The 72,089-nt window shown below is 35.7% G+C and overlaps 2 protein-coding genes across 2 annotated transcripts; one reads left to right on the forward strand and one right to left on the reverse strand.

Moving 5' to 3' along the window:
- The first annotated feature begins 22,971 nt into the window (after positions 1–22,971).
- Positions 22,972–31,350, forward strand: LOC139871604 (B3 domain-containing transcription repressor VAL1-like). Its single transcript, XM_071859316.1, has 13 exons — positions 22,972–23,504; positions 24,666–24,747; positions 24,830–24,946; positions 25,820–26,445; positions 27,270–27,372; positions 27,453–27,627; positions 27,897–27,973; positions 28,197–28,265; positions 28,367–28,603; positions 28,696–28,745; positions 29,139–29,252; positions 29,347–29,414; positions 30,326–31,350. Exons 1-13 carry the CDS (start codon positions 23,374–23,376, stop codon positions 31,030–31,032), a joined length of 2,556 nt encoding a protein of 851 aa, XP_071715417.1. The 5' UTR covers positions 22,972–23,373; the 3' UTR covers positions 31,033–31,350.
- A 10,112-nt stretch (positions 31,351–41,462) lies between these two features.
- LOC139873182 (uncharacterized) lies at positions 41,463–45,152 on the reverse strand. Its single transcript, XM_071861116.1, has 5 exons — positions 44,356–45,152; positions 43,210–43,670; positions 42,327–42,505; positions 41,903–41,969; positions 41,463–41,816 (listed from the first exon to the last, which is right to left on the reverse strand). Exons 1-5 carry the CDS (start codon positions 45,050–45,052, stop codon positions 41,778–41,780), a joined length of 1,443 nt encoding a protein of 480 aa, XP_071717217.1. The 5' UTR covers positions 45,053–45,152; the 3' UTR covers positions 41,463–41,777.
- Positions 45,153–72,089: the final 26,937 nt, after the last annotated feature.

A 72,089-nucleotide genomic window follows, 5' to 3' on the forward strand; every position in this document is an offset into this window, starting at 1 on the left:
CTCTCCACAGCATCTATCTTTGCGGAAATGGAATCTAAGTCATGGCTAGAATCGGCTCTAGCTGCTTTAGATGATCTAATGATATCTTTTTCTTGGTGCCACTCATGTGAGTGGGAAGCAGTGTTATCAATAATTTTGTAAGCATCAGTTTCGGTTTTCTTCATAATAGAACCACCAGCTGCTATATCAACTAAAAACGAACATATATTTCATAGTTGATATATGTTCGTTTTTAGTTGATATAGCAGCTGGTGGTTCTATTATGAAGAAAACCGAAACTGATGCTTACAAAATTATTGATAACACTGCTTCCCACTCACATGAGTGGCACCAAGGAAAAGATATCATTAGATCATCTAAAGCAGCTAGAGCCGATTCTAGCCATGACTTAGATTCCATTTCCGCAAAGATAGATGCTGTGGAGAGACGAATGGAAAAGATGACTAAAGATATTCACTCAATACGAATTAGTTGTGAGCAGTGTGGAGGACCACATTTGACAAAAGATTGTCTCAATATTGAATTAACAATGGAACAAAGAGAGAATATTTCATACATAAACCAAAGGTCTGGAAATAATTATCAGAATAATTATCAACCGCCAAGACCGATTTACAATCAAAACCAAAATTATAACCGAAATATTCCATACAACAACCAACAAGGTCCTAGCAATCAACAAGTATCCAATAATACTTATAATCAGCAAAGACCTAATTTTCAAAACAAACCACCACAACAAACCGATGATAAAAAGCCGAATTTAGAAGATATGATGACGAAGCTAGTTGAAACTCAAACGTAGTTTTTCACATCTCAGAAACAAACTAATGAACAAAATGCTCAAGCATTTAGAAATCAACAAGCTTCGATTCAAAATCTGGAACAAGAAGTAAGCAACCTAGCAAGGTTAATAGGTGAAAGAAAACCGAGAAGTCTACCTAGTGATACAAATGCTAACCCCCGAAATGAAATAGCTAAAGCCATTACCACAAGAAGTGGTACAACACTTAAACCACCTGAAATACCTGTAACTTCTGATGAAGCTATTCCTACTCCACAAGAACCACAACCTGATCAAGATAAGGAAAAAGAACCGGTAGTTGAAAAGGTTAATGAAGATAACACAGTTAAGGATAAACCTTATGTTAAACCATACCAACCACCACTTCCTTACCCGAGTAAAATGAAGAAAGAAAAACTTGAAGCCGAGCAATCCAAATTTTTGGATATGTTTAAACAGATAAATGTAAATCTTCCTTTCATTGATGTGATTTCAGGAATGCCTAGATATGCTAAATTCTTGAAAGATCTAATCTCAAATAGAAAGAAAATGGAAGAACTCTCGGCTGTTACTATGAATGCTAATTGTTCAGCAGTGCTGTTGAATAAGATACCAGAAAAACTATCTGATCCAGGAAGTTTCACAATTCCATGTTTTCTGGGTAGTCTTAGTTCAATAGAAGCATTGGCAGACTTAGGTGCTAGTATAAATTTAATGCCGTATTCACTATACGCTAAACTAGACCTTGGAGAATTGAAACCAACCAGAATAAGCATACAACTAGCCGATAGATCAATAAAATATCCTAGAGGGATAATGGAGAACATGCTAGTTAAAGTTGGTACTTTAGTATTTCCAGTAGATTTTGTTGTTTTGGACATGGAAGAAGATTCTCAAGTTCCTCTCATATTAGGAAGACCATTCTTAAACACGGCTAAAGCAATGATAGACGTGTTCGGTAAGAAACTGACCCTAAGTATAGAGGATGAGAGTGTTACCTTTTCAGTTGATAGAGCAATGCAACAATCACAATCTGCAGATGATACATGTTATTATATTCAAACTATAGATGCACATGCAGAATTATTAGAAGAATTTCCAGAATTACAAGGAACAGGAGAATGTTCTTTAGGAGAAGGTAATGAACCAATTGATGAAGCTGAAATGTTAGCTACACTTATAGCTAATGGATATGAACCAACAACAGAAGAAATTCAAATGCTAAAAGAAGAAGACAGATATCGATACAAATCATCGATAGAAGAACCTCCGAAATTAGAGTTAAAGCCACTTCCAAACCATTTGGAATACGCTTATTTACATGATGAATCTGAATTACCTGTAATAATATCGTCTTCTCTTACTGAAAATGAGAAATCACAACTCATTTCTGTGTTGAAAGCTCATAAACCAGCCATTGCATGGAAGATTCATGATATTAAAGGAATAAGTCCTTCGTATTGCACACATAAAATCCTTATGGAAGAAGGTCATAAAACGTATGTGCAACGCCAACGAAGACTAAATCTAAATATGCAAGATGTAGTTAAGAAAGAGATTATTAAACTGCTAGATGCAGGTTTGATATATCCAATTTCTGATAGTCCATGGGTAAGCCCAGTTCAATGCGTACCGAAGAAGGGTGGCATGACTGTCATTACAAATGAGAAAAATGAGCTTATTCCTACTAGGACTGTAACAGGATGGCGTGTATGTATTGATTATAGAAAATTAAATGACGCCACCAGAAAAGATCACTTTCCCTTACCTTTCATTGATCAAATGTTGGAAAGATTAGCCGAAAATAGTTACTATTGTTTTCTAGATGGATTTTCCGGATATTTTCAAATTCCAATAGCACCCGAAGATCAAGAGAAAACCACATTTACGTGCCCTTATGGTACTTTTGCTTACAAACGCATGCCATTTGGACTTTGCAACGCCCCTGCAACCTTTCAAAGGTGTATGATGGCGATTTTTCACGACATGATAGAAGAATGCATGGAAGTATTCATGGATGACTTTTCAGTCTTCGGTGATACATTTAAATCATGTCTAATTAATCTGGAACGAATGCTAATTAGATGCGAAAAATCAAATCTAGTACTTAATTGGGAGAAATGCCATTTCATGGTTAAAGAAGGCATCGTTCTTGGACATAAAATTTCAAAAGAAGGAATTGAAGTGGATAGAGCTAAAGTAGATGTAATTGCTAAACTTCCACATCCCACCAATGTTAGAGGAGTTAGGAGTTTTCTAGGGCATGCCGGTTTTTACCGACGTTTCATAAAAGATTTTTCTAAAATTGCCACTCCTATGAATAAACTCCTAGAAAAGGATGCGCCATTCATCTTTTCAGATGAGTGTATCAAATCTTTTAATATTCTTAAAGAGAAACTCACTAATGCACCGATCATGATAACACCAAATTGGAATCTACCATTTGAACTAATGTGCGATGCAAGTGATTTTGCAATGGGAGCCGTTTTAGGACAAAGGATTGAAAAACGATTTCAACCTATATATTATGCTAGTAAGACGTTACAAGGAGCACAAACGAACTATACAACTACTGAAAAAGAACTCCTTGCTATTGTCTTTGCTTTTGACAAATTTCGATCATATCTCGTTCTAGCAAAAACGGTGGTCTATACCGACCATTCTGCTCTTAGATACCTATTTTCAAAACAAGATGCTAAACCAAGATTAATCCGTTGGATCTTACTCTTACAAGAGTTTGATATTGAAATCCGAGATAAAAGAGGAGCAGAAAATCTCGCTGCTGATCATCTTTCTCGTCTTGAAAATCCCGAATTAGAAGTTCTAAATGAATCGGCCATACAAGACAACTTTCCTGATGAATATCTATTGAAGATAGATTATAAAGAAATCCCATGGTTTGCAGACTATGCAAACTACTTAGTTTGTGGATTCCTTGAAAAAGGATTATCGTACCAAAGACGAAAGAAATTCTTCAGTGATATAAAACACTATTTCTGGGAAGATCCACATCTGTTTAAAAGTTGTCCCGATGGAATAATACGCCGATGTGTATTTGGAGATGAAGCTAGTAAAATTTTAAACCATTGTCACACAGGACCAACAGGAGGGCATTATGGGCCTCAACTAACAGCAAGAAAAGTTTATGATACTGGATTCTATTAGCCTACAATTTACAAAGACGCACACTTTCTTTGCAAATCCTGTGATGCATGTCAAAGGGCCGGAAAAATAAGTCAACGTGATGAAATGCCACAAAATGTCATCCAAGTATGTGAAGTATTTGACATTTGGGGTATTGACTTTATGGGTCCATTTCCAAAATCTCATAATAATCTATATATACTCGTAGCCATTGATTATGTGTCTAAATGGGCGGAAGCACAAGCTCTCCCAACTAACGATGCACGAGTTGTAGTCAACTTTTTAAAACGTCTTTTTGCAAGGTTTGGAACACCGAAAGCTTTAATAAGTGATCGGGGTACTCATTTCTGTAATAATCAACTTGAGAAAGTTCTTAAAAGATATGGAGTAACTCATAAAATCTCCACCGCATATCATCCACAAACAAGTGGACAAGTTGAAAATACCAACCGAGCTTTAAAACGTATTCTAGAGAAAACCGTAGGATCAAATCCGAAGGAATGGTCCATTAAATTGGAGGATGCACTCTGGGCTTTTAGAACAGCCTACAAAACTCCAATTGGAACCACACCTTTTAGACTTGTTTATGGAAAAGCATGTCATCTTCCAGTAGAAATTGAACACAAAGCATTTTGGGCTTTGAAGACATGTAATCTTGATTTACATGAAGCCGGACGTCTACGATTAAGTCAACTAAACGAATTAGAAGAATTAAGACATGAAGCATATGAAAATTCGTTAATCTATAAGGAAAGAACGAAGAAATGGCACGATAAAAGAATCAGAAGTTCAAAAGAATTTAAAGAAGGAGACAGAGTTCTTCTTTTCAATTCACGATTCAAGCTATTTCCTGGAAAATTGAAATCAAGATGGTCTGGACCATTCATAGTCAAAAGAGTTTTCCCATACGGAACGATAGAATTGATAAATTCAAATGGGATTGAATTTAAAGTTAATGGTCACAGAGTTAAACATTACATACATGGTCCGATGGAAGTCGACAACGAAGTTAATCATAATTTCGACACCACAGCTAACTAAGTGTGGGGAGAATCAAGTCTTTAAAGGATAATATGTATTTCTGTTAGAGTTAGATTGTCTGTTTTCGTGTAAATCTCGAAAATGGAACCCGAATGGTCTTTCCCTAGCAGACCCTAAAGAACTAGTCTTCTTCCCCCATTCTGAATTTTTATTTTTTTAGGTTTTTAAAAAAATGAAGACTGCCTGTGAACTAAACAATGTTCTAATGCTACACGCTTTGATCACTAAAAGAAATAATGACATACTACCGAGTGAAATAGTATCAGTAATCAGAGAAAGAATGGACGGAGTTAGAAAAGAATCCAGATGCGAAGATAATAAGTTACAATTTGGTAAAGGAAAATCAAAATCCGTAGCGAAAAGAAGAGCACGACACCTAGAACGATGTCACAAATGCGGAAAATGGTCACATGGAGGTAAATGTTCAAATAATCAAACCTATTCAAATACCGAATTTGTTACTTTATGCAGAGACGGACCGTTCATATGTTTAGAAAAAAAGACACTGAATGCTCGAGGTTACGCCTATGTAGCCATGGAAAATCAATTAAACCGACTATCTTATGAATGGGATAGATCATATAACTAAGAAATCTATCTCACAGGTATGTCTGTACAGTTTTTATTTTTATTTTTATTTTTAACCTTTTGATAATAAACGCTAATTTGTTCGCTAAAAAGTATTAAATTGATATTGAATAAAATTAGGTTTGGCGACCGAAATTATTGATATCATTCAAAAATTTATTACATCACTGCGAAATTTAACGTTTATTCTTAAGGTATAAATATCTTTAATCAATCAACACAAAATATTTCAAAAATTCGTCATGAGTTAAATTAGGTTTTGGAACCGAAATTACTTTACCGAAAAGAGGGGCGCATATTTTTGATAATATTTGATTGATTAAAGTGGGATAAAAAGACAAAAAGATTTTTAATTTTATTTTTACCATGTTTTTAAAATTAATATATAAATCTTAAATTAATATTGTAAACTTTGTAAAAACAATATTTTTAAAATTGTAAATATTTGAAAAATTAATATAAGTTTGGTGTGAATTTTTAATTTTTAAAAAAAATATAAATTTTTAATTTTATGCATTTCAAATTTTAAGTTTGGTGTGAATTTTTAATATTAATTTTGAATTTTATATTTAAGTTGTGTGAATTTAAAAACAAAAATTTACTTTATCTCATTAAGTTAAAAATATGATTTTTAAAAATTCGTCATAAGTTGAAGACTAGGTCTTTGAACCGAAATTGCTTTACCCAAGGGAGGGACGAGAACTTTTATTATCATTATTTTTAATCTTATTGATTTAAAGTATGCCAAAAAAAATTAAAAAACCCAAAAATCTTAGCTTTTAAAACAATCGCTACAAAAAGACAAATTTTAAAATTTTGTCGAAGGACGGACTAGGACATCAATCCGAAACGACCTCGTCCTAAATAACAAAGGAAACAAAATTTTAAAATTAATTACTTAATTGTTTTAATAAGTTAAAGATTATTATAAAAAAAATATATATACCAAACTCCGCGACTCGCGGAGTTTGGAGGGTTAATCCCCGCGACTCGCGGAGGGATGAAAAATCAGAAAAAAAAATATAGAGCTGGAACAGATCAGTCCCAACCCCAAAACAATAAAAACTTGCGAAAAACTGCACGCGAAAAACCCGAAAAATACACCCCAAAATCTCAATTTTTAACCGTTAATCACCAAATCTTTTGCTAAAATCATGTTGAGAAGGATGCTATCTAAGAATTACTCAAGAAAAACGGTAAATTTCTACACCTAAACACCATTTAATCCGAAATTTGGTGTTCTTGAGCAATTTTTTCCCCAATTTGATTTTGATGCTTTTTAGTGTAATTAGGCTTAAATTGTTTATGTATTATGCTTGTATAACCTAGATTGATGCTGTTTAACATGATTAGAAGCCTTAAACTTCAAATTTTGAGTAATCTAGGGTTTGTGTTCTTGAGCAAATTTGGGGCTTTTTGATATAAACAGGTTATGGCCGATTTTTGTCATGAATTGTTGCTAAATTGAGTAGTGTAACATGTCTAGGTAGTTAAATGATCCAAACTTTGAGCCTAAACATGATTTTGAGAATTAAAGTGGACTTTTTCAAGTCTAAAATTCATGAACTTGATTTTTGAAAGATAATGCCATTTGAAACTTGTTTGATTGCTAGTAATGATTACTTTGACATGTTATTTGAGTTGAATGTTTATGAACTTGGCGAACATTTTCGTATATGCTTATTTGAAAAAGTGTAGATTTGATGAAAATATGAAAATGAGCTTAAGTTTGATATAAATTGATAATGTCATTGTAATTATTTTGATTGATGATTTTGCTGACACTAATGCATATTTGGATGCACAAAATTTGTGTTTGATGTGTTTTGCAGAATGAAAGGGGTGAATCTTCATCCCAAGCCCGCAATGCTCCTGCTGAGAATATGGAACAACAGGAGGTGGATAACTACTAAAAGCAGGATATACCTCATCCAGTCATGACCTTTTCTGATATGCACTTGGAAGAGTTGCACCCGAACCTGAGATTTGACAGACTTTGGATAGATTATCCAAAATATCAAAGGGGTTTGCATACTCTTCATTCTAAGGTTGTTGAGGTACCGAGGGTCATAGAATGGGGACCCTTAGAAGCTGTAGAATTGGCCGGGCCAATTAAGGAATTACTTGTACAGAGGTATGGTAATTCTTCTTTTAATGACTGGGTACATTTATTCACCATGCGTAGACCTGTATATAAAGTATGGTGTGAAGAATTGTTATGTAGTATAGAGTTGAATGATCGGGTAGCTAGTTTAACCGATCGTTCTTTTATTAGATTTTTGTTAGGCGGTTCGATGCGCCACATGTCTTTACTGGACATGGCTCAGGCTTTACGTATATATACGCCTGAGGAGTTAGCGTCTGCCGATTGTAGAGGATTGATACTAAACGGTAGAAAGATAGATGAAAATTTTGATACACACGGTGTGTGGAGTCAAATGACAAGCCATCTCCATTTCAAAGGGGGAAATTACTCTTATTTGGATATAGATAGAGCCGAATTAAGAGTGATACATAGGTTTTTAGCTAATTCGATTACACAAAGGGGTAAGAACAAGGAAAAAGTAAATGAACAGGATTTGTTTTACCATATGTGTATTCGAGACCCACAAAGCGCTGTAAGTATACCATATTGTGTGGGTTATTATTTATCAGCTATGGTTCGGGGGATGCGACCGCATAGCATAATAGGAGGTGGTATTTTTATTACTTTGATTGGTGAATATCTCGGTGTGGATATAAGTCGGGGGGGATTATTAGTAGAAGAACCAGAACCCCACGATACTATAGGTTTAAATGTATACCATGGTGCGAAAGTTTTGAAGAGGCGAAATAACGCCGCAGTACGATACCATGGTAGACATCCACAGGTGGAGAGAAACCAACAACAAGGTAATGTAGGAGGGGGGAATGAGATGCAAGAAATGCAAAGGTTTATAGCTTCTCAGGAATACGAAAATGCTAGACAGAGAGCATTTGAAGATTGGCAAGTTCATCAGAACCAAATCATAGCTCATTGCCAACATATAGGTAGAAACTATATTCCTACACCGAAACCCATCTTCCCTCCTTGGTCTATAGAGATGAAGCCACCATATCCTACGTATGACCCTGCCGAAGCATTCTATAGCACCTATGGTTATGCCTGGAACCCCTATTGGTACCAATATCATCCTTAGTTTACTTATTTTTTTTTTTATTTTGTAATTTGTAATTATAAATACGTTTAATGCTTTTGTTAATATTGTAATCATTTTTATAATTATCTAACTTTTATTCTTAGATTTTAATAATTTTTGAATGTGGGGTAATATACCAAACTTCAAAAATATGTATATATGTTTGCAGTTTATCTTATGTACACAACAGGGTAAAACAACGCATTTTCAAAGACTGGCATTAAGTTCAGCAAAAGCAACTAATTTTGACGACAAGATGCAAAATATATGTGAAATAACAACAAGACGGAATGAACAAATGATGTGCACCATTTATCATTCAGCAAACAAACGCCAATATATTTGGAAACTTTGGTAAAATTTAATCATTTTCACACAAATCGCCCTCAATAATTTAAATAGTTACTGATTTCTTGCAAATGAGGGCATTGCAAGATCTTAAGTGTGGGAAGGGGTTAAATTCTTTCGGATTTTAAAAATTTTTACTTTATACACTTGGTTACCATTAAAAATACTAGTAAAGCAGTAGTTGTATTAGAATCTAGTGCTCTCTGATAATAAAGAACAGCCCTAGTCTTATATACTGACTACCCAATTCTAGTAAAATTTTTAAAAATTTTCAATTAAATGAACTCAAAATCATGTTTATACATATTTATGAACGATAAAACTAGGTTTTAACACCGAAATTATTGTTACCTCGGAAAGGACATAAATTGAGAAACAAACCAAAATGTTAAAATTCATTTAAAATGGAATAGAGGACGATAAAAAGGAAAATAAAAGCCAAGTGTGGGAAAATTTACCAAGTTATCTTAAACATATGTCACATATATCTGTAACAAATAACTGAAAATACTTTTGCTTTGGACTAAACTAAACTGTTTTACCCGATGAAAGAAAAGAAGAGATGGATCTACACGATGAATCAATTCCATCATTAAAAGGAAGTAAAGTCTTCCGAAAAAGAAACGCGCTTCTTGATTTAGGTCAAGAAGTTGTCGTCCAGACCAGCTGTAGGTTGACGAAAAATCTAGAAAAGTCATCACTAAAATCAGCAGAAAATCCACGGACCTCAGCATTAAACAGGGTCGCCAAGTGGTCAGATTTATCCTAACCATGAGAAGGATTTATCTCGTACAATGGGGGGGGGCACCATGCAAATTAGCCGGATAAGACTAATGAATCAGATCCCCAGAAAGGATAATCTCCTTAAAGATTAAAAATCAGCTTTTAAGACTGATATTACTCAATCCTAGAGATTGACCTTAAAGATTGAGAATTCAAACTCATGGAATTCAATGATATCTAAACTCGAGCTTGAACGAGAAAATATTTTGATCAAAATTACAAACCGATTTGTTTTCTGAAAACCCTATTTTCAATGCGTTCATTACCATTGAACGTAAAATCCTAGGAATTCACCTGGAATTCATTAGGTCACCTGAACCAAATCGGGTGTCAACCGTAAGAACGGTGGTTGCATAGTGGTCAAAGACAGGACCTTGTGCCATACCGAAAAATTATAAGGGTGAGCTTTACTATTGCTCCTACCAAGGATAGTAATTGCGTCCGACACGTTATAGACCATAATTAAAAGCATGTCAGGGGACATTGCCTTAACAGTTGCTTGTTCAACGCTTTCCTTTACAACCGGACGGTAGTTTATCGAAAGGTAATATACGGGACAAGTAAACTGGACGTGTTGCTTTTCAAATACAAGGTTAGCAAGTGGGTGACACAAAACCGCAAGTTTTGAGCTAAAATTTTCAAATCTGAAACCCACCAAACCCACAAAAATATTTTGCAAACACCGGTAAAGGGTTATCCCGGAAAACTTATCTAGGGTAAAAACTAGATTTAATTTTCAAAAGATCAAATATTTACATAAAGATCCAATTTCCTTAATGGATCTAATTTTTTATAGTCATGTGGGACTGTAAACCATATCGTTACTACCATTGTTCATACCACCGTATAGAAATCACTGATGTACAAAGTGTGAAAAATAAAGAAGTGATTCTAGTATTTCAAGACGATATTGCTTGAGGACAAGCAACGCTCAAGTGTGGGAATATTTGATAATGCTAAAAACGAACATATATTTCATAGCATTATTCCTCAAGAAAGACAAGCTTTTAGTTGCAATTGTTCTATTTACAAGTGATATTCGTTTAAATAATAAAAGGTGAAGACAAAAGACAGATTCGACGAATTGAAGACGCAAACGACCAAAAAGCTCAAAAGAACAAAAGACAATCAAAGAGGTTCCAATTATTGATAAGAAACGTCTCGAAATTACAAAAGTACAAGATTCAAAACGCAAAGTACAAAATATAAAATTGTACGCAAGGACGTTCGAAAATCCGGAACCGGGACCAGAGTAAACTCTTAACGCTCGACGCAACGGACTAAAAATTACAAGTTAACTATGTATATAAATATAATATAATATATAATTAATTATATTAATTATATATATATTATATATATATTATAAACCGTCGGTAAACAAAGAGCCAAACTCCTCTGAGCTGTAAAAGTAACCTCCGCGACTCGCGGAGTTTGAAAAGGATTTCACCGCGAGTCGCGGAGCCCCAAAATGAAAATCTCCCTATAAAGCAAACCGAAATCTGATCATTTTCATCATCTTTTTCTTCCTCATTCATACGTAAAATTTATATTTATATTTATAATTTATATTTTAATTTTAATTATAATTCTAATAATAAGGGTATGTTAGCGAATGTTGTAAGGGTGTAAGTCGAAATTCTGTCCGTGTAACGCTACGCTATTTTTAATCATTGTAAGTTATGTTCAACCTTTTTACATTAATGTCTCGTAGCTAAGTTATTATTATGCTTATTTAAAACGAAGTAATCATGATGTTGGGCTAATTACTAAAATTGGGTAATTGGGCTTTGTACCATAATTGGGGTTTGGACAAAAGAACGACACTTGTGGAAATTAGACTATGGGCTATTAATGGGCTTTATATTTGTTTAACTAAATGATAGTTTGTTAATGTTAATATAAAGATTTACAATTGGGCGTCCCTATAAATTACCATATACACTCGATCGGACACGATGGGCGGGGTATTTATATGTACGAATAATCGTTCATTTAACCGGACACGGGAATGGATTAATAGCCACTAGAATAATTAAAACAGGGGTGAAATTACATTCAAGGGTAATTGGTGTAATTGTTAACAAAGTAGTAAAACCTTGGTTTACACGCAGTCGATAACCTGGTGTATTCATTAAACAAAGTATTAAAACCTTGTTACAATTCGAATCCCCAATTAGTTGGAATATTTAACTTCAGATATAATAATAATTTGACGAGGACACTCGCACTTTATATTTATGACTGATGGACTGTTATGGACAAAAACCAGACGGACATATTAAATAATCCAGGACAAAGGACAATTAACCCATGGGCATAAAACTAAAATCAACACGTCAAACATCATGATTACGGAAGTTTAAATAAGCATAATTCTTTTATTTCATATTTAATTTCCTTTATTTTATATTTAATTGCACTTCTAATTATCGCACTTTTATTTATTGTTATTTAATTGCACTTTTAATTATCGTCCTTTTTAATTATCGTAAGTTTATTTTATCGCACTTTTATTATTCGCAATTTCATTATCGTTATTTACTTTACGCTTTAATTTAAGTCTTGTATTTATTTTATATTTTACATTAGGTTTTAACTGCGACTAAAGTCTTAAAATCGACAAACCGGTCATTAAACGGTAAAAACCCCCCTTTATAATAATAATATTACTTATATATATGTATTTGTATTTTTATAAAAGTAAACTAATATAGCGTTAAGCTTTGTTTAAAGATTTCCCTGTGGAACGAACCGGACTTACTAAAAACTACACTACTGTACGATTAGGTACACTGCCTATAAGTGTTGTAGCAAGGTTTAAGTATATCCATTCTCTAAATAAATAAATATCTTGTGTAAAATTGTATCGTATTTAATAGTGTTTCGTTGTAAACTTCAATAGTATTTTATACCCCTTAGCTTTGACATCAAGTATTTTTATAAACAGGTTATGGCCGATTTTTGTCATGAATTGTTGCTAAATTGAGTAGTGTAACATGTCTAGGTAGTTAAATGATCCAAACTTTGAGCCTAAACATGATTTTGAGAATTAAAGTGGACTTTTTCAAGTCAAATTCATGAACTTGATTTTTGAAAGATAATGCCATTTGAAACTTGTTTGATTGCTAGTAATGATTACTTTGACATGTTATTTGAGTTGAATGTTTATGAATTTGGCGAACATTTTCGTATATGCTTATTTGAAAAAGTGTAGATTTGATGAAAATATGAAAATGAGCTTAAGTTTGATATAAATTGATAATGTCATTGTAATTATTTTGATTGATGATTTTGCTGACACTAATGCATATTTGGATGCACAAAATTTGTGTTTGATGTGTTTTGCAGAATGAAAGGGGTGAATCTTCATCCCAAGCCCGCAATGCTCCTGCTGAGAATATGGAACAACAGGAGGTGGATAACTACTACAAGCAGGATATACCTCATCCAGTCATGACCTTTTCTGATATGCACTTGGAAGAGTTGCACCCGAACCTGAGATTTGACAGACTTTGCATAGATTATCCAAAATATCAAAGGGGTTTGCATACTCTTCATTCTAAGGTTGTTGAGGTACCGAGGGTCATAGAATGGGGACCCTTAGAAGCTGTAGAATTGGCCGGGCCAATTAGGGAATTACTTGTACAGAGGTATGGTAATTCTTCTTTTAATGACTGGGTACATTTATTCACCATGCGTAGACCTGTATATAAAGTATGGTGTGAAGAATTGTTATGTAGTATAGAGTTGAATGATCGGGTAGCTAGTTTAACCGATCGTTCTTTTATTAGATTTTTGTTACGCGGTTCGATGCGCCACATGTCTTTACTGGACATGACTCAGGCTTTACGTATATATACGCCTGAGGAGTTAGCGTCTGCCGATTGTAGAGGATTGATACTAAACGGTAGAAAGATAGATGAAAATTTTGATACACACGGTGTGTGGAGTCAAATGACAAGCCATCACCGTTTCAAAGGGGGAAATTACTCTTATTTGGATATAGATAGAGCCGAATTAAGAGTGATACATAGGTTTTTAGCTAATTCGATTACACAAAGGGGTAAGAACAAGGAAAAAGTAAATGAACAGGATTTGTTTTACCATATGTGTATTCGAGACCCACAAAGCGCTGTAAGTATACCATATTGTGTGGGTTATTATTTATCAGCTATGGTTCGGGGGATGCGACCGCATAGCATAATAGGAGATGGTATTTTTATTACTTTGATTGGTGAATATCTCGGTGTGGATATAAGTCGGGGGGGATTATTAGTAGAAGAACCAGAACCCCGCGATACTATAGGTTTAAATGTATACCATGGTGTGAAAGTTTTGAAGAGGCGAAATAACGCCGCAGTACGATACCATGGTAGACATCCACAGGTGGAGAGAAACCAACAACAAGGTAATGTAGGAGGGGGGAATGAGATGCAAGAAATGCAAAGGTTTATAGCTTCTCAGGAATACGAAAATGCTAGACAGAGAGCATTTGAAGATTGGCAAGTTCATCAGAACCAAATCATAGCTCATTGCCAACATATAGGTAGAAACTATATTCCTACACCGAAACCCATCTTCCCTCCTTGGTCTATAGAGATGCAGCCACCATATCCTACGTATGACCCTACCGAAGCATTCTATAGCACCTATGGTTATGCCTGGAACCCCTATTGGTACCAATATCATCCTTAGTTTACTTATTATTTTTTTTATTTTGTAATTTGTAATTATAAATACGTTTAATGCTTTTGTTAATATTGTAATCATTTTTATAATTATCTAACTTTTATTCTTAGATTTTAATAATTTTTGAATGTGGGGTAATATACCAAACTTCAAAAATATGTATATATGTTTGCAGTTTATCTTATGTACACAACAGGGTAAAACAACGCATTTTCAAAGACTGGCATTAAGTTCAGCAAAAGCAACTAATTTTGACGACAAGATGCAAAATATATGTGAAATAACAACAAGACGGAATGAACAAATGATGTGCACCATTTATCATTCAGCAAACAAACGCCAATATATTTGGAAACTTTGGTAAAATTTAATCATTTTCACACAAATCGCCCTCAATAATTTAAATAGTTACTGATTTCTTGCAAATGAGGGCATTGCAAGATCTTAAGTGTGGGAAGGGGTTAAATTCTTTCGGATTTTAAAAATTTTTACTTTATACACTTGGTTACCATTAAAAATACTAGTAAAGCAGTAGTTGTATTAGAATCTAGTGCTCTCTGATAATAAAGAACAGCCCTAGTCTTATATACTGACTACCCAATTCTAGTAAAATTTTTAAAAATTTTCAATTAAATGAACTCAAAATCATGTTTATACATATTTATGAACGATAAAACTAGGTTTTAACACCGAAATTATTGTTACCTCGGAAAGGACATAAATTGAGAAACAAACCAAAATGTTAAAATTCATTTAAAATGGAATAGAGGACGATAAAAAGGAAAATAAAAGCCAAGTGTGGGAAAATTTACCAAGTTATCTTAAACATATGTCACATATATCTGTAACAAATAACTGAAAATACTTTTGCTTTGGACTAAACTAAACTGTTTTACCCGATGAAAGAAAAGAAGAGATGGATCTACACGATGAATCAATTCCATCATTAAAAGAAAGTAAAGTCTTCCGAAAAAGAAACGCGCTTCTTGATTTAGGTCAAGAAGTTGTCGTCCAGACCAGCTGTAGGTTGACGAAAAATCTAGAAAAGTCATCACTAAAATCAGCAGAAAATCCACGGACCTCAGCATTAAACAGGGTCGCCAAGTGGTCAGATTTATCCTAACCATGAGAAGGATTTATCTCGTACAATGGGGGGGGGCACCATGCAAATTAGCCGGATAAGACTAATGAATCAGATCCCCAGAAAGGATAATCTCCTTAAAGATTAAAAATCAGCTTTTAAGACTGATATTACTCAATCCTAGAGATTGACCTTAAAGATTGAGAATTCAAACTCATGGAATTCAATGATATCTAAACTCGAGCTTGAACGAGAAAATATTTTGATCAAAATTACAAACCGATTTGTTTTCTGAAAACCCTATTTTCAATGCGTTCATTACCATTGAACGTAAAATCCTAGGAATTCACCTGGAATTCATTAGGTCACCTGAACCAAATCGGGTGTCAACCGTAAGAACGGTGGTTGCATAGTGGTCAAAGACAGGACCTTGTGCCATACCGAAAAATTATAAGGGTGAGCTTTACTATTGCTCCTACTAAGGATAGTAATTGCGTCCGACACGTTATAGACCATAATTAAAAGCATGTCAGGGGACATTGCCTTAACAGTTGCTTGTTCAACGCTTTCCTTTACAACCGGACGGTAGTTTATCGAAAGGTAATATACGGGACAAGTAAACTGGACGTGTTGCTTTTCAAATACAAGGTTAGCAAGTGGGTGACACAAAACCGCAAGTTTTGAGCTAAAATTTTCAAATCTGAAACCCACCAAACCCACAAAAATATTTTGCAAACACCGGTAAAGGGTTATCCCGGAAAACTTATCTAGGGTAAAAACTAGATTTAATTTTCAAAATATCAAATGTTTACATAAAGATCCAATTTCCTTAATGGATCTAATTTTTTATAGTCATGTGGGACTGTAAACCATATCGTTACTACCATTGTTCATACCACCGTATAGAAATCACTGATGTACAAAGTGTGAAAAATAAAGAAGTGATTCTAGTATTTCAAGACGATATTGCTTGAGGACAAGCAACGCTCAAGTGTGGGAATATTTGATAATGCTAAAAACGAACATATATTTCATAGCATTATTCCTCAAGAAAGACAAGCTTTTAGTTGCAATTGTTCTATTTACAAGTGATATTCGTTTAAATAATAAAAGGTGAAGACAAAAGACAGATTCGACGAATTGAAGACGCAAACGACCAAAAAGCTCAAAAGAACAAAAGACAATCAAAGAGGTTCCAATTATTGATAAGAAACGTCTCGAAATTACAAAAGTACAAGATTCAAAACGCAAAGTACAAAATATAAAATTGTACGCAAGGACGTTCGAAAATCCGGAACCGGGACCAGAGTAAACTCTTAACGCTCGACGCAACGGACTAAAAATTACAAGTTAACTATGTATATAAATATAATATAATATATAATTAATTATATTAATTATATATATATTATATATATATTATAAACCGTCGGTAAACAAAGAGCCAAACTCCTCTGAGCTGTAAAAGTAACCTCCGCGACTCGCGGAGTTTGAAGAGGATTTCACCGCGAGTCGCGGAGCCCCAAAATGAAAATCTCCCTATAAAGCAAACCGAAATCTGATCATTTTCATCATCTTTTTCCTCCTCATTCATACGTAAAATTTATATTTATATTTATAATTTATATTTTAATTTTAATTATAATTCTAATAATAAGGGTATGTTAGCGAATGTTGTAAGGGTGTAAGTCGAAATTCTGTCCGTGTAACGCTACGCTATTTTTAATCATTGTAAGTTATGTTCAACCTTTTTACATTAATGTCTCGTAGCTAAGTTATTATTATGCTTATTTAAAACGAAGTAATCATGATGTTGGGCTAATTACTAAAATTGGGTAATTGGGCTTTGTACCATAATTGGGGTTTGGACAAAAGAACGACACTTGTGGAAATTAGACTATGGGCTATTAATGGGCTTTATATTTGTTTAACTAAATGATAGTTTGTTAATGTTAATATAAAGATTTACAATTGGGCGTCCCTATAAATTACCATATACACTCGATCGGACACGATGGGCGGGGTATTTATATGTACGAATAATCGTTCATTTAACCGGACACGGAAATGGATTAATAGCCACTAGAATAATTAAAACAGGGGTGAAATTACATTCAAGGGTAATTGGTGTAATTGTTAACAAAGTAGTAAAACCTTAGTTTACACGCAGTCGATAACCTGGTGTATTCATTAAACAAAGTATTAAAACCTTGTTACAATTCGAATCCCCAATTAGTTGGAATATTTAACTTCGGATATAATAATAATTTGACGAGGACACTCGCACTTTATATTTATGACTGATGGACTGTTATGGACAAAAACCAGACGGACATATTAAATAATCCAGGACAAAGGACAATTAACCCATGGGCATAAAACTAAAATCAACACGTCAAACATCATGATTACGGAAGTTTAAATAAGCATAATTCTTTTATTTCATATTTAATTTCCTTTATTTTATATTTAATTGCACTTCTAATTATCGCACTTTTATTTATTGTTATTTAATTGCACTTTTAATTATCATCCTTTTTAATTATCGCAAGTTTATTTTATCGCACTTTTATTATTCGCAATTTCATTATCGTTATTTACTTTACGCTTTAATTTAAGTCTTGTATTTATTTTATATTTTACATTAGGTTTTAACTGCGACTAAAGTCTTAAAATCGACAAACCGGTCATTAAACGGTAAAAACCCCCCTTTATAATAATAATATTACTTATATATATGTATTTGTATTTTTATAAAAGTAAACTAATATAGCGTTAAGCTTTGTTTAAAGATTTCCCTGGAACGAACCGGACTTACTAAAAACTACAATACTGTACGATTAGGTACACTGCCTATAAGTGTTGTAGCAAGGTTTAAGTATATCCATTCTCTAAATAAATAAATATCTTGTGTAAAATTGTATCGTATTTAATAGTGTTTCGTTGTAAACTTCAATAGTATTTTATACCCCTTAGCTTTGACATCAATTGTTTATCCAAATTATTCGCTGATGATAAAACTCTAATTTTCAGCCCGTATGCATCATGAAAACATACTTATTATCATTCACGACCTTTTCACTCAAATTTCGGGACGAAATTTCTTTAACGGGTAGGTACTGTGACAACCCGGAAATTTCCAACCAAATTTAAACTTTAATCTTTATATGATTCCGACACGATAAGCAATATTTGTTAAGTTAAATTTCAAGAATTTTAAACTATGTTCATACATTCATTTAACCTCGACCAAGTTCCAACGATTCACGAACCATTAAACGAATATGATTATATATGTATATGTGTATATATATTATAACTTGAAACGTAAACAAAATATTAGATTAAATACTTTATATGATTGTATCTGTTTCAAAATGTTTATCAATGGAATTAGAAGATAAGATCAAATGATTGAATTATCAGATATATTAAATTATGATTACAAGTCTCTGTTGAAAGGCCCACGTTGATTTGAGAAATCTTTTTATTTTAACAATATTCGGAAAATGGTAAAGTGATTTATAAATATGAACAAATTGTCAATCATTGAGAACTAGACAAAGGATAGTGGAAGATTGAATCTCATAAAGACTCGATTGATCTATTTAGTTTCAAACGTACAAAAACGTTTTCAGTTTAAAAAGAACTTTATTATTAAAACGTATATAACTTTTATAAATATCTAGAACCACTTTTGACAACTCATTACTTAACTAGTATGATAAAGATAACGATATTTATATTTTATTTTATTAAATATATATAACGATTTAAATTAATATTATATATATTTATACGCGTATTATACGTACATAGTTTTACACTTTTACTATACTTAAACTTTACCTTTACTTTATTTTTACTTTACTTTAACTTTAATAATTCATACTTTAATAATTCACTTTAATAATTCATACTTTAATAATTCACTTTAATAATTCATACTTTAATAATTCACTTTAATAATTCATACTTTAATAATTCACTTTAATAATTCAAAAATCTATTATAAATAGAATTCAATAGGTTTCATTATTTCATAGAAACTTGAAAATAGTTTTCTCTAAACTCTCTCAATCGATTTACATATATATATTTACTCCGTATTATCTCAAGATATTATTAGTATACATAAAATATTACGACGGAGTGCTGTCCGAGTGATTTCGAAGTTATTTTTTCGAGTGGGATAGGATTAAGGAAATGATGGGTTATAGCTATGGAGGTGATTGAGTATGGTTCATGGGTATGCTCGTGAGGTCAATATAGTGTTTATCATCTCCGTTGCGTTTACGTACCTTTCCTGCAATATTGAATCTCAATATTGATATGTGAGTACTCATAATTTAATTTTTACATACTAATAGTGTATCCCTGACTAGTGCTCGAGTATATAGGATTATGCATGCTTGTACTTTTGATATTGCCATTAGATAGGTTATGTTGATTCCTGAATTAGTTACATATACGATTGAGATAAGGTATAAGATATGCATGTCGTTGGAAAGCTAGCGAAAAATAGTTGAATTTTGGTTTAAGAATCACTTGAATCCAAGTAACGGTTAGAAAGTTATGAAATAAACAAATTGCATAATTAATTTCGTAATTAAAATTGCTGATGATAATTAGTGAACTAATTTTCTGGGTTATAAAAAGTGGTTATTTGGATTCTACTCGTCGAGTAGATGAATTTTCATATAAAGCACGTCTCGTTTCGTTGAACGGTTGTCAAGTTATGGACAAAAGAAGTTTTGCAAATTTTGATGAAATGTCGAAATGGGAACTGAAATTCTCGCTGATCTGCGTTGTTTCATATATAAAAAAAATACCACCGAATTCTTTGCTGTAAGGTCTAACAAACGACTCTGGCCGTTTGTCAATTCGAGTCTCGACGATTTTTCTAAAAATCATCAAAGTTGACGGTTTGGTCACATTTTAAAATTCTAAAAAGAGCTGAAACTTTTTTATTTAAAAATGTCAGTTTTGTATCAGTTGTCATGGTCGACCTGATATGTGTTTACTCTTGCCAAATATCATGTTATATCTTTGTGGTAACGAGAATTTGCAGGCTTTGACTGTTTGTCAATACGAGTTTTGAGGAATTTTCTAAAAATCTTCAAAGTAGGCTACTCGGTCACTTTTGTAAATTTATTAAAGCTGAAAAATTAACTTTGAAACGCCGAAAACGCGTTGGCAACTACGAGTTGTCTAGGTTTAGTTTACTTCTGTAATATTTATGCTTAATCTTTTTGGTAATGTGTAACTTTTATCTTTGGCCGTTTATCAATCGGAGTTCCGATAATTTTTCTAAAAATAGCTGAAGTGGCCCGTTTAGTCATGTTTGACCGAAAATCATTTTTGTATAAGTTATTATATATTTGCATGCGACCTCATTTTTACTTTGACCTTTGACTTTTGACTTTAACCTTTGACTTTTGACATTGAACTTTGACTTTTCCTGTTAACTTTTCAGTTAACTTTTTGTGTTGATTTTCTCTAAAAAAAAAAAAAACCTAAAATACTATTTTATGATTATGAAACCATTTGTGTTACGTTGTTTCACACGTCACCTTTTACTAGAATCTTAATTGAGCATGAGTAATATAACATGTTACTATACTGTAGAGTCAGACTCGAGCTATAGGATAGGATTACACTATGACCTGACCTAAATTGCTATACAAATATTGACCAACATATAAATATATATAATTAATATAGGTTCGTGAATCCGAGGCCAACCTTGCACTTGTTCAATGACGTTATATGTATTTTTACTACAAAATACAGTATGGTGAGTTTCATTTGCCTTTTTACCCTTTATATTTTTGGGACTGAGAATACATGCGCTTTTATAAATGTTTGACGAAATAGACACAAGTAATTGAAACTACATTATATGGTTGAATTATCGAAATCGAATATGCCCTTTTTTATTAAAGTCTGGTAATCTAAGAATTAGGGAACAGACACCCTAATTGACGCGAATCCTAAAGATAGATCTATCGGGCCTAACAAACCCCATCCAAAGTACCGGATGCTTTAGTACTTCGAAATTTATATCATGTCCGAAGGAGGATCCCGGAATGATAGGGGATATTCTTATATGCATATTGTTAATGTCGGTTACCAGGTGTTCACCATATGAATGATTATTTTTGTCTCTATGCATGGGACGTATATTTATGAGAACTGGAAATGAAATTCTTGTGGTCTATTAAAATGATGGAAATAAATGATTATGATAAACTAATGAACTCACCAACCTTTTGGTTGACACTTTAAAGCATGTTTATTCTCAGGTGTTAAAGAAATCTTCCACTGTGCATTTGCTCATTTTAAAGATATTACTTGGAGTCTTTCATAGCATATTTCGAAGAAGGTTGCATTCGAGTCATTGAGTTCATCAAAGATTATTATTAAATCAATTTATAGTTGGATAGTGGATATTATGAAATGGTATGCATGCCTGTCAATTTTCGATGTAAAGAAAGATTGTCTTTTAAAAACAAATGCAATGTTTGTAAAATGTATCATATAGAGGTCAAATACCTCGCAATGCAATCAACTATTGTGAATCGTTTATAATGTATATGAACAGGTCCTTTCACCGTTGACCAGGAAATCTCGGGAGATGAACATCTCGTCTCGGTTGTCTTCTAAAAACGAGATCTCGGGAGATCTCGGGAGATTTACAACACTGATATAGAGCTGTAAGTATGAAACATGAAGGTATAATATGCAGTATAAAACAAATAAGTATACTATGTAAACAAAGAACTAGTAAGTATAGTATGTAAGCATAAAGACATGTAATATGTAAATACGTGTAATTTAATGCGATATAATGTAATACAGACATGTAACGATATAATGCAATAAAACATGTAAATAAGTATACTCTAATTTTAAAATATGCTACAATAAGAATAAATATAGCCATGCATATACATTACCCTTATATCTATTTAACTTCATCTTCTATTTCCATTTCTAATTTTCATTTTCATTTTCATTAACATTAAATGAAGAGTACATATTAAATGATGGTAGATATATATTTTTAGCCAATAACTTTATTTATTATTATAATACTTTAATTAAAAATTAATAAAAAAATAAAACAAGGGTTTCTTCCATAGTCGGAACTCATCTTGACCTCTTATCACTTCCCTTTAAAAAGTGTTGTCGTGCATGCATTTTGTCTCTCGTTCTTCTTTCATCTCTCTTTCACTTCACATTTTCTCATTTCATTCCGCATGCACACACGCTTTCTCTCTCTCCTTATATTATATTTTATATCTATATCTATCTATTATACATTCACTCATTAATCAATCAACAATCAACAATCATCAATATAACCACCAAATTCCGGCCGGATTTCAACCTACACGCTCTCAATTTCACTTCACAGTTGTTCATGTATGTAATGAGTGTGTATACATGTATACATTCAAATATGTATCTGCTCTGTTTACTTGATTTCGATCCGTTCAATTACGAAATTTTAGGTTACAAGTTCTGATTATGCTCTAGTTTTTATCGAATTAGTCAAATTCGTGAACGATTTGTTCGGTTTGACGAGTGAAAGTGTAAATTAATTTGTGTGTTTTGGTGCTAGGGTTTTGAATTAGGGGTTTTTACTGTAATATGCATGGTTTATCATTGTAATTTATAAGATCTAGTGATTTAAATTAAAGTCAAAATTAGGTGGTCAAAATAGTCAAATGTCGTCTTCTTCTTCTTCTTCTTCAAAGATTTGCATGAACGCATTATGTGGAACGAAATCATCTCAACAATGGAAAAGAGGTTGGCCTATGAAAGCCGGTGGTTTCGCTACACTTTGCTATCCTTGTGGGTATGTTTAATTTCTAATCCGATTTTACCCTTTCTATTTTGGGAATTTTACATATTTCGGTGTTTTATTGTAAGTCTATTTATGGTATATTAGGAATATTAGAATATATGATTGTATTATACTCCTTATGTGATTATTATGCAATAATAATGTTCAAAGCCTTAACCTTAATACAGAAATTATTTGTGCATTTACAATTGATACTGCATGAGATATAATTTTAGCTATGCATTGTTTGTAAGAAATTAAAATGCTTTTTTATTATAAGGTTTAAAAGGGCTGAGCTTGCATACAGCTGTTAACTATTGTTGTAATATATAATTTGATTTGCATTACATTGCAATCAATTTGGTTTGTGGTCATAGTGTTCATGTATTTTCATGCACCTTATAAGTTTTGAATCATAATAATGATATAATAAAATTTTTGTAGTCACATGTAGCATGCGCTTCTATTACATAATAGTGTGTCATGTCATTTAGTGATTTAGATATGAATCACTAGGGGAGATCGACGGTTTCTAACATAACACATTGTGAAATATATATAGATATATCTTTTATTCTGTACGTATTAACTTGACAATGGATTAAAGAAAGCAGGAAAAGGATGGTGCATAATAAAGATTTTATTTGAATTTTAATATTTTATTAGGGAAAGCACATGAATGTAAGTTTAACAATGGAAACCTACCTAAGTGAAACTTAAGCATTTGACTTCTATAAACCTTATATAGAATGAGAGGACAATGATATTGGCTGAATATTTTTCGTAAATGATAACCCTTGTAAATAAAAGGTTTATTTTTCATGAATGTCTTTAGTATGTTGTGTGGCATGCTTTCCTTCTTTTTTGCTCAAGTAATCATTAAGTGACAATTATCTGAGCAATTTACTAATCGCAATTGAATGTATGAACTATGAACCACTTCTGCCCATATCATAAAAATGGTTCGACCCTTTTCCCCTTCTAAAGATTTGTCCATTAATGCATATGAATATCCTTATGATGTAGAATATGATGTTTAATGGGTTTATATACACATGGTACTGTTGTGCGTTTTGGTATGATGGTGATGATTGTAGTCCCTTCGCATCTAGGCTTAGTTTTGAATTTTCGTTTGTGACTCTTAATTTGCTCAAACTCTTTATTTGGACCCAGAACTGCTTACGATCATGTAACCTATTGTGAAAGATTCCATCTGAATGAACCTGGTTGGAGGGAATGCGAATTCTGTAAAAAGGTAATTTTTTGATCCAATATTCTTGTAGTCGATAACTTCACGTCTGTTTTTTTCACTTGGTCTCATTTTCTTTATATTGCAGCCTGTTCACTGTGGATGCGTTGTATCAAAGTATCTTCATGAATATCTTGATTTGGGAGGAATATCATGTATAAAATGCATAAGAGCTAGGGGAACACATGTCTCAAAGCCAATATCGGTAATCATTATTATCTTTTGTTATTGCAGTCTGTCATGTGTATATAATGTTCCAAAGGATAAATTATATTTTATATTTGATACTTGAAGTAATACATTCCAAAACCAAAGCACAGAATTACTACTTACAAATTTCTGTAGTAATTTTGGGCTAGTGACATTTTGTCATACCTGTTGACAGTGGCGGTACCAGGATTTTTTTTCACCGGGGGCAAAAAAAAATTTAAAACCGTAGCAATTTTTTTGGGCCAAATATGGAGGTTTTGGGACAAAAAATGGAGATTTTTAGGCAAATTATGGAGGTTTTGGGACAAAATTTGAAGGTTTGTGGGCAAAATTTGAAGTTTTTGGGGTAAAATTTGGAGATTTTTGGACAAAATTTGAAGGTTTTGGGGCAAAAAAAAAATTCACCGGGGGCAAAGTCGAAAAATCCAAAAATTTTACACTGAAAATTGCAAATCCACTGGGGGCGGCTGGCTGCCCCCGCTTGTCCCTTCATAAAATCGCCCATGCCTGTTGACTCATGCTATCGGTAAGTTTATTCATGCAGCTTGATGAGTTGTTTAGGGTTGTATTTTATCTTAAAGGGTTAATACGGTCAAACACGTCAAAGCCGTGTGACGTGTATTTTTAGAATCATATATGCTCTTAAATCATCATTTTCAAAAAGCTAGACTATTCTTGAACTGCACAATTTCCATATCGTGTATGACTGACAAGAATGTTTTAGGTCAACCCAACTGGACCCTAGTCATCTTGTATCTGAACCTGTTCAAATCGTTACATGACCCTTAAGACACACCCATTTTTTCAACCTTCATTGTTTTTGCTATCATATACATGATGTTATAATTGTAAGTAATTGTCATTGCAGAACTACACTAACGACCTTCCTAATGGGTTCATTCCGTTTACCGGCACTTGGCACCCTGTGATTGGTAGTCGAGTCAATAATGGTGCAACCGTTGATAAGGGAAAACTAACCCAATCATCTGAATTTATAGATAAACCCCAACCCTCACCTTCTACTCCATTAATCAGTCACCAATTCAAACAAGACGAAAACCGTCTTTCTTCTAGTAAAGATTCTGGAATGATGTTTCCAAATACACCATCTTTATTTGGCACACCAGATAATATCAGAACAGATTTAGGTTTCAAGCCCCCGTACGAATCTATTCCTAAACCATCTTTAAATTATTCTCTTAGTAATAGTAATAATACTCTGCCCACTACAAAGTCTTTTGTAAGCCCTAGTTCTGGTGCGGGTGTCGATGGACGAGAACTCGATAAAGTTCCGTCCTTTAAGCAAGGTCAGAGGTCACGTTTGACTTTTACAAAACCGTCAAAGCCTGGGCTTAGTATACGTTCACCATCAAATAAAGGGTCAGTAGACGATCGAGTTCCAAGACCACCTGTTGAAGGCCGAGGCAAAAGTCAATTACTTCCAAGGTATTGGCCGAAGATGACTGAACAAGAATTGTTACAGATATCTGGAGAGTATCCTTTGTTATTTATGTTAAAATGTTGAATTGTCCATTATATGTGCCCTTTTTTTTTATTTGGGCAATTAATCTTGTGGTTAATTTTAGGGTTTATTGACACTGCAGGGGTTGATAGTTACTGTGGTGTTTAAATTTTTTTAACCGTTGTCTTCTTGTTCAAATTTGCTTATACAGGCTACAATACTAAGTAAGTCATCAATTTGAACTTGCAACTAGTACACCACTAGTTTTACATTCTATACTTCTATTAATTCAACCAAATATTACTCTTATAAAGGTATTTGAACAATGTGTTAATTGTATAGAAACGTACTCTGCACTTATCATACCCGTTTCTATATTAGTAAACCAACTTCTTCAGGTGAGCAAAAAACTATGAAGTTTCAATAAGTTTGATTTAAGGCAGTCGATTTTCAGATTTTGATTTAGGGTAATCTCACCTGGTAAGCCGTTCAAAACAATGATGTGGCACATTTTGTGTATACTTTTTGTCATGTGGAGTCTAAACAATATTATTTATTCCTTTTTTTGTTAATCTTTTATGGGGTTTTTCTGGCCTAACATGATTTGGATACCTAAAACAGAAATTAGTTTAAAGATGGTTCCCATGTTATAAAAAAAACCCTTGGACTTTTGGTAGTTGTCAGGTTCTTTCATAATATGTGAAAGGGGCAGTCCATCAAAATAATGCCCTTAAAATTTTAAGTTTGGATGAAATATTTTATGGAAACGGAAATAGGTGTACCCTGTCTCCAATCTGAAGGCAAGTGTTAAGTAAATCTTATTTGAAAACAAGGTTTTCTTAATTGTAACCTCTAGCTTGAAATCCGATTGCACTATTACTCCATTATTTGAGAAGATTTTGAGTGCAAGTGATGCTGGTCGAATTGGTCGGTTGGTTCTGCCTAAAGCATGTGCTGAAGTAAGTATTTCTTTTACATCATGTCACTATCTTTTTTCATCCTGCTGCAATTTTAATTGTAACAATAAAATATTTTCCAGGCATATTTCCCTGCTATCAATAATTCGGAAGGTTTACCAATAAGGATTCAGGATATAAAGGGGAAAGAGTGGACATTTCAGTTTCGATTCTGGCCAAATAATAACAGTCGTATGTATGTTTTAGAGGGTGTAACTCCTTGCATACAGAATATGCAACTGCAAGCTGGGGACACAGGTATCCTTCTTATCTTACAACGTCTTAAAACTTTAATGGCATTTTTCTGATTTAAAATTAGTATAAAAGGGTAAATCACTAATGAATTATGGTGGTTTCTGGTCCCACTTTGACATGGGTTGATGCATGCATTAATTAATGAATCACGTCTCTAACTTTTTCTACAGACAGATTTAGAATTCGCTGGTTTTAGTTAGTACATGTTTTGCTGGTTTTTTGCTGCTTCTTTTTTAATACTAACTTCTCAACCTTTGTGTCAATTTCTGCAGTTATTTTTAGTCGACTAAATCCTGGAGATAAGCTTGTTATAGGTTGTCGAAAGGCAGCAGTTTCTACCGATACAAAGGTGATCCTTTTGCCGTATGTTCTTTAATTCTTTATACCTTAGATAGTACTGCCTAAGTTCTTCATTTGCACACCTTTTTCCATGCATGTTACATGTTAGTCGCCAACTTAAAAATAATACTAAAATTACTGCCATATGGATACATATATTATGGTTTTTATATTTAAAAAAAAAACAAAATACAAATCTTATATAATGTTAAATGACTGGATAAAACAAGCAGGAAGGTGAAACGGCTTCTGCTAACAGTGTTGCTGGTGGAACTTCTGCTGGCAATGGAAACCTGCCTACAGTACGTGCTTTTTCTTCGACTTTTTCTTATCTGATTGTCTGTTATATTTTTATTCACTGATTGGTTTTACATTTGCTTACCAACTTACATTTGGTTTGCAGAAAAATGTGGAGCAAAGCATGGCAAATGGGGTAGCAAACGGGGATCAAAAGCCATTGATCCAGGAAAAGAAGAAGAGTCGTAATATAGGATCAAAAAACAAGAGGCTGCTGATGCATAATGAAGATGCAATGGAGTTGAAGGTCACATGGGAAGAAGCACATGAGTTGTTACGCCCGTCCCCTAATTCCAACCCAACTATTTCCATGATTGAAGATTGTGAATTTGAAGAATATGATGTAAGCATAAGATAAAATCTATCTAATATCACAAAATCCTTTTTAATTACTGAATTATATTCATCATTATATCATTTTTTTTTATCATTCAGGAACCACCAGTTTTTGGCAAGAAAACCATATTCACAATGAATGCATCCGGGTTAGTTTTTTTTGTTCAAAATTATTAGTTAATTAGTTAATTGAATCTATAATTGAATCTACTGTTGTGTATCATATTAGCAGTCTCTGCCTGATAGATCGTTTCAACTTAGCATTTTGGTGTTTGGGCCCTTGTTGAAATCCCTAAAATTAGGCTTAATTGGGCTAGACAGGGTTAATAAATTAAGCAACTTGATAATTGTTAGCCCATTTAGAAATTTATCAGTCGCTATGGAGAAAACAGATCATGTGTCCCTTTAAGCCTGTTCACTAATCATGTTGACATCGTACTTACAATGTAGACTTATCCTATTAGGTCTCTGTATTGCATGTTTTTTATATTATGAAAAGTTCATGAACATATAGTTTCTTTTGTCTGTCAATTGTGTTGTAGGTCACAAGAACAATGGGGTCAGTGTGATAATTGCTCCAAATGGCGGAGGTTACCTTCCGATGTTCTTCTTCCCCCAAAATGGACGTGCTCCGATAATGTTTGGGATCCAAATAGGTAACAAAATAGATTGTAAATGGACTAGTATTACTGCTTTTGGATGTTGGGCTAATTGCTTGTAATAACACTTTTTGTGTTTGGGGTGCGCCAGATGCACATGTTCAGCTCCAGATGAGATCAGTACAAAAGATTTGGAACGAATTCTTAAGTTCGGCAAAGGTATGTATCTAGATAGTGTACATTTTTTTTTATTGCTAACAGACAATTACTGAGATAGTCCTCGTGGTTTGTTCAAATTACTGATTTAGTCATTAGGGTTTTTTATCAAGATAGTCCTCGTGGTTTGCAGAAGTTGTTTTGATTTCACCATAAGACGAAAATACCATCATGTGCAAGGCATGTTAATTGATTTAACGACTTTTTTTAACGATTTTTAACGACCATTTGTGATAAGGACCATCTCAGCAACTTCTAAAAACTAGGAGGAGCCGAGGACTATCCCGATAAAATAACCCTAAGGACTAAATCAGTAACTGATACAAACCACAGGGACTATCTCTGTAATTATTTGACGTTAAAATTATGTATTATCCTGTGAAAAACTGTTCAAAGCTTTCATCATATGGTCTAGTTATACGACTTAAGAGTTGGAAATTTGCGCCCATTTACTTGTAACTGAATTCATTTCAAATGTTTTGTATTTTCTTTTTATAGGGACTATCTCTGTAATTATTTGATGTTAAAATTATGTATGATCCTGTGAAAAACTGTTCAAAGCTTTCATCATATGGTCTAGTTATACGACTTAAGAGTTAGAAATTTGCGCCCATTTATTTATAACTGAATCCATTTCAAATGTTTTTGTATTTTCACTTTGATTAATCCACTACATTTATGCATTAACTAGTTGAAGGTTAATGCATAAATGTAGTGGATTTATCAAAAATCAATGTTGATTTATCACCACCCTTATATATTAACAGATCAAATGGGTTGAAACTTATACGAAGTACAAATTTGATGCATACCACCTCCTGAATCGCGTTGTAAAAAACATACAATATTATTAGTTTCTAGTCATATGTAACACACTTATTTATTTTTTACGAGTAATATTTGATTTTTGCCAGATCCCAAGAAGCGAAAGCTTGCAGATAATGGAAAGGTCGCTGAAGAACAAGTGGTATCTGCACTGGATGCATTAGCTACTGCTGCAGTATTAGGTGAAAACATTGGCGAACTCGGTGAGCCTTCATTGGGTCCCACCACTAAACATCCACGTCATCGGCCTGGATGCACATGTATAGTTTGTATTCAACCCCCAAGTGGTAAAGGCAAACACAAACCAAATTGCTTATGTAACGTCTGTCTCACAGTCAGACGTCGTTTCAAAACATTAATGCTTCGTAAAAAGAAACAGTTATCGGATCGCGAAGCCGAAGAGGCTCAAAAATCACTATTAGCTTTAACTAACGGTGTGGTCCCGGACGATAATCTCGGGATTAGCGATCAGATCGAAGTTGAAGTTGGTGAGAGTAGTAGTAAAGGTGGGCAACAGTTGGATTTGAACTGTGATCCGGATAAAGAAGACGAAATGATTATGGTAAATGCTACTACTAATAATACATCTCAAGTTCCATTAGAATGGCAAACTGTGCTTACGGGACTTGTACCTTGTTCGCTACCCAAAAGTACAAGCGAGATTGAAGGACAAACTTCAACCTTATCGGTAGCCCCCGCGGATGAAACGGTAAACCAGATGGACAATGTGGTGGAACCTAAGATGGACGAGAAGTTTGTTGACGACGGGGTATCTGTAAAGCAAAGTGGGTTGTGAGTTGTAACCGGATCTTAAGATATGTGATTAAGTGTCACTAGTTTTGAGCTTCTTATGTTATATATTTAAGTTTGTAGTTTGGACTTTATGTTGTATGCAACCTCAGAGAATACTAGTTTTGAGTCTTTTTTTTTTTTTTTCTATTTAATTTTAAATGTTTTGGTGAGTGTAACTGGAAAACTGGAATAGAGATGGCATGGGATGCAGATCAAAAAGTAAGATGAAATTCTGGAAGATGAGTTAACATTAGATGTTGCGAGCGTGGTATGTATTATGAAGTTGAACCACGTGGTAAAGGTTTATATTCAGTTTACAATTTATTTAACATCCGTATAACATTGTCAAACACTTCAAAGTTCAAACCTTACATAAAAATATAATAAATTAAAATTAGAAGTAGTTTATGAATAATGGATTTTTATAATATTCTTTGATCTTCCAAAAAAAAAAAAAAAAAAAATTGTTGTATGGAGAACTTGAGAAATAAATATATGTAGCTCTAATGTTTTACTCCGTATAACATAAGAATTTATACGTTATATAGGTTGCACGTATGTTTCAGGAAATTTGTTTGTCTCTCTCTAGCTTTTAGCTTTATTATAATTGAGGGGTTGCTTCGAGAAATGAATTTGCATCTATACCTAAAAAAAAAAAAATAGGGAGGGGCTCTAGGATGGTCCGGATTTCTTTTAGGACAGTAGTTAGGGACAGGTTATGCAATTACGGGAGATGAACGCATAAATGGTTAAGTCCCCTGAGTGATCCCAAACTGATGTTCAAAAAAATGACGTCGTCATGATATCAACGTTAAGTTACTATAGACGCAGACATCTTTGTCGTTTTGAATTGTGTACGACTGTGTGTAACCGATGCCAAAAAATGTATCCTTTAGTATATTAGCTTAATTAATTGGTAATATTTTTATGAAACAATTTAATAAGTTTATAACTTTTAAGCATTTAAAGCTTGCTTCGTATAAATTAAGTATACACATTTGAAGAATTGTAGTGAATTTATCAAAACTTTTGTTAGAACTTATCTATCACCCTTATTTCATTTCATTTCAATTTCAATATATGCTAACTTACACCACAATTTTGGCCGTTTGGCCCCAAAAAACTAAACCAAACGACACATAAAAACACAAATGGAAAAACTAAAATTTACCCCCCAAAAATTTAACAATATGCAACTTCACCTCCCAAAACAGGGGTACAAAATGTCAATTTTTTATTTTAATTAATAAACTACACCCGATTTTTCAGAGAGTCATATCTTCCTTCTCTATGCGAGTTAAATTTTTCCGATACCACCGTTCAGCTCTAAAAAATCTCAAGAATCCAATTTCAATATATGCTAACTTACACCACAATTTTGGCCGTTTGGCCCCAAAAAACTAAACCAAACGACACATAAAAACACAAATGGAAAAACTAAAATTTACCCCCCAAAAATTTAACAATATGCAACTTCACCTCCCAAAACAGGGGTACAAAATGTCAATTTTTTATTTTAATTAATAAACTACACCCGATTTTTCAGAGAGTCATATCTTCCTTCTCTATGCGAGTTAAATTTTTCCGATACCACCGTTCAGCTCTAAAAAATCTCAAGAATCCAACGGGACTAACTACACGCGAAACGGATATCGTTAAAAAAACACTAAATAACGGGCCCTATATTCTCGCTCGGTGCGAGTTAAATTTTTCCGAGACCACCGTTCAACTCGAAATAATTTTACGAACACAACGCAACTAACTATACGCGAAACGGACATCGTTAAAAAAGCTTTACATACATATACATACACGTTCAACAAACAACCCAACATACTAGATATATTAGGTACCAAACAACGTATATTCAAATTCGACCGCGCGTCGAATACAACCGCAGCAACGCGCGGTCGAATTTTTTCTAGTTCGTCCCAAGATTTCAGCCGTGGATTTTATCAAGACCAGGGTACCTGTACTTTCAATTAAATCATAAAAATAACACAATACAAAGGCTACGTAGTACTACTTAAGCTTCTACTCTGTATGAAATTAAGTCACAAACACTAATTAAAATTCGAAAAGTGTGACGAACACTATGTGACTCAAGGAACAAATTAATAATTGATTTCAAACAAGGGTGGTCTTTAATCAGAATTATAACATGAGAAGTGTTCTAAAACTTAAATGGAACGCTCGAAAACAACTTTCTCGATTAAAAAAACACTTAAATCTCAAGTTTCTGAAACTTGTTTGACTTAAAGGATGACATGAATATCAAAATCCAATCCACCTAAGTTCTATTAATTTGTAAAACTAGAATCTAAATTAAAAAAGCTCATATTATTATCGAGTGAGTGTTGGCAATTAGAGAATAATACCCCCAATTCGGAGCGGGCTTTGTTAAACTCAACGATGATATCCCAGTGGTCTATGTAGTAGTAATTGGAGACCTTAATGAATTGGTTGAAATTGATATAAATACCAATTCCTCTGAGGATTGAGATGATGAATCTCTTTATGAATGGATACTTTCCGATGAAGAATCACGGATAAACTCATATAACGAAGACACCACATAAATCACACCAGAAAATTCCAGCATCAGAAAATAAAAAAAGCAAAATGACGGCAACGTTGGCTCGAGTGATTGCCGGAAATCCAACGGTAACTCTTCCAATGAGAAGAGAAAATTGAGGCGTGTGGAAACTCACAATCGTTTTGGCGACATTAAATGTGACATGGACAATTCCAAGGATAATGATTGTAATTCACCCTTCGATAATATATGAACGACAAAAATCTAAAACCCTAGAAAACCTTTCAGCTGATACACATATCCCCAAAATAGTAACCCCACAACCTTGTCTCCCCCTTCTGGCCCATGCACTAATGGGCCAGTCCACCCTAACCCCTCCAAGCCCAACTTTCATAACAGATCGACCCAGAATCCTAAGCCCACATCTACCCCTTCAAAACCTCCACAAAAATATCAAGCCCAATATACATCCGATGACCCAGTTAACTTAAACCAAAATACCTTTTTCACCTCTTATTGTGTTGGACCTCCTTAACGAATACAACTCATATGACCTAATACTTGACAACTCACCAAACATTGGTATCACATGTAAATCCAGTGTTCCATTATCCAACCCAACCTATTCAACCCAAAAACCAACCGACATAAACAAAACCCCCAACCTTTACTTGTCTCCCAACAATGATGCTGCAAAACAAAACTCAGATCATTGTTCCAAAAGAAAATCCACATCTAGTGATAAGAACTCGAAGCCTAAAAATCGACGAACATATGAAATCAAACAAAAACTATACTCTCATCAAACTGAAGAACTAAATTTCAAGCGAGTTGCACATGTTGATCCAGTGACCTGCGCATCTTCAGAAATTTCTAAATCTAAACATGGCGACAAAATCAACCATTGGCAAGGGTCTTCAAGGTTTCTATATGTCAAACATTTAGGCAGGTGTGGTAATAAGAACAAAAAACCTCAACCGATAAAATCAATGGCCTCTCCTAAATAAAAAAGTAATAGTAAGAAATTGAAACCTTCACTTGGCATCAACAGCAGGAACACAAAATCCAAGGCATCCTCCAGCAGTAGCATTAGAATCAGCGAGTTTAGAAAAAAATATTAGAATTCGCAGACATGATGGCCAGGAGCTGCTACCCACTACCCTCTTCGTTTTAGTAAGTTCTTTAATGAATATAATTTCTCTGAATTTTCGTGGTGTAGGTCAAGATGAAAAGATTAGATGGCTAAAAAGAATTTGTCATAAAGAAAAGCCAACTATTCTAGATCTACAAGAAACTAAGTGTGGCGAGGTGGTTGATAGCTGGATCAAATCTTTTTAGGGCTCCTCGGATTTCAAGTTTTTTCAGAAAGATGTTGTGGGAAAATCGGGTGGAATGATATTTATATGGGATACCAACGCACTCGTGATAAATCAAGCAATCGAGGGTGAGTTTCACTTAGCCATTAAGGGTCATTGGACGAGCATTGATTCTGAAATTGCCATTGTCAATGTATACGGACCTCACTCGAACGAAAAAAAGGTTAGCTTTTGGCATGGATTAGCAAATCTACTTAGCTATATGTATAAATATGCCACGGATGCTATGTGGTGATTTCAATGAAGCGAGAAAAATAAACGAAAGATTCAATTGTGAATTCAACAAACCTCGAGTTGTCAAATTCAACGAATTCATTGGTAACTCATGCCTTATAGACATACCGGTCGGTGGAAAAAAGTTTATTCGAATTAGTGATGATGGCCTCAAACTTAGTAAGCTCGATCGTTTTATTGTTACTGAGAAGTGGCTGCAATTGTGGCCAAATTCTGCAGCTAAGACTCTCGACAAAGAATATTCGGATCACTGCCTCATTATCCTAGAAAACACCTTCATAGACTTCGGTCCCACACCTGTACGAGTATTCAATTCTTTGGTTCGATATCGCAAACGCTGATGTTATTGTGGAACGTGCGTGGTATGAACCTATCTCGGGAACGATGAGTGCATCTTACGTAACAAACTGAAACGGGTTATTGCATAACTGAAGCAAAACAATGTCTCATTGTGCAGCATTGATGCACAAATAAAATCTCATCTTCAGGCCGCCGAACAGTGGGAGATGCATGCTGAGACTCGAACTTTAACTGAATGATATACCCCATGATTCTCGGTGTCGTTGATATGTGCAGAGGTGTATACAAAATACTATTATTTTTATTACGAAATACTATTAAATACGATACAATTTACACAAGTTATTTATTTATTTATTGAATGGATATACCTAAACCTTGCTACAACACTTATAGGCAGTGTACCTAATCGTAGAGTAGTGTAGTTTTTAGTAAGTTCGGTTCGTTCCACAGGGATACAGTTGAGTTTAACGCTATATTTTTATTAACTATATTTGTGTGTGTGTGTGTGTGTGTGTATATATATATATATATATATATATATATATATATATATATATATATATATAAGTAGTATTATTATTATTATAAAAGGGGGGCCTGTCTTCGACCATGCTATGCAACCACTGTTCTTACGGTTGACACCCGATTTGGTTCAGGTGACCTAATGAATTCTGATGAATTCTTAGGATTTTACGTTCAATGGTAATGAACGCATTGAAAATGGGTTTTCAGAAAATAATTCGGTTTTAATTTGATCAAAATATTTTTCTCGTTCAAGCTCGAGTTTAGATATCATCGAATTTCATGAGTTGTAATTCTCAATATTTAAGGTCAATCTCAAGGATTGAGTAATATCAGGCTTAAATGCTGATTTTTAATCTTTTAGGAGATCATCCTTTCCGAGGGTCTGATTCATTAGTCTTATCAAGCTAATTTGCACGGCGCCCTCCCCATTTTACGAGACAGATCCTCTCATGGTTAGGATAAGTCTGACCACATGGCGACCCTGTTTGATGCTGAGGTCCGTGGATTTCCAGCTGATTTTAGAGAAAACTTTTCAAGATTTTTCGTAGACTCTACAACTGGTCTGGATGACAACTTCTTGACCTAAATCAAGAAGCGCATTTCTTTTTCTGAAGACTTTACTTCATTTTAATGATGGAATTGATTCATCATGTAGATCCATCTTTTCTTTCATCTTTATTACAATATTACGGGTAAAACATTTAATTTAGTCCAAAACAAAAGCACCTGCAATAACATTACAGAAACATGTGATAGACAATTTTTAATTGAATAACTTGGTACATTCTCCCTACACTTAGCTTTTTTATGCGTCTTTTTATTTCTAATAAATAAATTCAAGCGTTTTAGTTGTTTCTCAATTTATGTCATCTTTTTAGGGTAACAATAATTTCGGTATTATTACCTAGTTTTATCGTTCATAAATATGTATAAATATAATTTTGAGTTCATTTAGTTGAAATTTTTTCAAATTTACACCAAATTTGGAAATTAAACCAAGTGTAAACCCGAGAGAATTTATAACTCTTCCCCACACTTGAGATTTTGCAATGCCCTCATTTGCATGAAATCAGACTATAATTATAAATTCATGAGGGTGATTAGTGTAGAAAAGTGATTAAAAATACCCAGTTTGTAATTACTAAGCTCGTCGAATGATAGATGGCGCGCCTCATCGTTCATTCCTTTTGTTGTAATTTCACATATGTTTTGCATCTTATCGTCAAAATTAGTAGTTTTTGCTGAACTTAATGCCAGTCTTTGAAAGTGCGTTGTTTTACCCCGTTTTACATAAGATAAACTACAAACATATATATACATATATTATTATTATTATTATTATTTTTATTTTTTTTTGCATACTTTAGATCAATAAAATTAAAATAATGATAATAAAAATTTTTGCCCCGCCCTCGAGTAAAGCAATTTCGGTTCTATGACCTATTGTTTAACTCACGACGAATTTTAGAAATAATTTTTTTTAAACTTAATGAAATAAAGTAAATTTTGTTTTTAAATTCACACAAAACTTAAATTTTAAAAGTGTATTATTTTCATACAAAACCTACAAAACAAAAAATTCAGAATGGGAGGAGAAAACTAGTTATAAACATAGGGGAAGGTTATTGTGTTTAGTGTGTTAATCTACAATCACCAATTGATGACTAAGAACTAAAATTTAGTATCATTATTTTTTTTTTTTAAGGCAAAACAACCTTTATTATCATTATCATTATGAATAAATAATATTATTTATATTTATGATGAGAAGATACTATTTACGATGGCATTACTGTAAATACTACCAACTTCAATAATACTATTTGTGATGAGAGGATACTATTCACGATGGCATTATTGTAAATACTCCCAACTTCGGGGAATTTTGATTTAAAAAAAAATTGAACTTTTGTTTTCCTTTTTTAAAAACTCTTTTCCCAACTTTTTTTTTCTCTTATTCTTTAAACCTCCAATTAATTGATCACTGACCGATCAAAACTACCGACCATTAACAGATAGAATACACCCTACAACGAAGCACGAGTTTGTTTTACTCGTTATATAACAAACCACAAGTATTTACAAATATTTTTTTGTGTTATATAATATTAGATGAAAATTGGCTAATTGTGGTGAGAGTTTTCTATTGTTCATGATGACACTTTTGTAAATACCCCAACATTGGAGTAATTTGGTAATTTGCTTTTTTGTAAAAAAAAAAATTCCCATTATTTTTACAATTTTTTTTTTCACTTCCTTTTATTTACCTTCCTTTTTCATTCCTTTATTTTTGAAGCTTTAACTAACAGACTAAAACAACCTCGCAGCGAAGCGGGTTGTTTTTCCTCATTACATTTACATTTTACATACTACATTATTATAAATTAATAAATAGATAATTTATATAAAGTATAAGCTAAACTCGAGCTTGAGCACGTTTGCTAAACAATCTAAAGTATGTTCCGCTCATATTTGAGCGCGTTTAAACTACACTCAAATTGAATTTGTAATGAGTCAAACTCGAGTACCACGCAACAGTGTCAAATTCGGGATGAAAGACTAATGGGTTCCAAAAGAATTTTCAAAGCTTATATTTGAAGGGTATTTTAGTGGTTGTTTAACTCCGAACAATCATAAATTTTAAAAATATATGAGGTCGTATAGTTATATTTAGTGGTATCTTATATAATTTGAAGAGTACGCTTTATAAAAAATGTCTAAAATAGTGGGGTCATAGGACCTCACACCAGTTGCTTAAGAATCGCCCCTGCCGCGAGTAGTTAAAAATTTTCATTTAATGATAAATAGTTCTCTCTTGAAGGTTTGCGGACGAGTGTATTGTAGACAATGTTTGAAAATCGGAATGGGAGAGATGGCCGAAGGAAGAAACTGTATCGATTGTCTCGGACGAAAATTCAGCCAACGGTAAGATAATTTTCAACAATTTAGGAAAGAGTAACAATCTAATACGGAGTACTTTATCTAAAAATATAGTAGATCGTTTGATATCATATAAATTTTTTTTTTTTTTTTTTTTTTTTTTTTTTTTTTTGTAAAGTGTATGACATACACACTTGCTTTATGACTCTTGTAGTCTTGTGTATTTTGAAATTTAGGTACACCTAGAGTGGTAGTCGTGGACGATAAAAGATAGTATATGAATCGTACCAATGGATCCTCAATCCGGGCTTCTATGTTGGCGTTTCAAATAATCGAATGGGGATTGGTTAATAAAATTTGTGTTAGAATTTTCCCTGTATAGTTTGGCTTTACAAAAACGTGCAACTGTAGGCTAGTTTCACTTGTATATTTCGATTTCGGTCTGCCTATGTTGTTATATATCAGCTCGTTGTATTGTCGTTGTAATGTTTGTACATTTGTTGATATATATATATATATATATATATATATATATATATATATATATATATATATATATATATATATATATATATATATATATATATATATATATACACATATATAGTTTGCGTGCTTTTAAAAAAAAAAATTCGTGTGACGTCATATCTACATCCATATTCACTTAATTTTTGTCAAACATATGCATATTTATTTAATTTCGGTTCATATCTAATGAGTTACACGTGTTAAAGGATATCCATCCATTAGATATTTAAGAGAACTTTAAAATATTTTCTAATATATAGATAAAAGAAAATTTTATTAAAATAAAATAAAATGAGGAGACAAATAAAATCTAGCCAAAAAAACATGCAATTTTTGACGTCAATTGAACTTAATTTATTATGATTACCGGTAAGTATGATTTTATCAAATGTAAATGTATAATTTATATGTTTAATTGGTTACATACTCGTGTTTTTGTTGTAATATATCTTTGATTGCGAATTTACTATATGGTTGGAATTAAAATTAACTTTGTGTGAAGATGTGTGCATTGTTTTAAATCCCAAATAAAAATAAGACTATCAAATGATATATTAGTTACATATTAAATAAGTAAAATTATACATATACACATTCATATACAAGTATAACAGCTGAACATGTATGAACAGTACCGGGCTCATGTCTGCGATATAACAGCCGAACATGTATGAACAGTACCAGGCTCATGTCATGCCGACGTCAGCAAATTTATCCTTTTTTTTTTTTTTTTTTTAATTTTGTTTTTTGAATCTGAGTATTTGGCCCAACGTAGTGGGCCATTGGGCCACCATCTAGTTGTTATATATTTTACGATCTAAATAAGCTCAATAACAATATGTGTGTACGTAAACAAGTAATGTATAATTATATATCAATATTTGCATATTTTTATGTATTTATATATGATTGGCTCAGCAGTATTGAGGTAGCCGTTCTAACAAGAAGATCAAAGGTTCGAGTCCTGCTATGGACAGTTTGTATATGTTTTGTAGATTAATTTGTGATAGTGGTGTGTGTTAGTTTGCCTTTAAAAATGTATTTTTGGTGATAATGAATATATCTATAAATGTAAATTTTCATCCATATCTGATCCACTAATCATCGAGATTCATACCGGTATCTACTATTAATTCATTTAGCTCATCCATATACGTTATAAAGCAGATGGATCAGGTTAATATTCATCGGATCGGGTGACCATTGTCATCCCTAGTCACCACCACTTGAAAAGTTTATAAAAGTGATGACTATTATATATGTTTTTACACTTATAGAGATATATATAGATACATAATAGATAATAACAAAGCTTTGTCATAATATACTAGGAGGTTTATATTTATGAAAAAAATTCTCATATTTGATGAGTTTATTTAACTACGAAATTAATTAGGATAAACGTTTTAACATATAAGTATGGTGGTTTTATTTTAGAGGAGTGATTCATATGTCATTAACTATTATCCGTACTATATCAAATATGTTTTTATAATATAATATAATATAATATAATATAATATAATATAATATAATATTGTACAGTATAGTATAATAAATTAATAATACTTTAATGTATGTTTGATGATTTATGGATGAAAATTAGTCGTGTGATGATCATCATCCTTTATGTTATGATTGAATCTTTATTTTTTTAATATTTTTTTCTTTTGAATAAATCGCTATAAGCCTATAAATATACTTACTTAATTATAATTATAATTATAATTACAACTAAACTTTACCTAGCTAAAACAAAAACTAGTATGACCATCGTGTTATAGGCTCAAAGTTGTCATCACCTATGGTATAACCACCGTCCATTGAGGTTCCATTGGTGGATGACGGCGGAATGTTATGTTGGTTTGTTCTGGCCACTTACACAACATGGCCCCAACCAAAATTGTTATGTTTTGTTTGATTAGCTTTCTTTTTGTGGTTCGTCAATTGATCACAAAAAACGCAGATGAATATATAGTTTACTTGTCAAACATGCCCTTGTGTTTTACTAGATGTACAACTTTGGCACACATAAATTTGAGAATATTGCTGATAAGCCCTTACATTTTACTACATACAGTTTGGAGTCAAAAATTCCATACAGGCTGAGCCCAACCAAAAGTCAAGCTCATAGGACATTAGGACCACATGTTAACTAACCTGTACGAGCAACCCTTAGCCCAACTTTTTAAGAGTTAACAAATTGTTAGCCAAACCACTACATGTACAGATTTAATTTGAATTTGATATAATAATAATATATTAACAAAAAACCATTTCATTACCGCCACTCTTGTCAGATGAGATTTTGTCAGTCCACGAACACTGGTGTCACAAAAGATGTTCATACACGATTAAGGTTAGTCACTAGCGTGTAAGATTTCTCCACTTATCCTTCAAATCAACCTGAAATTGATTTTGGCAATCTGATGTCAAGATAAAGATTAATTACAGTGGAATATATATTTCGAGAAAGATATAGATTGCAATACCTCAGTTCTATCTTCAAAAATGTCGCGATACATACCTAAAATCAGTTTCCAATTTCCTTTACCATATCTACAAAAAAGCATAAAACTAATGAGATAATCACATCTACTTGTCTTGATACATTACATTCTACTTTTATATAAACAATAAAGGAGGCAATTTACCCCATATAAATGGGTTCATTTGGTTGCGTTTAATCTCAAATGGGTCGGATACATATACTTAGCCGAAAGAGAAATTTTTAAAACAGGTTAAGGGCATGGTTGTAAAAATCGGGATTAATCCGCTTTAAAAGCTGGCCAATTAATCTTGCCAAAATCGATCAATACCAGCCAAATGCCGATCAACGGGTCAAAATCGGTCAAATTCAGATTTAGTTGGTTACAATCAGTCAAACTTGGTCAGAGTCAAAGTTGGTCAACATACTTTTGCACGCCTGTCCGCAGAGTGTCCTCTTCTAAGATGGTCCATTTCCGTTTCTTTCTCTGCCTTGTGAGTTTTTCCATCTTGTAAATATTTAAAGGTGATACTGCTCTCGTTTTCGGAGTGGGCAAGTGAGGTATTGTAGGTGACCCATCCTCCGTAGACTCAATGGAGTCAGACCACTGGAAAAAAAAACATTAAATAGAATTATGGGTTAATATGCATACTTTTATAAGAAAAAAAAAAGATGTAATAGATTAGAACACAACAGCTACTAAAAAATATCGCGAAGAATTTTTTTTTTTTTTAAACTGCAAAAAAAGCATCAAATATTATACTTTATACTCATCGTATATAACGTTTTTGACATTTTCTATCTATATCAGAAGCAGGTGTGTACACGCATACATAAGTATATCATCATTTCAGAACATCCACAGCAGCATGAATCATCAAATTACATACCCGTTAAAGTACAGGTTTTATATAGTTTAGGTAGTTTGTCTACGGAGCTTTTAATAACAGACTAAAGAACACTATATAATCATTAGTTAAGTGATATACAATACCAACACCTACAACCTGATCTAAAAATAGCGACTCGATGAGTACTTAATCACATGCAGGGAACACATCATCAAGCATACCATCATCTTGTATTACAGATGTCGGTAATTAAATGCCTTTATATATATATATATATATATATATATATATATCTGAAGGTTCATATTATGATAGTGGACTGTAATAGATAATGCACCCTCAAACCACACGTTAAAACTAGTTTTGATCATTACAAAAACAGGTTTTGCATAAAACAGTAATTAGGAGAAAAATAAAAATAATCAATCACATGAGATGAACAAAAACAAGGGATCATTACCTCGAAAGTATGGGCGGTGTTATTTCGTTCCATTAAGCTAGGCTTACGCCTATTGTTTTGATCCCCACAAATGACATCATCTCCATTGTCTTCTAAAGCTTTACCTTTTCTATCATCTGAGGTTTTAGGAGCTTCAGTATCAGCCATAGCAGAATTACCAACAGCATGGTCATGAACAGTATTTTCTTCGTTTCTGCAACCTTTCAAAGACTCAGCAAGACGTATTGCATCTGGAAGAGGGTCCTTCACCACTTGATGCAGATTAAAAGAACTTATTTCAAGATCCTCTTGAACTTTATTTACTTCAGGAGAAGGAATGTAATTGTATCTGTTGTTGTTGTCAGATGTCTCAGTCGGATCAACAATTTTAGCTCCTCTATGGGTTTTGGGTCCTGATGGTCCCCTTGTACACCTTGGGACAATCTTCTTTTTTCTGGGTAGCACATGAGTGCTTGTTTCTCCTACATCATACCAAATATATTTATTGCACTAATCTTAAATGCAATGCATTTACATCGGGAAGAGGATACATTAGTTTTCAAACTGAAACCTAAAGCAGCATAGAATGAAAATAAAACATAAACTTCGATGATAAAAAGTGGCAAGTCAAACTGAAATAGAAACAAGAGGCCAAAATGTATATAATCATATTTGGTTTCCACTAGAGATAGCAAGAGGGGCACATCAGGTTGGTTAAGTAACGGGTCAAAATGGGTTCGTGTTGAAACAGGTAACTGCTAGCATGCGTCAAAACAGTAAGTGTCAGGTTGGTTGACCCAAAATCACTTTTCAATTCACAATTTTACAATCATAATTGAACTACTGCAATAACTATTGTCACAATTAAAATCTAAATCTTTAGATAAAAGGTAATGGAAGATCTAGCCTTAGCATATCAGCTGATTAACAAAACATAAATCATAAACTAACTAGTAATATGATACATTTACATATGCACTTCAATCAGCTCGGCAAGAATATAATCCTTCATATCACTATAACCACTAACATATTTCTTTTCACAAAGGTTTAGTAAACAGTTGTAACTGGCGAAAACTAGTCGATCGAGAAACAATAGACTAACAAAGTTAAACTATAAATAACTCATTTTGATGAAACAAAAAATACTAAATTGCAGCAAGTTACCATTACGCTTGCTATTAGCTGGTTCACCATCTTTATTATGATCACAAACTTCCACACCATCATCCAAACCCATAGCTTTACTCAATCCATCATCTTTCAAAATCGTCTCACACGCGATTTCAAGAAACGAAGGCCCCATCTTCTCCTTCGCCTCATTTACATACTCACGAACAACCTCGAACACATCCAGTTCTTTACACATTTCCAGAACATTCTTACGAACATTAACATCAAACTCATCAATCTCAAAATCATCCACCCATTTCAAAATCTCATCTTTAATCAAACCCGACTTATTAGACCGCAACATTTCGCGAATCCTACTACTCCAAATTCTCTTCAAATCACTAGCACACTCATCTTTCTTATCGCCACCGCTGTTTACGATACGTTCAACGCATTGTGCAGTACAATGCAGAGCTACAGCACAGTAAGCTGATTTCATTGAATCAGAGACTTGAGTGTTGCCTTCATTGATATCTAATTGTTCGATTTGTTCCAGAAGCTCAATTGTGGTTTGAGTGATATTTTGATTTTCAATATCGCGATTGATGCTTCGAAGGATTAATGATTTTTTGAGTTTTGGATTGTTGTTCGGAAGTGGAAGAACGCGAATTAGATCGTTTAGGGTTTTATCGTCGAGTGAATTTTGTCGAAGAAGAAATTCGAGTATCCATCCTGATTCGTCGATGTCCATTGAACGAGATTTTGCCTATACAGTTTTATGAATTTGAAATTAGGGTTTTACAAATTTTGGGGTTTTGAATTCACCAGGGCGAAGTGACTTAAAGGTGCTTTTTTTTTTTCCCTTCATTTTTACGAAGAGCAGAAATTAGAAATTAAATTAGGTGAAATGCTAAGATGTCACCTCAATTTTGTAAATAAAAAAAAAAAAAAAAAAAAAAGTAGTTGAATAATAAAAAAAAAGCATATTCCACTAGCTCGCTGGACGTAAGCAGAATGAGACCTTCTCGATAGTCTCTTTCATCACTATATTGAAAGTTTCTCCGCTCAATGTTTTGATAATGTCAGGATTGATATCAAGTATCAAGATATAGGGGAATCATTGCTAACAAGAATATATTAGACGACTAGTATAAAAGAGTATTCACTACTAACACCTCATGCACGGGTGTACGAGATGCGTGAATAGCAATGCTAGTCGTTAACATATCATCTTGTTTAGCAAAGAGAAGGAAGCAACCGTTCGGATGTCTTCGTTTTTCACTTCATCTTTCCTTCTCAACTTTCCTTTATCCCTACTCTTTCACCTTCTTCTCAATATTACAATATTTGGTGTTTATGTGTGTTTCACGGCCTTTTTAACGACCTCCAAAGTCTCATGTGACGAATATGGATTTGCTACATGAATGTCGTTGGTGTGTTTGTCGGTGTGAGTATTGGATCCTCCCTTTATTCGACGTTCGGGGCGTTCTTCCACCGCATCTTTTCGATTTTTCGAAGATGATTCCGGCTTTATTTTTTTTGGTGTCACCTTGTCCTTCTTTCATGCTCTGTTTTGAATAAGGATTTCATATGGGTATGGTGGTCGTTAGTCAGATGAACATACCACAATCGATTTCATTTTGGGTATTTCATTTCAATATGTTATTTTGGCTACGGTGTTTGATGTTAAATAGATCGCTTCAAATACACGGTTTTGTTTAGGTAGTGTTTGTCGGAGTCTCAGTGCTAGTTTGCTGCAAGGATGCTGTTTTCACGTTCTCATATGGTGCTCCACCATCTCGTGCGTTCTCAGTTATTCCTTGGTCGTGGTTTGTAAACCCGATCTTCGTGCACCGCGACCTAAATTTTCCCATTTCATGCTGAGATGGTAGTGGGGTGAATTATTTTACCACCAAACTGTTTATTATCTTTGTCTTCGGTTTCTTGTAGTCCATCTACCGGTCGTATTTGTCGGACATCCTCACACCATTAAGTGTAACTTCAGATGGTTGGGGTGTTTGTCGGACCTCTGTGTTTTTCTTGGTGACTGAGTTTGAGTCTCGTCACTGTGGTGTAACAACCCAAACCGTAACCGACCAAACACGACGAAATCTCAAACAAAAAAAAAATTTGTTGTTCCAGGCCATCGGCGCGCCGCGCCAAAAGGGCCGCGCGCCGCGCCAAACCCCTGCTGTTGCCGGAAAGTTTAAATGCGAAAAAGATGAACGTGTTCCCGGCATATTTAACCAAAACGCTTTTAACCATACATTCATATATGTAAAACTAGCACATAACTAAGGTATGAACAAGTTTTACAAGGTGGGGCCCACACGTGCCCAAAACGCCACTAAGTTTAAAAATACAATGTTTAATACAAATTAGAGTTTCGACCACAAAAAGTTTAATTGCCAAACGACACAACGAGCATGGTGTTTGGGGTTAAACTACCCAAGTCTCGGTCAAACTCCAAGCCATAACCCAAAAGTGCTTCCTAATCATCGAAGCGGGAAACTCAATCCAAGGTAATGCCCTTACCCTTATCCACACACGAACCTATAAAAAGGTAAACAACGAGAGGGTAAGCAAAGCTTAGTGAGCACAATAATTATACATACACATATATAATCTACTTACTCGCATCACTTACACAACATCATATTCGAGTTTAACAATTCATCAAGCATGCTACATTAATAAGCATATACCAATAATTTACAATCCCACAAGTAGCTAATAGTACAATAGCATACGATTCATAAATTAATACTTCCAATACATAATTCACATAACCTTGGTTAACCAATTCGAACACGGGAAGCGGTACTTACAAGACCGTTGGAGTTCATAACGTCCACTAGTGTTACTTACACACCGCGTAATCACTAGTCCCCGGGTGATGTCTTAAACACCGCGACTAACTCACCCTTACAACAATGTGGCGTCTTAAACACCGCGACGAATCCACACTTCATTCAATACAATGAGTGGTGTCTTAATCACCGCGACACTTCCACTCCCATGACATTGTGGTGTCTTAAACACCGCGACAATACCACAAGTCAATCATACCATGAGTAGTGTCTTAAACACCGCGACAATGCTACTCGTTACTTAGAATGTGGTGTCTTAAACACCGCGACAATACCACATTCGTGCAACACAAATAAATACATTATATACACATACGCATAATTATTCCACTCACCTTATGCCTTCGGTGATTATTAAACCAAGCTTGAATTCCAAGGTAACGTACCTATTTCACAAGCATAATTAATCAATCAACTTGGTCTAATCTCATAACACACACCATCCTAGGTCATCTTGACCCATTTTGACAACTAACCCTAAATTGGGTCGTTTTCACCAAAAACCCTAACACTTGGCACTCATGGCCTTCACGCACAATAGAACACTAGGTTTTAGCACAAAACACTAATATTGACCCATCTTGGTCCATTTTGACCCATTTGACTCGATAAAAGTCAACACACCCATTTTGGGTCATTTATGCCCAAATCACACCCATTTACACTTCCTCAAGGTGTTCTAACAACTTACTAGCCAATTAGGGTTTCATAACAACAATTTATACATTTAAAACCCTAGCTTACACATAATTGAGTCTACATGATCCAAATTACCCAAGAACACCCAATTTACTTAAAATGGGTCTTAATGTTCATCTTTAACACAAACCCTAACCCATACACAAAATCAAAACAAGAATTGAAAGTTAAGGCATACCACAACTATCAAGATGTAGCAATTGACGAGATGAACAACTTTAGAACTTGGACTTTAGCAAGAAACCTTCTTCTTCTTCTCCAAAATGGGATCTCTCTCTCTAGAACTCACTTCTCTCTCTAGAACTCACTTCTCTCTCTAGAATTGAATTAGGAAGATAAGGTTGGTGAAAAGGGGAGTAAATGAGCTCCCAAACAACTGAACCAAGCCTTAAAGTCGGCCTTGAAGTGAATTTCCCAAAATGCCCTTGATTTAAATTTAAATAAACAAGAGGGGCTGTCTGCACGATTTTGCGCGGCGCGCCATTAGGCCGCGCGGCGCGCAAATGGACAGAAACTGGTTCCTAGCTCCTTTTGAAATATAAAACCAATCCCACAACAAAGTTAACTTCTATACATTATTTACAATAATTACACGGGTCTTACAACTCTCCTCCACTTATTCGGATTGCGTCCTCGCGATCCAAGCCGCATGACAAGCGGGAAGATAAACCAACACAAACTCTTCGGGCTCCCATGTAAACTCGGAACCCTTATTCCGTCGCCATTGAACTTTGTAGGTCCTAACCTCCTTATGTCTCAATCGTTTGACCTTCTCATCAAGTATGGCAATCGGCTCTTCAATATACTCCAACTTATTGTTTAGTTCGATCTCATCTAAAGGCATCCATGAGGAATCATCTGCAAGGCACTTACGGAGGTGAGAAACATGAAACGTGTTATGGATCCCCGCAAGCTCTTCGGGCAATTCCAACCGATATGCAACTTTACCAACACGAGCCAAAACTTTAAACGGCCCAATAAACCGAGGACCTAACTTTCCCCGTTTTCGAAACCGAATAATACCCTTCCATGGCGAAACCTTAAGCATAACCATGTCGCCCTCTTGGAATTCGATCGTTCGTCTACGTTTATCGGCATACGACTTTTGCCTATCTTGAGCCTTCTTCAAATGCTCCCGAATAATATCAATCTTGTTATTCGTCTCTAAAACCAAATCGGTACTTCCGATTTCTCTTTGACCCACTTCTCCCCAACAAATGGGAGTTCGACACCTTCGACCATAAAGCATCTCGTACGGTGGCATCCCGATACTAGTATGAAAACTATTATTGTACGAAAATTCCACCAAAGGTAAATGCTCATCCCAACTACCACCGAAATCGATAATGCACGCCCGTAACATATCTTCCAAAGTTTGGTTCGTACGTTCGGTTTGACCGTCCGTTTGAGGATGATACGCTGTGCTCAACTTTAATTGTGTACCCATATCTTCGTGAAACTTTTCCCAAAATCGAGATGTAAAACGGGTATCTCGATCCGAAATAATAGATATAGGAACGCCATGTCGCGAGACCACTTCCTTGATAAACAACTTAGCCAAGGCCTCCGACGATATTGCTTCTTTAATAGGAAGAAACAAAGCGCTTTTCGTCAACCGGTCCACGATCACCCAAATCGAATCATATTGAGTTCTCGCCGTCTTAGGTAACTTAGTGATAAAATCCATGGTAATGTGCTCCCATTTCCACTTCGGGATTTCTAACGGTTGCAACTTACCATACGGCTTTTGATGCTCGGCTTTAACTTGCAAACAAGTAACACATCGTTCGACGTACTTTACAACATCGCGTTTCATGCCCGGCCACCAATAATCTTTCTTCAAGTCATGATACATTTTCGTCGCACCCGGATGAATGGAATATTTCGACTTATGTGCTTCATCGAGTAACACCCGTCGGTAATCACCCGCCTTAGGCACCCACACCCTTCCTTGAAACGACAATAAACCCCGCGGGCCCATTGTAATGAACTCCGATTGGCCCACAATTCGTTCCGCGTGCTTATCGTGAACATAAGCCTCTATTTGGTCTTCAACCATCTTTTCAAGAAAGTCATTAGTGATAATCAAACGTAACGATGCTACACGTATCGCCGGATGTTGAGTCTTCCGACTTAACGCATCCGCGACCACATTCGCCTTACCCGGATGGTAAAGTATCTCACAATCAAAATCCTTCACCACATCCATCCATCTACGTTGACGATAGTTCAAATCTCTTTGAGTAAAAAGATGTTTCAAATTTTTATGATCCGAATATATCGTACACTTGACACCATACAAGTAATGGCGCCAAATTTTCAACGCATGCACAACCGCCGCCATTTCAAGATCATGAGTCGGGTACCTCGTTTCGTGTTCCTTTAATTGCCGAGAGGCATAAGCAATGACTTTACCCCTCTGCATAAGAACGCACCCGAGCCCATTTAAGGAAGCATCACAATAAACCACCATGTCTTCGACGCCTTCCGGTAACACTAACACCGGAGCTTGACACAACTTCTCTCTCAATAATTGAAAAGCAGTTTCTTGCTCGTTTTCCCAATTGAACTTAGCACTCTTCCTCGTCAACTTTGTTAATGGAGAAGCAATCTTAGAAAAGTCTTGGATAAACCGACGATAATAACCGGCCAATCCGAGAAAACTTCGGATCTCCGTGGGCGTAGTCGGTCGTCCCCAACTCTTCACCGTCTCAATCTTCCCCGGATCCACTTGGATACCGCTTTCGTTCACAATGTGACCAAGGAATTGAACCTCCCTTAGCCAAAATTCACATTTAGAGAACTTTGCATACAACTTCTCTTTTCTTAGCGTCTTCAAAACTTCACGCAAGTGACGTTCATGTTCGTGCATACTTTTCGAGTAGACTAGTATGTCGTCAATGAACACAATAACCGACTTGTCCAACATAGGTTGGCACACCCGGTTCATAAGATCCATGAATGCCGCCGGTGCATTCGTAAGACCGAAGGGCATAACTACAAATTCATAATGCCCGTAACGCGTTCGGAAAGCCGTTTTCTCAATATCTTCCTCACGGACCCGCATTTGGTGATAGCCGGACCGTAGGTCGATCTTAGAGAAATACGTTGCGCCTTGAAGTTGATCAAACAAATCGTCGATCCTAGGTAGTGGATAACGATTCTTGATCGTCACTTTATTCAACTTACGGTAATCAATGCACATACGCATACTACCGTCTTTCTTCTTCACAAATAAGACCGGAGCGCCCCATGGCGAAGCACTCGGTCGGATAAAACCCTTCTCGAGCAACTCTTGAATTTGATTCAATAACTCTTGCATCTCCGTTGGTGCTAAACGATAAGGGGTTTTAGCAATGGGGGTAGCCCCCGGAACCAACTCGATGCGAAATTCGACTTGTCTTTCCGCCGGGACACCCGGTAACTCATCCGGAAAGACATCTTCAAACTCATTAACTACCGGAATTTCACGAATTGGTGGTGGCTCATTACGAGTGTCGACAACATGAGCAAGGAAAGCCATACCACCGGTAATAACGTGACGTCGTGCCCGAGCAAAAGTGCATATCGGCACCGATCTCCTTCGTTTATCACCATGAATAATCATCTCTCCCCCACTTGGGGTCTTTACACGAATAAACTTGTCGTGGCATGCAATATCGGCTCTATAACGATCGAGCCAATCCATACCAACGACAACATCAAAATCACCCAAAGTCATCGGAATAAGATCAATTTCGAAACTTTCGGCGCCAAACACAACATTGCAATTTTTACACACATCAACCACTAGCGCCGTCTTGCCATCCGCTATTTCAACTTCTACCAGACGACTCAACTTTACTAGCGGTTTATTTAACTTAGGCACAAATCTTGGAGATACGAAAGACAAATTAGCACCGCTATCAAAAAGTATCCGAGCCGGATTAGAGTTAACCATGAAAGTACCTGAAACGACTTCATTGGATTGTTTAGCTTCTTCATTAGACATCAAGTAGTTACGACCCCTAGCCGTACCCGCTGCCTTCTCTATCCGCTTAGCATTATCATTACGCAACTCGGGACACTCGGGTTTCTTGTGTCCCTCCTTCCCACAATTGTAGCAAGTGAATTTTGTAGTAGAAGATGGTTTGGTACAATCACGAGCCATATGCCCCCTTCGCCCACAATTATGACAAGTATAGGGGAAATCCCCCGAGGCACCTTTCTTCACACTCCCCACACTCTCGGTTGGGCCTTTCTTTGACTTCTTGCTTGAAAAATTTGAGTGACTCAAACCTTCATACTTTCTCTTCCTCAACACAATCGCTTCAAACCCTTTCGCCATATTAAACAACTCATCGAAGCTCTTCACCACGTTTACGCTAATCTTTTCTTGATAACTATCATTCAAGGTTCGATAGAAATCTTCTTTCAACATTTTATCATTCCCGACATACTCCGGGCAAAATTGCGTCTTGGACAAGAACACGGATTTGAGAGTGTTCAAGTCCATCGACCCTTGCCTCAAGGTACGTAGCTCGTCCTTAAGTCTTGTAAGATCGGCCGAAGTTCGGTACTCATCGAAGAACTCCGCTCTAAATTCCTCCCAAGTGAAGTCCATACATTGTTCTTCACCATAGAGTTGGATCTTAGCATCCCACCACAATTTCGCGTCACCCCTTAACATGCTACAACCATACCTAGTCTTCTTGTCGGGTGGACACTCACAAGTACGGAAGGCCCCCTCCATATCGGAGATGAATCGGGCACTCTTGAGTGGGTCCCGATCGCCCTCAAAAGTAGGAGGTTGAGCATCCTTAAAGTTCTTGAAGAAAAAGTCACGCCTTCCCCCATTTTCTTCTTGAAGAGCAATCTTAATTTGCTCCTTAACCAAAGTGACGACTTGTTCGTCAATCGTCTCGAGAAACATCTTCTTAACATCTTCGCGAAACTCCGCCTTTTGGCGTTGAAAGATGGCCTCAACCTTGGCCGTGAACTCGGGGTCCTCGCTCGTGCCCCCATTATCGGTGTCGTGTCCGTTTCTCATCTTCATTCTATAAAACGGAAAAGATTAAACAACGAAACTAAAGACATGACACATATATACATATACACCATACCACTCCATCTCGCTCGACAATCGTCGTACATCGCTTGTTTGACACGATTTGCACCGGTAGTAAGGGTAGCTAATCATTACTACGCGAGCACGTCGCGTTAACTCGCTAGTACAACGTTCATTTCGCTCGATGATTGCTATACAACACAAACAATAACGCATGATTAGTTCATATAAACCTATGCGCTAACCAAGACCCGGTCCGACCCAAAGTCCTACAAGTCCGCACAATGCACACACAAAAGTCTAAGTCTAGGCGCCTATCTCAAGTCACCTAAATCCCTTAGACCATGCTCTGATACCACTTGTAACAACCCAAACCGTAACCGACCAAACACGACGAAATCTCAAACAAAAAAAAAATTTGTTGTTCCAGGCCATCGGCGCGCCGCGCCAAAAGGGCCGCGCGCCGCGCCAAACCCCTGCTGTTGCCGGAAAGTTTAAATGCGAAAAAGATGAACGTGTTCCCGGCATATTTAACCAAAACGCTTTTAACCATACATTCATATATGTAAAACTAGCACATAACTAAGGTATGAACAAGTTTTACAAGGTGGGGCCCACACGTGCCCAAAACGCCACTAAGTTTAAAAATACAATGTTTAATACAAATTAGAGTTTCGATCACAAAAAGTTTAATTGCCAAACGACACAACGAGCATGGTGTTTGGGGTTAAACTACCCAAGTCTCGGTCAAACTCCAAGCCATAACCCAAAAGTGCTTCCTAATCATCGAAGCGGGAAACTCAATCCAAGGTAATGCCCTTACCCTTATCCACACACGAACCTATAAAAAGGTAAACAACGAGAGGGTAAGCAAAGCTTAGTGAGCACAATAATTATACATACACATATATAATCTACTTACTCGCATCACTTACACAACATCATATTCGAGTTTAACAATTCATCAAGCATGCTACATTAATAAGCATATACCAATAATTTACAATCCCACAAGTAGCTAATAGTACAATAGCATACGATTCATAAATTAATACTTCCAATACATAATTCACATAACCTTGGTTAACCAATTCGAACACGGGAAGCGGTACTTACAAGACCGTTGGAGTTCATAACGTCCACTAGTGTTACTTACACACCGCGTAATCACTAGTCCCCGGGTGATGTCTTAAACACCGCGACTAACTCACCCTTACAACAATGTGGCGTCTTAAACACCGCGACGAATCCACACTTCATTCAATACAATGAGTGGTGTCTTAATCACCGCGACACTTCCACTCCCATGACATTGTGGTGTCTTAAACACCGCGACAATACCACAAGTCAATCATACCATGAGTAGTGTCTTAAACACCGCGACAATGCTACTCGTTACTTAGAATGTGGTGTCTTAAACACCGCGACAATACCACATTCGTGCAACACAAATAAATACATTATATACACATACGCATAATTATTCCACTCACCTTATGCCTTCGGTGATTATTAAACCAAGCTTGAATTCCAAGGTAACGTACCTATTTCACAAGCATAATTAATCAATCAACTTGGTCTAATCTCATAACACACACCATCCTAGGTCATCTTGACCCATTTTGACAACTAACCCTAAATTGGGTCGTTTTCACCAAAAACCCTAACACTTGGCACTCATGGCCTTCACGCACAATAGAACACTAGGTTTTAGCACAAAACACTAATATTGACCCATCTTGGTCCATTTTGACCCATTTGACTCGATAAAAGTCAACACACCCATTTTGGGTCATTTATGCCCAAATCACACCCATTTACACTTCCTCAAGGTGTTCTAACAACTTACTAGCCAATTAGGGTTTCATAACAACAATTTATACATTTAAAACCCTAGCTTACACATAATTGAGTCTACATGATCCAAATTACCCAAGAACACCCAATTTACTTAAAATGGGTCTTAATGTTCATCTTTAACACAAACCCTAACCCATACACAAAATCAAAACAAGAATTGAAAGTTAAGGCATACCACAACTATCAAGATGTAGCAATTGACGAGATGAACAACTTTAGAACTTGGACTTTAGCAAGAAACCTTCTTCTTCTTCTCCAAAATGGGATCTCTCTCTCTAGAACTCACTTCTCTCTCTAGAACTCACTTCTCTCTCTAGAATTGAATTAGGAAGATAAGGTTGGTGAAAAGGGGAGTAAATGAGCTCCCAAACAACTGAACCAAGCCTTAAAGTCGGCCTTGAAGTGAATTTCCCAAAATGCCCTTGATTTAAATTTAAATAAACAAGAGGGGCTGTCTGCACGATTTTGCGCGGCGCGCCATTAGGCCGCGCGGCGCGCAAATGGACAGAAACTGGTTCCTAGCTCCTTTTGAAATATAAAACCAATCCCACAACAAAGTTAACTTCTATACATTATTTACAATAATTACACGGGTCTTACATGTGGGTTTGGGATTTTTCATTTATGTTGCGACTAGTGGTGATTTGTTCGAGTTTCTTGTTGTGGCTCTTAAATGTTTTGGTTGACGGGCGCTTCTTATTTAAGCAGCTTTATGTGTTTGAGGTTGTTTGTTCGTTGGCGGATGTGGGTGAATTGGATGGCCTGAAATTTTCAATTAGTATAGGTTTCCTTCAAGGATCAATCAAGATTCCCAAAATTGCAAGAATTGTGTCGTTTTCAATAGTTGTAATGGTTGTTGTGTCGTTTGATGTATGATATATTTGAATTGTTAGAGTATATGAAGGTTTAATTGTTGTTCTCAAATGTATTGCAGGGTATATACTGTGATGACCCGGAAATTTCTGACCAAATTTAAACTTTATCTTTAAATGATTTAATGTTTTCGACACGTTAAGCAAAGTCTGTAAAGTTGAATCTCAAAATTCTTGAACTACTCAATTACCCTTCGATTGTTCTCAACGATTCGCGAACAATTATATGTAAATATATATATATATATATATATATATATATATATATATATATATATATATATATATATATATATATATATATATATATATATACTATAACTTGAAAACGTAACAAAGTGTTGTGTATATGATACTGTGCATTAAACTTATTGGTTAGATTATCTGATTGATATAATTAGATAAGTTAACTAGAACGTTTAAGATGAACCAGTAAAACACTAATTTGCTACAGTATTTTCGAATTACTATAGTACACGAAAAGCTACAGTATTTTCGAAAATCACTATTTGCTACAGTAAAATACTATTTCAAAATGAAAAATGTATATATGTATATGTATATACTACGAGACGATGATTTATAGAAGTAAATGACCAAAACACTCGAAAGTTTAAGATACACTTTGAGTGATATAGTTTATTGATAATTTAAGACTATATTTTAACAAATGTACGTGTCACGAAACGTAAAATGCAAGTTTTCTTAGCGTACGAAAGGGCGTTCGAAAAACCGGAACCGGGACATAAATCGAGTGACGACGTACGACTTATCAGAACAAAAATTATAAATCAACTGTGCACGAAAATAAAATATAATATATAATTAATTAAATTTAAATTATATATATTATATTTATATTTTATTATGTCGACGAGGAAGAAGTTAAACACAAGTGAGCTGGAAAATCACTCCATGCGATCGCATGGAAAATGGCTAGGAAAGCCATGCGATCGCATGACACCCTTTTGCTGGCCAACTACTATAAATTGATCGAATTCGCGACTTGTTTCTTCACACTCGCATCTCTGTATATATTTAAATTATTATTATTATTATTATTATTATTATTATTATTATTATTATTATTATTATTATTATTATTATTATTAAGATTATTATTATTATTAATCTTATTATTATTAGTAGTATTATTATTATACATAAAATACTACGACGAAGTCATGAGCGTGTCACTTTAAAAATGAGTTTTACGAGCGGGATAGAGCTAAGGAAATTATGGGTTATTACTAAGGAGGTTATGGGTATTGTTCAAGGGTTATGGTCGTAAAGTCAAACCTAGTGTTTATCATCTCTGTTACGTCTACTTACTTTTCTGCAATATTGAATCACAATATTGATATGTAAGCATTTATATTTTATCTCTTATAAATTAATAGTGTATACATGTCTAGTGCTCGAGTATGTATATTTATACATGCTTCTATGCTAAATTTCGTCGTTAAACAGTTTATAATGAATCACGAATTAAATACATATATTACTGGAAAAAGGTATATGATATACATGTTTTTGGAAAGCTGGCGAAAAACCAATAACTTTTCATTTAGATATCGAATAGTTTCGATGAACGGATTAAAAGATATGATCAACTAAATTATGATTGAAGTTAATTGAAATTGCTTTTGAATCTGCAATTAATATTTAAACAACTTGTTTGTAAGATTGATAAATTGGATTTTTGAATATTACCAACCGAGTAAATGAATCCTTATATAAGGTACGTCTCGTTTTGTTGAACTATTGTCAAAATTGACTTTTTGAAACGACTTTGGATAACTTTTGTATGTCGATCTCGAGCATTAGGATTGTGATACACTATGACCTGACCTAGCTTGATAGACATTTATTGACCAACATATGTTCTCTAGGTTGAGATCCACGATTATTTGATAATTCGAGTTTCAGTCACATTTTGGTGAACAACTTTATATGCTGCTAATGTGAGTTTCATTTGCTCCCTTTTTAATTGCTTTTGCAATCTATATTTTTGGGCTGAGAATACATGAACTTTATTTCAAACGCAATGGATACAAGTACATACTAAATTCTACACTGAGTTTGAACCGAAAATCCCTTAGCTTTGGTAACTAGTAACTGCCGGTTATAAGAACTGGTGGGCGCGAGTAGTAGTATATGGATCCATAGGACTTGATATCCCCGTCCGAGCTAGAGCACTATCCTTTTAACGGACGTATGCTATTTGAGAAGCGTACACGTTGGTTTGCGTGTATTATTAAGATGATTATACAAAGGGTACAAATTATATATACGTTAAGTTTAGTTACGAGGGTGCTCAATCTTGTAGAATATTTTGATAAACGTTTCGGATGAAACAACTGAAATCTTGTGATCCACCTTTATATACAGATTATGCGAAACGCTAAAACTATGAACTCACCAACTGTGACGCCCCGTACTAAATCATCATGTACGGACCATCAACAACAGGATCATTACAAGGTTAAGTACTATATGCGTTTTCAAAACAGAGTTTACATTCATAAATAAAAGTGACGTCATAACATACGTCAATTGTTTTACAAATCAAGAGTATGCTTCACTAAGTAGAAGCATTAAATAAGTGTACGTGACCATAATGGTCGTTACATAACATAAATTCATAAGTAAAAAGTTTGAATGCAACATAAGTAGTCATGCGATAACAACTCTAGGCAGCGGGTTCTACAGCACGACTAGTAAGATAGCGGAAACGACTTCAAGCACCTGAGAAAATACATGCTTAAAAATGTCAACACAACGGTTGGTGAGCTATAGTTTAAGTATAACAGTAATGTAAGTAGGCCACGAGATTTCAGTGCTACAACGAGCGTTTCAAAAGTATGTAAAAGTATATGCTTAACCGTGGGCACCCGGTAACTAACTTAACGTTTAATGTACCCCCTTAAAGTGCACTTGGCAAGTGCGTATAACCTCGAAGTATTAAACACTCGTTAAATGCTAGCGCTACTAGCCCGAGTGGGGATGTCAAACCCTATGGATCCATATCTAAGATTCGCGTTCACGGTTCAAAAACCAATGATTAAACGTTACCGAGCTAAAGGGAATGTTTCTGCCGTTATATAACCCACACATATATAAAGTTTAAGTACTCGTGCCTAGTATGTAAAACATAAAATCCGCATGTATTCTCAGTTCCCAAAATAAGTTAAAGTAAAAAGGGAATGCTATAACTCACAATGATTAGTAGTAATGGTAAGGTAGTAGTCGGAAAGTGGTGTGCAAGTAACGGTCCAAACGTCCTCAACCTAAGTCAAATAGCACTAAGTCAATAAGTCGTCTCAAAAGGTTTACAAGTACGTAATTAAGGTCATAAGGGTCATCATCAATCATCATTAAACAAAAGGTAACAAGTAAGACTCGTTTATGAAAGTCGTTTAAAACAAAGGCTGACTTCGGTCAGTCACCACGGCCTCTACCCTTACTGAATTAAGGTGAGACCAGTGGTCTTGGCTCCGTCTATGAGTCCCTTAAGTGTGGTAAAATTTACAGAAGCAAACTCGTCTTGGTTTGACCGTGGCGACGGTCTAAGTGCGAGTAGGTCAGAAATTTCTGCACAACGTTAAAGGACATGGTAACGATCGGAGGGCCATAAATCCTAAACCGTAACTCGGATTAAGACGAGTCCTATATGAAAAGTTATCTACTCGAAAAGTTCTATCTAAAAATCAAGGTTAGAACAGCCCAGGTCTACTGGTCTGTTCCAGAAGCATCAGGTCAGTAGGTTTTGGACAGAACAGTGGGTTTTGGAGAGTTCCGGTTGTCTCGGTGCTTGATGTTCATCACGGTTCTCATCCTTGATGCGTATAGCTTCAAGTGTACAACTCGTTGATGTGTTAACATCATTTTGACCAAGGTTTGTCCATCATAACTCAAGTGCAAGTGTTGTAAGTGTTTGATGAACCAAGGTTACATGTAAGTTTATGAACAAGTTCATGAACACTAAGAAAGATCACAACCAAGTGTTGGATCCATGATACTTGCACCAAAGTGTAAGCTCTTGTTGGTTTCATGTCCTTGTTCAAATGTGTAGTAAGCAACTAACAATAAGAAATAAATAAAATAAATGATAAGCCTAAACCAACCATGAAGGTGGTATTCTAGTAACATACAACAAACAAGAACACAAGTAACAATTATAAAGATTATAAACTTTAAATCTTTTGAAACAAAATATGTAGAACATAACTAGATAGATTATGTTCTTGATGTTCTTGTCATAACAAGATAAAGATGAAGAATCAAAACTAGAAAGTTTGATCTTGTAACTTAGTAAAGAAAGACAAGTAAGTAAGTAAATAATAACTTAGTAATCTACAAGTAATTAACTTTAAACAAGAACAAGTAACAAAAGTTTTAACAACAAAGATTGATGATGATTATGTTCATGTAGAAATCAGTTTTTACCAACAAAGAAAAGAAGAAAAGAAGTTGTTACTTACAAGAAAGAAAGAAGAACTTGAGAGAAAGATAAGAGAAAAGATGAAGCAAGTGTGTGTGTTTATGAGAAATGAGTGAGCAAGTGAGAGTAATGAAGGAAAAATGAAATCAAACACCACTAAATGGCCTACATGAATTCGGCATTCAGCTGATTTGGGAGGGGGAGAGGTTAAGTTTAATGGTTATTAGCATGTAAAGAAGGCTTAAAGTTGGACAATAAGGTGGTGTGCATGGGGATAGTGAGCCAACAAGATTCCAAATGGTCAAACTAGCTAGTTCCAAGCTAAATGATACTTACAAGCTTCAAGAGTGGGCTAATTAATCCAAGTAATAAGTAGGGTGGGCTTATAAGTCTTATTCATGAGTCCATTAAACTAATTAAAGCCCAAGTTGCAAGTAATCCAATAAAAGTCCAAGTTAAGCCCAAGTAACTAACTAAAAGCCTTAGTTAATTAAAATGATTAATAAAATTAATCATGAATGTAAATAATATCTTAAAATATTATTCGTGCAAGTTCCGGGTGTCACAAAGACGTTTCGGGCATTTAAAGTTCAAGTACGGGCAATTAAAGCAACATGTAAATGTAATAACATACATTCTTTTAATCAAGCGTATTAATAATAATAATTATTAATAAATAACGTTGGAAAAACCAGGGTCGTTACATTACCCACCTGTTAAAGAAAATTTCGTCCCGAAATTTAAGCTGAAGTAGATGGAGGAGTCGGGAAAAGATGAGGATATTTCCGCATCATTTGATCCTCTCGTTCCCAAGTAAACTCAGGTCCTCGTTTGGCATTCCATCGTACTCGTACAATCGGAATCTTGTTGCGTTTCAAAGTTTTGATCTCACGATCCATAATCTCAACAGGTTCCTCCACAAAGTGGAGTTTGTCATCAATAGTAAGTTCTTCCAAAGGTATGATGAGTTCGGGTGCAGCAAGACACTTCTTCAAGTTTGACACATGGAAGGTAGGATGAACTGAGCTCAATTGTGCTGGTAGATCCAAACGGTATGCAACTGGTCCAACACGTTCCAAGATCTCGAATGGACCAATGTATCGTGGGTTCAACTTTCCACGTTTTCCAAAACGGATCACACCTTTCCAAGGTGCAACCTTCAACATTACACGATCACCAACATTAAATTCAAAGTCTTTCCATTTAAGATCGGCATAGCTCTTTTGGCGATCACGGGCAGTCTTAAGTCTAGCTTGGATCTGAGCAATCTTCTCCGTGGTTTCGTGAACTACCTCGGGTCCGGTGATTTGCTTTTCGCCTACTTCGGCCCAACAAATAGGAGATCGGCACTTACGACCATACAATGCTTCAAAAGGTGCAGCATTAATGCTTGAGTGATAACTGTTATTGTACGAGAATTCGGCGAGTGGCAAATGCCTTTCCCAGGCTTTTCCAAAATCAATGACACATGCACGCAGCATGTCCTCCAAGGTCTGAATCGTTCGTTCACTTTGCCCGTCAGTCTGAGGATGATAAGCAGTACTCATGTCAAGACGAGTTCCCATGGCTTCTTGCAAAGAACGCCAAAATCTGGAAGCAAAACGGGGATCGCGATCGGAGATGATTGATAAAGGTACACCATGACGAGATACAACCTCTTTGATGTACAGCTGAGCAAGTCTTTCCATTGTATCAGTTTCCTTCATCGCTAGGAAGTGTGCAGATTTGGTGAGGCGGTCAACAATAACCCAAATAGTATCGCATCCGCCCACCGTCTTCGGCAGCTTAGTAATGAAATCCATTGTGATCCTTTCCCACTTCCATTGTGGGATTTCCGGCTGTTGAAGTAACCCAGAAGGTCTCTGATGCTCGGCTTTAACCTTCGAGCAAGTCAAACACTTACCAACATAAGTCGCAACGTCCTTCTTAAGATTCGGCCACCAATATTGTTCTTTAAGGTCGTGGTACATCTTACCTGCACCGGGGTGAATCGAATATCTCGATTTGTGTGCTTCATCAAGTATCAGGCTTCACAGATCTCCATAGTAAGGTACCCAAATTCTTCCGGCATAGCATCGGAGTCCAGACTCTCTAACCTCGAATCGAGAGACAAGTATGTTCAAATGCTCGTGAGATATGTTCTCCTCCTTGAGAGCCTCAACTTGGGCTACTCTGATCTGGTTGTTGAGGTTCGAATGGATGGTGATGTTCAGAGCCCTAACACGGAGAGGTGCCGTCCTCTCCTTTCGGCTTAAAGCGTCAGCTACAACATTGGCCTTGCCAGGGTGATAACGGAGTTCACATTCGTAGTCGTTGAGCGTCTCAATCCATCGACGCTGTCTCATATTCAATTGCTTCTGATCGAAGATGTGCTGGAGACTCTTGTGATCGGTGAAGATAGTGCTCTTAGTTCCATACAGATAATGTCTCCACAATTTGAGTGCAAAGACAACGGCTCCAAGTTCAAGATCATGTGTAGTGTAGTTCCGCTCGTGAATCTTCAATTGGCGGGAGGCATAGGCAATAACTTTTGATCGTTGCATCAGTACACAACCAAAGCCACTCTTCGATGCATCGCAATAAACAACAAAGTCGTCACTGCCTTCAGGGAGTGATAGGATAGGTGCGGAGGTTAACTTCTTCTTCAAAGTTTGGAATGCTGATTCGTGTGTGGGTTCCCAAATGAACTTCTTGCCCTTGTGAGTCAGTGCGGTCAAAGGACGCGCAATCAGAGAAAATCCTTCGATAAACCTTCGATAATAACCGGCGAGACCTAGAAATTGGCGAATATGCGTTGGAGTAGTGGGGGTCTCCCACTTGCTGATGGCTTCAATCTTGGCGGGATCAACTTTGATACCCTGGTCGCTCACAACATGACCCAAAAACTGTACTTCCTTCAACCAAAATTCACACTTGGAGAATTTGGCGTAAAGTTGTTCTTGTCTTAAGAGTTCAAGCACTAGCCGAAGGTGTTGCTCATGTTCTTCTTCGCTCTTAGAGTAGATGAGGATATCATCTATGAAGACGATAACAAACTTATCCAAGTAAGGCTTGCAGACACGATTCATGAGATCCATGAACACGGCAGGGGCATTTGTCAAACCGAATGGCATCACGAGGAACTCATAATGACCATAACGGGTCCTGAATGCAGTTTTCATCACGTCACTTTCCTTCACCCTCAGCTGGTGATATCCGGATCGCAAATCGATCTTTGAATAAACGCTCGATCCTTGTAGTTGATCAAAAAGATCATCAATTCGTGGAAGAGGATATCGATTCTTGATTGTCAATTTGTTGAGCTCACGGTAGTCGATACACATACGGAAGGATCCATCCTTCTTCTTCACAAACAGAACAGGTGCGCCCCAAGGCGAGAAACTTGGTTGGATAAACCCTCGATCTAACAGCTCTTGTAGTTGACTCTGTAATTCTTGCATCTCGGAAGGTGCGAGTCTATAAGGTGCGCGAGCTACAGGTGCAGCTCCTGGCACTAAGTCAATCTGAAACTCTACTGCTCTCTGCGGCGGTAATCCAGGCAATTCCTCTGGGAAGACATCAGAAAATTCGTTCACAATTCGTACGTCGTTCACGTTCTTCACCTCAGTTTCTACCGCTTTCACATGTGCTAGGACAGCAAAGCGTCCCTTCTTCATAATCTTTTGCGCTTTCACGCAACTAATGAGGTTCAACTTCGAGGTACATCTCTCTCCATAGATAACCAGTGGTTCGCCATCTCCTTGTGGTATGCGAAGTGCTTTATCTCCACAGATAACATCGGCCTTTATCTTGCTCAACCAATCCATACCGACGATCGCGTCAAAACTTCCCAGTTTGATAGGTATCAAATCAATTTCGAAATCTGCACCAGCTATGTTGATATTAGCTCCACGACTAATATGGTCAACCTTTTCAAGTTTTCCATTGGCGACCTCGACAAGCATACTTTCCTTCAAAGGAACTAACGACCAATCTAACTTATCACAAAAATGTCTACACACATAGCTCCTATCGGCACCAGTATCAAATAGGACAGAAGCTAAAAGATTGTTGATCTTGAATATACCTGTCACCAAGTCGGGGTTGTCGCGAGCGTCTCTTGCATTAACATTGAAGGCTCTAGCACGTGGTGGTCCGCCATCCTTACGCTTGTTAGGACACTCGTTTCTGAAATGGCCCGTCTTTCCACATTCATAACACTTCTTAGGCCCATTGTTGTTGTGGTTTGGCTTCACATTCAAAGTGGTAACCTTGCAATCCTTGCCAACATGTCCAGATCGTTGGCACTTCTCACAGATAACATTGCAATACCCAGTGTGGTGCTTGTAGCACCTATTGCATTGTGGTAAGGTTCCCTTGTAGTTCGGATTGGTGCGGTTGTTGTTGTTGGGGTTGGTGTTGTTGTTGTGCATGTTGTTGTTTTGCCTAAACCCTTCATGTCGCTTTGCCGGGTTTTGATCATAGTTCCTACCCCTGTTGTTGTTGTGGTTGTTGTCCCATTTCCTCTTTTCACCACTAACAGTTTCGAACTTAGCCTTCTCCGGCTCGTCAAGGATGATTTGATTCAAGAGAGTATGCGCCATGCGCATTGCTTCGGGAACACTTGGTGGTTTGGATGAGGTAACATTACCCTTGATGGACTTAGGAAGTCCCGAGAAGTATTTCTCCAAACGCTTAAATTCGGGGGTGACCATGGTTGGACACATAAGAGCCAATTCCAAAAACCTACGGTTGTAGCTGTTAAGGTCGTTCCCTACGGTTTTCAATTGCATAAATTCGATTTCCATCTTTTGAATCTCGGTTCTCGGACAGTATTCCTCGATCATAGCACATTTAAATTCTTCCCAAGGCGTAGCATACGCCTCATCAATTCCTTTCGCTTGGGCCATGGTATTCCACCATGTGAGCGCGCCATCAGACAGCGTGCAAGATGCAAATTTCGTTTTGTTAGCCTCAGAACAATTGCTAACCCTGAATACCGATTCCAACTTTTCGAACCATCTGGTGAGACCGACGGGTCCCTCAGTGCCACTGAAGTAGTGTGGCTTGCAGTTTTGGAATTCCTTGTAAGTACACCCATCTCGGACGACAGGTGGATTGACAGGCGGTGGTGGTGGAACTTGGGGTTGTCTTTCAGCTAGTGCAGCAGCGACTCGCTCGTTAATCATTTCCTCAATTTGTGCCGCGGTGGGGATAGATCTCCCGTTGGCCATGATGTTCTATACAAACATTTTGACTCAAGTCAAAATCCATTATGCAAATAATAATAATATAGTATATAACAACCAACATGAAAACAGCACAACACATGTTGATTAAGTAATGCAAGCATATATAAGTACCACAAAACCATGATATGATAACGTAATTAGAACACTTGCGCACAAAGTAAGCAACACAAATTCCATTCATTAATGATAATAAGTTCATACATTACAATAAGTTCGTACATTACATAAGTAAAATATGAAATTACAAAAAGAGATTACAATACAGAATCTAGTACAAAGTCCTACGGCGATGGTGGGTACAAGATGTCCAAAACACGAGTCATCTGCTCCTCGAGCTCAGTAACTCGAGTCTGGAGAATCTCAATCTCCCGCCTCATTTCCTCATTAGAGGAAGATGGTGGGGCAGGTGGTGCTGGCGGTGCAGGTGGAGCCGGTGGTGCTGAAGTGGATGGTCCGGCTCTGGGTGGAGACGGTAATATCAGTGGGTCGGCGGGGTACGGCACCAGCCGTTTACGAGCAGTGATCCTACGACGCCGACCATAAGCGTCAGTGACAGTACGACCAGGAATTATGCCAGCGAAGCGATACCGCTTCTTCGGCGGGGTAGAAGGTGCCTGAATCGGTCGGTCAGCGGGATCCTCCTCATCACTGGAGTCGTCAGATGAGGTGTCGTCTGAAGAAGCATCGGTGGAAGAACCGTCGTCTGAATCATGCGGTGGTGGCGCGGGTGGCTCAACATATCCGAAAGCGGCCAACATCTGTCGGTGTCGGCCTGGCGTAATCACGGCTAAGCGGCCGTCAGCAGTGCGTCGGCAAGGTGTGCGCCAATGATTACGGAAAGGACCCTCCCCAAACTCCGCGGGGATATCTATGCCACCAATGCGAGCCAGTTGTCTCAGGGGTCTGGAAGAAGACGCCGGGATAGGCACACTAGAGCTAGCTCCAGAACTAGAGGCGCCGGGGTCGCCAGTGGGTGTCGGGGCTGGAATGTCGGCAGCAGCAGCAGCAACAGGTGCAGCAGTGGGTGGAACAACGGGGCCTGAGCCGCTCGGGATGTCAGTAGGTGGAACGTCCGACATCTGAACAAGGAAAAATAAATTTTCCATGTCAGTATGTCATAAAGCAAGCAAATAATAGGCCAACAGTTTAAATCATGTATAACAATAAGTAGCATGGCAATATCAGTAATCGTACGAAACTAGCATGCAATCGAAAGCAAGTAATAGCATGCAGTAGTGAAATCACGTAGTAGCATATGGCATATAGCAGTAACAGTAAGCAGCAGCATGCAGTAAGTTCAGCGGAAACAAGTAAACTAACAAGTTGTAGATTAGCCCTATTAGTGAATCCTACTCGGGTCGGTCTTAGACTCACTAATGCATCCTAATTCCCTACAACCAATGCTCTGATACCAAATGTGACGCCCCGTACTAAATCATCATGTACGGACCATCAACAACAGGATCATTACAAGGTTAAGTACTATATGCGTTTTCAAAACAGAGTTTACATTCATAAATAAAAGTGACGTCATAACATACGTCAATTGTTTTACAAATCAAGAGTATGCTTCACTAAGTAGAAGCATTAAATAAGTGTACGTGACCATAATGGTCGTTACATAACATAAATTCATAAGTAAAAAGTTTGAATGCAACATAAGTAGTCATGCGATAACAACTCTAGGCAGCGGGTTCTACAGCACGACTAGTAAGATAGCGGAAACGACTTCAAGCACCTGAGAAAATACATGCTTAAAAACGTCAACACAACGGTTGGTGAGCTATAGTTTAAGTATAACAGTAATGTAAGTAGGCCACGAGATTTCAGTGCTACAACGAGCGTTTCAAAAGTATGTAAAAGTATATGCTTAACCGTGGGCACCCGGTAACTAACTTAACGTTTAATGTACCCCCTTAAAGTGCACTTGGCAAGTGCGTATAACCTCGAAGTATTAAACACTCGTTAAATGCTAGCGCTACTAGCCCGAGTGGGGATGTCAAACCCTATGGATCCATATCTAAGATTCGCGTTCACGGTTCAAAAACCAATGATTAAACGTTACCGAGCTAAAGGGAATGTTTCTGCCGTTATATAACCCGCACATATATAAAGTTTAAGTACTCGTGCCTAGTATGTAAAACATAAAATCCGCATGTATTCTCAGTTCCCAAAATAAGTTAAAGTAAAAAGGGAATGCTATAACTCACAATGATTAGTAGTAATGGTAAGGTAGTAGTCGGAAAGTGGTGTGCAAGTAACGGTCCAAACGTCCTCAACCTAAGTCAAATAGCACTAAGTCAATAAGTCGTCTCAAAAGGTTTACAAGTACGTAATTAAGGTCATAAGGGTCATCATCAATCATCATTAAACAAAAGGTAACAAGTAAGACTCGTTTATGAAAGTCGTTTAAAACAAAGGCTGACTTCGGTCAGTCACCACGGCCTCTACCCTTACTGAATTAAGGTGAGACCAGTGGTCATGGCTCCGTCTATGAGTCCCTTAAGTGTGGTAAAATTTACAGAAGCAAACTCGTCTTGGTTTGACCGTGGCGACGGTCTAAGTGCGAGTAGGTCAGAAATTTCTGCACAACGTTAAAGGACATGGTAACGATCGGAGGGCCATAAATCCTAAACCGTAACTCGGATTAAGACGAGTCCTATATGAAAAGTTATCTACTCGAAAAGTTCTATCTAAAAATCAAGGTTAGAACAGCCCAGGTCTACTGGTCTGTTCCAGAAGCATCAGGTCAGTAGGTTTTGGACAGAACAGTGGGTTTTGGAGAGTTCCGGTTGTCTCGGTGCTTGATGTTCATCACGGTTCTCATCCTTGATGCGTATAGCTTCAAGTGTACAACTCGTTGATGTGTTAACATCATTTTGACCAAGGTTTGTCCATCATAACTCAAGTGCAAGTGTTGTAAGTGTTTGATGAACCAAGGTTACATGTAAGTTTATGAACAAGTTCATGAACACTAAGAAAGATCACAACCAAGTGTTGGATCCATGATACTTGCACCAAAGTGTAAGCTCTTGTTGGTTTCATGTCCTTGTTCAAATGTGTAGTAAGCAACTAACAATAAGAAATAAATAAAATAAATGATAAGCCTAAACCAACCATGAAGGTGGTATTCTAGTAACATACAACAAACAAGAACACAAGTAACAATTATAAAGATTATAAACTTTAAATCTTTTGAAACAAAATATGTAGAACATAACTAGATAGATTATGTTCTTGATGTTCTTGTCATAACAAGATAAAGATGAAGAATCAAAACTAGAAAGTTTGATCTTGTAACTTAGTAAAGAAAGACAAGTAAGTAAGTAAATAATAACTTAGTAATCTACAAGTAATTAACTTTAAACAAGAACAAGTAACAAAAGTTTTAACAACAAAGATTGATGATGATTATGTTCATGTAGAAATCAGTTTTTACCAACAAAGAAAAGAAGAAAAGAAGTTGTTACTTACAAGAAAGAAAGAAGAACTTGAGAGAAAGATAAGAGAAAAGATGAAGCAAGTGTGTGTGTTTATGAGAAATGAGTGAGCAAGTGAGAGTAATGAAGGAAAAATGAAATCAAACACCACTAAATGGCCTACATGAATTCGGCATTCAGCTGATTTGGGAGGGGGAGAGGTTAAGTTTAATGGTTATTAGCATGTAAAGAAGGCTTAAAGTTGGACAATAAGGTGGTGTGCATGGGGATAGTGAGCCAACAAGATTCCAAATGGTCAAACTAGCTAGTTCCAAGCTAAATGATACTTACAAGCTTCAAGAGTGGGCTAATTAATCCAAGTAATAAGTAGGGTGGGCTTATAAGTCTTATTCATGAGTCCATTAAACTAATTAAAGCCCAAGTTGCAAGTAATCCAATAAAAGTCCAAGTTAAGCCCAAGTAACTAACTAAAAGCCTTAGTTAATTAAAATGATTAATAAAATTAATCATGAATGTAAATAATATCTTAAAATATTATTCGTGCAAGTTCCGGGTGTCACAAAGACGTTTCGGGCATTTAAAGTTCAAGTACGGGCAATTAAAGCAACATGTAAATGTAATAACATACATTCTTTTAATCAAGCATATTAATAATAATAATTATTAATAAATAACGTTGGAAAAACCAGGGTCGTTACACCAACCTTTGTGTTGACACTTGTTAGCATGTTTATTCTCAGGTTCCCTAGAAGTCTTCCGCTGTTTGCTTATATGTTAGACAAGCTATGTGCACGGAGTCTTACATGGCATATTTTTCAAGGAAACGTTGCATTCACCAAATCATCACCATGTAATTTATTTTGACTGCATTGTCAACGGAAGTACTATTGTAAACTATTATTTACGGTGATTGTCTATATGTAGAAATCATCAGATATCGAAAACCTTTTATTTAAATATTCATTTATGGTGAGCCTTTTCAAAAGAATGCAATGTTTACAAAACGTATCATATAGAGGTCAAATACCTCGCAATGAAATCGATGAATGACGTGTTCGTTCATATGGATTTGGAGCGATCGTCACAGTTGGTATCAGAGCGTTAGTCCTAGCGAACCAAGTCTTGCATTAGTGTGTCTAACTGATAGTTGTTATGATACATTAGTAAGTCTGGACTTCGACCGTGTCTGCATGTCCAAAAGTTTTGCTTATCATTTCTTGTCGGAAATTACATGCTTATCATTCTTAGTCTAGACACGTTTTACTGCATTGATTGCATGAATAGTGTATAGACAAAATTCATATCTTAGCGTATCTGTTACTGTAAACTTTTCCTGACATCTTCCAAAAATTTCTCCGTGATTTATGGAATTTGGTATTATATATACATATGTAAATTATGTATTGAAGAATACCAAACTAAATTCTATAATCTAATTCATATCAAAAATCATCTCCCTAATTATACAAGATGGATCCCGTATCTAGTTCAAATTCCTTAAACTCTGACAGCCATTCCGATATGGATATTCACCTGAATTTCGAAAACAGTGTAACCGGAATGGATCAACCAATTAGCCATCATCTATTCTGATGAATTGGGGATGGGTTCGTAGCCTACTTAATTATTGGAGACAAGAAGAAGGCAATCCCTTCCATCCACCACATTGCCCTTTTGGCGAAGAACCTGAAGCACTTACCAGCGAACCTGTTCGTAATACCATTTTCTCTCTCATCTCTAGAATATCTCGTCATGATCATATACTCTCTCAAATTCTGGATCTTATTCATCCGCTCGTTCGAACCGCCAATCATCCCGGTGTAGTAGAAGAAGTCAACGAGCTTCGCGCTCGGGTAGTGGCTTTGGAGAATACGGTGCAAAGGTTACAAGCACCAGCAGCATCACCGGCATCAACAGTACCACCGACAACAACACCAACAGTACCATTACCACCACCAACAACATCCGCACCGCAAGCCTCAACATCACAATATGTACCTTGAACATCAACGTCATACGCATCGTAGTTACCAAGAAATACCAGCAACAATAACCGATGAAGTATTAACTCATTTCCCCTGAAGAAATTTTATGTATATTTAATATATATGAATTTTGAAATCAAAATAAATCTTTTCGTACTAAGCTATTACGTGTGAGTCTTAACTGGTAGGTACTACTCGGTTAGTTCATATTACTAATATGCAATGATGTACATCCTTCCTTAACAACTTAACCATTGTTAACTGCAATCTCTATTTCAACTTAATGAATTCCATTTTATAATAAACCAAGTGTATTATTCAATTACATAATTGATTTTACATTTTCATTTTTGATGTACTCGAAACTTTCCAGAAAACATCATCTGTGCCTTGTAAGGTTCACAAAAAAATTAAATGAGCTTAATATGATATTAACTCATTAAATCTGCGTTACATCTGAAGAAAATATACATACATATATTTTCATAAAGACGGTAATAAAAATTCTTTTGTACAAAGTATTAATTGTGAAATCTTTAACGGGTAGGTAATACCCGGGAAATATATAAGTTCGCAATTAATATGTTACACTGTACATTCTTCAACTTTGATTCAAAAATTATTAACAATGCTCACAACGATATACAATCGTTTTCATACAAATTCAATTACATATTATGATATTGACGGATCAGAATCCAAGTCATAACTCTGAACCGGTGACATCATTCTTAGATCTCTACAACTTTCAAAGCTATACTTTAACTTTAAACCTGTGCAAGATCCATTAGCATTATTTTTATCGAAAATAATCTTGCAATTTCTTTTTAAAGTATCCAGTTTTATCCCACTTCCAACTAGTCAACTTCGACTTTTCAGATTAGCCTTATTATAACCTTGACATATACGTTTTTGTTACTGGGGAACCTTTCATGTTCCACCACATTAACAGTAAATGTACCAGCAAATTCATTAATCTGTGACTTAAAGTCTCTCCGAAAAACCATTATAATTGTTCATTGAAACCCTATCATGTACTCATCCACATCTTGTAACGGTAATTACCATACCAACTACCGGGAATTAGCAATCAGTATTTCGAATTTCGCAGCAATTCTACGCCAACAGTTATATATATACATATAATGTCTATCTCCTAGACTTACTTACTTCGAATGTGAAGTTTCTGAAAAACACCTTAAACCGCGAACTAGTTCTCGAAATTTTGAAAAGTACTGATGAAGCAGCAAAAACTGTAAACGATCTTAACAGTAAAAAGTTTGATGATAAAGAATAGTGTGTTGGCAAAGCTCAGAAAAAGAAAAGGTTTGGAACTGGAA

Source organism: Rutidosis leptorrhynchoides, chromosome 10 (assembly GCF_046630445.1).
Source record: "Rutidosis leptorrhynchoides isolate AG116_Rl617_1_P2 chromosome 10, CSIRO_AGI_Rlap_v1, whole genome shotgun sequence".
Taxonomy (NCBI): Eukaryota; Viridiplantae; Streptophyta; class Magnoliopsida; order Asterales; family Asteraceae; genus Rutidosis; species Rutidosis leptorrhynchoides.

Coding starts and splice junctions, on each gene's coding strand:
- LOC139871604 (XM_071859316.1), top strand. CDS start 23,374: ATGTCGTCTTCTTCTTCTTCTTCTTCAAAGATTTGCATGAACGCATTA. Junction 24,947..25,819: donor ATGTCTCAAAGCCAATATCG/GTAATCATTATT, acceptor TTGTCATTGCAG/AACTACACTAACGACCTTCC. Junction 26,446..27,269: donor TTGTTACAGATATCTGGAGA/GTATCCTTTGTT, acceptor TGTAACCTCTAG/CTTGAAATCCGATTGCACTA.
- LOC139873182 (XM_071861116.1), bottom strand. CDS start 45,052: ATGGACATCGACGAATCAGGATGGATACTCGAATTTCTTCTTCGACAA. Junction 43,671..44,355: donor AGCTAATAGCAAGCGTAATG/GTAACTTGCTGC, acceptor GGTATGATGTAG/GAGAAACAAGCACTCATGTG. Junction 42,506..43,209: donor ACACCGCCCATACTTTCGAG/GTAATGATCCCT, acceptor TTTTTTTTCCAG/TGGTCTGACTCCATTGAGTC.